General features: G+C 41.8%; 4 protein-coding genes across 8 annotated transcripts in view; 2 read left to right on the top strand and 2 right to left on the bottom strand.

Moving 5' to 3' along the window:
• SLC25A29 (solute carrier family 25 member 29) overlaps positions 1–8,666 on the top strand; it is a 9,225-nt gene extending 559 nt beyond the window's left edge. The window contains exons 2-4 of the mRNA XM_021401663.1: positions 694–737; positions 5,335–5,418; positions 6,341–8,666. Of these exons, the coding sequence (XP_021257338.1) occupies positions 694–737; positions 5,335–5,418; positions 6,341–7,084 (872 nt within the window). The 3' untranslated portion in view covers positions 7,085–8,666. The remainder of the gene's footprint in view (positions 1–693; positions 738–5,334; positions 5,419–6,340) is intronic.
• Positions 15,436–39,492, bottom strand: YY1 (YY1 transcription factor). Its single transcript, XM_021401662.1, has 5 exons — positions 38,763–39,492; positions 30,684–30,846; positions 20,480–20,540; positions 18,000–18,158; positions 15,436–17,127 (listed from the first exon to the last, which is right to left on the bottom strand). Exons 1-5 carry the CDS (start codon positions 39,457–39,459, stop codon positions 16,945–16,947), a joined length of 1,263 nt encoding a protein of 420 aa, XP_021257337.1. The 5' UTR covers positions 39,460–39,492; the 3' UTR covers positions 15,436–16,944.
• Positions 51,866–70,174, top strand: DEGS2 (delta 4-desaturase, sphingolipid 2). Its single transcript, XM_021402225.1, has 3 exons — positions 51,866–52,786; positions 61,258–62,000; positions 67,384–70,174. Exons 1-3 carry the CDS (start codon positions 52,705–52,707, stop codon positions 67,525–67,527), a joined length of 969 nt encoding a protein of 322 aa, XP_021257900.1. The 5' UTR covers positions 51,866–52,704; the 3' UTR covers positions 67,528–70,174.
• EVL (Enah/Vasp-like) overlaps positions 71,596–72,089 on the bottom strand; it is a 135,610-nt gene continuing 135,116 nt past the window's right edge. For all 5 annotated transcript variants that reach the window (XM_021402224.1, XM_021402223.1, XM_021402222.1 and 2 more), the window contains one exon: positions 71,596–72,089. This exon is cut by the window's right edge and continues 111 nt beyond it. The gene's annotated coding sequence lies outside the window, so the exon portion shown is untranslated.

Genomic DNA, 72,089 nt, shown 5'->3' with positions numbered 1-72,089 from the left:
TTGCATTTTGGTGAGGCGCCGAATTGCCGGCCTTCGTGGTGTCCTTGGGCACCGTGGGCTGCCCCATCCCTCTGGCTGGGCACGGAGCAGCACGTTCCCCCACGCCTTCTGGGGGAGCAGCGGGGAGGATGCTTTCTGCAAACATGGGGTGTGCTCTGTGCTCCTCCCTGAGGCCAGGGGCCATCGGTGAGTGAATGATTTAGGACTGCAGAGGTATGGAGCTGGAGCAGCCCTTGCTTGAGGCAGTACTTGTGTTTTTCAGTGCAGCGTATAACTGACAGGCCTGCATGTAACTTACAAAAAGCCCTCTGATGCTGGTATAAGGCAAAGGTGCTCCTTCTGCAGGTGCTGCTATCCTGCCTGGAAAGGCTGTGGGGAGAGAGCAGGGTACCCCTCTCCTTTGGGGTGCCCCAGGCTCTCCGCGCTTCCCCAGAGTGAAGCTTGGTGACATAATTTCCCTCAGAGGCACGCTGAGCTCTCTGCCCGTGGCCATACTTCAGGGCGAGGGGATCGCTCCGAGCATCCGTGTGACACAACACTGCTGTAGACCCCAAACCGCAGCCCTGTCAGAGGCATAGAGGCACCCAGTGCTACTAGGGACCAAACTAAGGATCTCCTGCCATGCTGGGGTGCTCCCTGACTGCCCCCTGCCATGCTGCGTGCTGCTCACCAACGCCATCTGCTTTGTTCCAGGTGCTGCCGGAGTGCTGGTGGGACACCCCTTCGACACCGTTAAGGTGGGTTGATTACGAAACACTTCTGTCTCTAAGTAGAAAACTTGAATAGTACTTTTTTTCCAAGGAGATGGGGAGATTAACAAACACCCCCAGATGCTGTAGGAGCCCCAGGCAGTGACTGAACGTTTGGAGCGAGCCTTGTAAGCTGCTCCTTATGGACTGGCAGCCTCCAGCCCTGCAGAAGTGAGCGTTCTTTATATGTATGATTCAGCCCTAAAATATGAACAAGTGTTGGCCCAGTCCCAATTTGATCAGTGCAGTAATATTGCATTTGGAAATAGAACCTTACACTTAATTTTGTTTGATGCTTGCTCTGCTGTAGCTGTTAAGCTGTTAACTACTATCTGCTAGAAGAGCCTCTACTTCCATTGGTAACTCCAGCTCTTTTGTCCCTAAGCTGAAAGCTTTGTGTCATTTTTTCCCCAAGATCTGCTACTTACTCCTTGGGCATTAATTTGTTGCATAAGCCCAGGGATGTAGGTGGACAAAAATCCATAGCATGAAGCTTGTCAGGGGCCTTTTTCCTCCCTTTAGGTATAATACACAGCTATTTTTATAGCTTTCCAAATTAAAATAGATTTCCTGACTATTAGCTTTATGCCTTATGCATATTAAAAGTAGCTAAGGCCTTTCCAAAGACAAGATTTTTGAAGGATGTTAATCTCCTGGAGACCCTTCAGTCAGAACTCCAGGGGTCCCAGCCCATTTTTCAGACTTGGATGGTGACCTGGGTCACTTTCTGGCAGCCTTTCCTACAGACTCATGCTGGAAGAATAGAACAGGGGACATCAGTGTATTTACCACTATGTTATACCCATATCACTTGACTGCAGCATGCCAGCTGTGATAGCTATATTTGGAGTACCTCTACATTACTGAATTTAGATATGCAAAGGCTGATAGTATTACAGGGGTCACCACCATATTATGTATTCTAGCCACGTGATTGACTTAATACTGAGCAGAATTTCATAGCTAGTGGATTTTAGTCCTTGCCAGCCAAGTGCAAGCTGCTCAGATAGTTAAACAATGTATGTATGCTTCTGAGAGTATGCTGAACTTGACTGTTAAGTAATTGGGTTGAATTCAACTAAAAATTTTCAGGAATGGAAGCATCCAGACTTGAACACTTTCTAATGGTGGCATAGGGTCAGCTGTCTCCTCTCTACCCATCCTGCCAAGTTTTATGTGCTTAACTTAGAGTCATGGCACTAAGGCAGCAAAACCACTAAAATTCTGTGTTCATACTGAAGTTCAGCATTGGGGGAGGGGGGGTGGGGAACACATTTTTAATGTGAAGCAGCTTATAGTGCATGCAACTAAACACTTAAGCGCCTGCAAAACTGAGGCTCTCATGCTAGTTCTGGCAGATGAATTAATGCAAAAAAGATGTACTGGCTTTAGAAAAAGCATCTTGCTGTACAGAAGAGTGGAGCAGTTTTGTATCCAGATGATTTAAAGCATTTTTTAAGATCCAATGCGGAACATGGCTTTCATACCACCAGAAGGGATAATGTTTACCTGCCCTTTGCTGGAGGGCTATACTAATGTTTGTGTTATTTGCTGGCATAGTCACCACCGTACGTGGGGAAAACTAAGACTATAACCACTCTTTTTTTTAAAAAAAAAAAAAGCATAGCGTGTTTGTTTGTATATATACTAACTCTTTTTGCATTTCTGCAGTTGGCCATCACCTTAGACTTTGTTTCAGTATAACTGAACAGTGGGAAAGTTGCTTAGATAAGCCAGAATTTTATTTCCACCTTGCCTTTTAAGCTTTTTTTTTTTTTTTTTTTTTAACCAGTGCTTATGCTTCAAAAGGGGGAGGGGGCTGGTGGGACACACAGGGAGAGCCCTGCCTGGGAAGCCAGGCTGAGAAACCCCCTCTGAGCTGATCCCAGAGCTGGCACTCTCCTTAGCCCTGGTTTGTTGATGTAATGTGTAAAATTGCTTTTTTGCTTTTAACTGCCTTTACTTTCTGAGCTAGGGGCTGTCTTCATTAACAGCAAAAGTGTTACTTTGTTGTAGATGAGAGATAAGCCTCATCACGGGAGAGTTACCTAGTAAGTATAGCCCAGGTGAACACTTCTGTTTCTCTCAGTCTTAATTTATTCCAAAATGTAATAGTTCAAATAAAGATCTAAAAGACATATGAAGCTTTTATCCTTTTCGGTTTTAAACTGATATGTCCCTCTTCTACAACGGTGACGTGGAGGGAGCGGGGTTTAAATATCCATTTAGTTATTTATGAATGTAAAGCCTTATTCTGCTTCTACCTTCTTTCTGGTATGCATTTCTCAACTATGTGCACTTCCACACACAGTGGCTGTAAGACAGAACCTCAGAACCCATGACGTATCCTTGGAGGACACTGATAGCTCAAATGTCTCTAAATCACTTATTTCACACACTGTTAACTGTTTGGAGTGTTAGAAGGCTTAGTTAAAACTAAGTCCTTCATTTTGTGTAAGTCTTTAACAACAATGTGAAATTACAGCTTGTCACTATGGCAGTTGGCTTATTAACAGCAGCTTCAAATAAGAAGGAAGCAAAATGAAAGGATGTGATGATTGTTGGTCAACAAGTAAATAAACAGCTGAACCCCATAAATGAGTCATCCTTCCCATAGGTGTACACACTAAATTAGAACTTGTTGAATATAATATTAATACCCATGAAATAAAGCTTCGTATACATTATTGCCTCACCTAGCAGTTTGCTGCTGCAGGTACTGCCATCTGATCTCAAAGCTAAGAGCTGCTTTTCATTCTTACATGTGATGTGTCAGCACATTTAGCTTTCTGAATATTTAGTCCTACAGCTCTTAATTAGTCAATATTTCATAAATCATGTAGATAAAAGTAGTAGAAGCTCTATGCTGCTAGGAAATTAAACCTATGTGCACAGTATTGGTTATTTTAACTTGCTAAAGGTACTTATATGGAAAAGTAAAAAGGCTGCTAAGCTGTAATTCTAAAGCCCATATATTTGGAAGCCCTCTAACCTCGCAGCTGAGGTTTGTAATAATAGCAATAAAACCATAAATGGAGTCAGACCAAGGTTTTGTGCCATTCTAACAGCTCATTGAGATGTATAGCTTTGCTTAGGGGACTGCTTCTTGAGCAGCTTTAACAAACTCAGCTACTTCAACCCCCAACCCGACTCTGAATAACAAAGGATTCCTTTGCTTTGAGTCCTGCTGTAAGCCGGCTCTGAACTCTAGGACACTGTAAAACTCTGTTCCCTCTCTGAAGACTTGAGGTTGTCTCAGACTCCAAACATGGCTTAGCATACATTAAAGTGCATATTATAAAGGCACTAGAAACTACAGCTTTGGTTTACAAAGCATGAAATAACATGTTGTGAGGTCAAAAACACTCTAACTATTTTTTTTCCCCTTGAAGAAAACTAACCTTAATATGGTTTCTAAGAAACCATGTCCCCAGACTGGTTCTAGACCCAGTTAATCTTAGGGGCCTTTCATTCTGGTGGTAGTGGAGGTACTTTAGGCAAACAGGGATAAAAAGACAAAAGTCAGGAATCTCTCACACCTAATAATCCTTTCTTTTGTTCAAAATAAGCCTTGAATTTTTTTGCTATGGAGTTGCCACAGCAGTAAATGGTTGATAAGCATCTCCTCCGAGGAATATTGCAGTCCTCCACGCTGAGATCAAAGGCAGATGTCTAACTTCAGCACTCCGGTGAAACCAATTACTGAGTTACTGCAGTGCAGGGTTCTGCATGAACTATGTAGCTCCAAGGCTTTCTGTTTCAGTGTGCTGAAGGCAAATTGACAGGAAAACCTGAACCAGACTTTCCTATCAAAGGTTAAAAACCATCTCAAAAATGCATCCTTCTCATAATGTCACCACTCACAGTAATAGCACCTGTTGTGTGGAACATACCATGTCTGTTTTGTCAAAATTAACTACTGACATTCAAGGTGTGATACAACCACGCCCTCACGAGTGGTTTGCTTTCAGCAGACTAAGATTTAAAAGGCGAAGTGACTTTTTATTCCTTTCCTTATCTGAACGGAAGCTATCTTAAGTCTCTTCCCCTCTAAACTCTGAGAAAATCCCATTTCAGTGAAGGGCCCCAAGCCTGGTAGCCAGAAACACTAGATGTGGTGTTGTCAAAAGTTCCCAGCCTTTTATTATCTTCTCTATTTCATGCTTGACTTGTAAATATTTTTTTTATAAAATGCTATCGGGTTTGTACAGATACTCCTTAGTGTCAACAGAAGTATTCTTGGCAGCGAAAGGAAGCCCTTGTTGCGTAGTCAGGACAGGAAAGCTTCTATCTGAAATTCTAGGTAACAGTATACCCCATTGTACTTCTACACACTCTTATTCTAATTTGCGAAATGAGTTAGCAATCTTCTTCCCTTCGTTTTTTTTTTTTTTCACTCTCCAAAATAATTCTAAACACTCAAGAGAATGCTTTTAAATGATTGTGCCACATGTGGCATTCTAATGTCCAGTCTGTGCTCTCGCATATATATTTTATAGCAGTTCTCGATGCATGTAGAAGACACTAGTTTGCCAGTTATGCTGCTCTTGACATACAAAACAGTATCTCATACCACTTGTTTTAGGTTCGTCTACAAGTTCAAAATGTAGAGAAGCCTCTCTACCGTGGGACCTTCCATTGCTTTCAGTCCATCATAAAGCAAGAATCCGTAAGTACAAAGTTCATGCTTTCTCTGTTCTGAATCTTCATGTATTTTGTATGAGAAGGGTGGGAAAGATGGTAAAAAAAAAAAAAAAGCATACAAATATCATAGATCAAGAGAAAAGCATACTCTGAATCTCACATGGCCGCAGATACTGTAGCCTTGGCATGTAGCATTTTGCATTGGAGTTTTCAGGCTTGGTTACTTACGTTCAGAGGTTTGCTGGATGTTTCCTGAAGGCCATCATTAAGATGGAAGTTGAAACGACAAAGTTAACTTTTTAAACAACTAGTTACTCAAATAGCTGATTTTCCTGAGAGTCCAAACAATGAGAGAATAAGTTAACAGTTTTTCTGTGCTGGAGCTTAAAGACCATAACTAAAAGGATGGCTTTAGGCTTTTACTTAATAATTATATATAATATATATAATATATGTATATAAAACTTACCAGAAAGCTTTTATCTTCATGGACTGAGAGATTAGTTTCTAAATGTACTCAAGTATGTATTTGCACTGCTGAAAATGTTTAGATGCTTGCATCTCAGGCAGCGATTACATTATTATTACTAAGCAAGATTAAACTGATCTCCTGTCCACAGTTAGGAAGTTAGAGGATAGAATCATAGAATCAGCTAGGTTGGAAAAGACCTACAAGATCATCCAGTCCAACCATCCACCTACCACCAATAACCCCACTAAACCGTGTCTCTCAACACTATATCTAAATGTTTCTTGAACACCTCCAGGGACGGTGACTCAACCACCTCCCCGGGCAGCCCATTCCTGCGCCTGACCACTCTTTCAGAAAAGTAGAATTTCCTAATGTCCAGCATGAGTGACAGCCAGAAAGGACATTTTCTACACAGTTTCAGGAGGTTATCAGCACCAGCGCTAAAAACACTTCTTTTCCTTCTTTCTTCCACCAGGCTTTTGGACTCTATAAAGGCATTGGGTCACCAATGATGGGACTTACCTTCATTAATGCAGTCGTGTTCGGTGTGCAGGGAAACACGCTGCGTGCCCTTGGCAAAGACACTCCTCTGAACCAGTTCCTTGCAGGCTCGGCCGCTGGGGCCATTCAGTGCATCATCTGCTGCCCCATGGAGCTGGCGAAGACAAGGATGCAGCTTCAGGGAACAGGTGAATACAAACAAAAAACGAAGAACTACAAAAATTCTCTGGATTGTTTGATCAAAATCTACCGAAAGGAAGGGCTGAGGGGAATCAACAGAGGCATGGTCTCTACAATCATAAGGGAGACTCCGAGCTTTGGCTTTTACTTCCTGACCTATGACTGCATGACCAGATACTTGGGCTGTGAAGCTGAAGACAGTTACGTTATTCCCAAACTGCTGTTTTCTGGGGGGATGTCAGGGATCGTGTCCTGGCTCTCCACCTACCCCGTGGATGTGATCAAGTCCCGGCTGCAGGCGGACGGTGTCGGGGGCGTAACGCAGTACAAGGGCATCCTGGACTGCGTCAGGAAGAGCTACCACGAGGAAGGCTGGAGGGTGTTCACGAGAGGCCTCACTTCTACGCTTCTCCGAGCTTTTCCTGTCAACGCAGCTACTTTTGCTACTGTCACTGTGTTCCTAATGTACATGAGGTCAGAAAATGACCTTCGTGAATGTGACCCAGGCCCGGTAATCCAGCAGCCTTCTAGTCTGTGAGCAGCGTGTGCTGCTACCCTCGACCTGAAGCCCCGCTGTCTTCTCAGTGTAAACAGCTGATCTGCACAAGTGGTGTAAACGTACGCTACCTGTATAAAGAACTCCTAAATGCATCAAATTAGGATTTTATCTCATTACTTGTATCAATAGCACATGACTTTATGAAGGACTTAATAACCAGTAGTATTTAAGTAAGATGGGGACCTGCCTTTAGAAAGCACTGTACTGCTGGGGCTCCAGAAGAGGATCTGGAGAATGTCTGAGTACCAGAAATCAGGTTTTAACCCGTGTTCTGAATGAGCTGAATTGAATGCAGAAGTGTGTTCAGAAAAGAAATGCTTTTTGTATGTAGCAGGAGCACATATAGTCCTCCAAGGTGAAGCAGGGAGAGGGGTAGCATCTTGCAGGTAACCCTGAACTGTTAAAGAATGGACTAAAGTTCAGCTGGCCCCATGTTTTACTTTCCCTCTTCTTCTAAGTGTCAGTGGTTTTAGTAGCATCGTTGTTCACACTGGTTTGCTAAAATAAATGATTTGTTTCCAAGCTACTCCCTCACCTTTCAGATTTGAATAAATATCTCAAGCACAAAGTTAGCATCTGCACTTAGATTCACTTCTTTAAATTTCAAGGCTAGTAAGGATTAAGGGAAAGTCAAAGCTAGCAAGACTGATGTTGTCTGCCTTCACCTCTACTTCTTGTTTGGCAGGTGTACACACAGGTCTACACACTCTACATACAGAGTGTGTAGAGTGGTTTCAGACCACGTAAGCTTTGTTCTCTGAGTTAATGCAACTTTGTGCCACTTCTCCCAAGGGGCAGCCAGTGATGTACAGAAGTCCTACCTGTGTTATTGCACAAAACGTTAGTGGGTGTAGTGTTAGCTTAGCAGCTTGAAGTACCGTGGAAATACGCACATCTTTAGATTGGGAAGTTTTATACCTTCCCAGAAAACAAGGGGTGCAAGTGTAATGGTTCGCGTTGAATGCACTTGCACTGAGAATTTAAACAATACTGATTTCTATGTATTTAGTTACAGTGCTACTGAAAAGACTAAAAAGGGTTCTGAAGAATGTTCTTGTTACATGAATCTGCTGTGTTTTATTTTTTTTTAGCAGTCTGTTCAAGAGGGATTGCTTTAGTCAGAGCTTTAAAATGCAATTTAACATTTGGAGTAAGAACCACACGTATCGGGCACAAATAGCCAGGAGAAAGAAAGGAGTGCATGCTTGTTGGTGAATGTTCTAAAACATATCAAGCTACTTCAGTAAATTTGTTACATTTTCAGTTGGGACAAGTGCAATATGTGTTTAATTTATATGGATTTTTCTAAAGAAACCTTATTTCATAGCATTTTGCACTGTAACAACATATACTGGAGAAACCTGTTAAACTGGTATGTGTTTTTATACCTTGAAGGTATGTTGGATGTTTTAGTGCCTACTTGCACTGAGATTCAAATTGAATGTTAAATCTGTCTACTAAGCTGCACATGCACAACTCACAGCAAAGACCATTTACACCTTTGTACAGTAGTCTGTAATTATTGTATATAAAACTGAGGGAATAAATTTTTTTAAAGATATTGATTTCTGCTCTTCAATCTTTCTTATGTTTTGCTCAAATACTTCCTTGTTTTTAAGTCTAGCTTGCAGAAGGGTAGGCTTTCTGGTATTTGCCTGAAGAAATGCGTTCTCCATCTGCCTGCCATACACCACCAGGAAGGCAGCGCCTTGCTCCAGCTTGAAGTATATCACAGCTGGGTGAAGCAAGATGGGAAGTTGTCTGACCTTGCTTCTTCATAAAGATCTTTTCAGCAAGTACCTCACCTGAAGGTATTTAGCTACCAATAGAACAGTCCTGCTGTGGAGTAGGGGGGAATGTTTGGACCCTTCACACTCTGCATTTATTCAGTCTAAGCAGAGTTCTCTCAGCAGGAACAGCTTCGAACTGGGGCATAGAAATAAATGACTTGGAATAAGCAGTGTCCTTAGAATTACCAAAGCTGGAAAAGATCATCCAGTCCAGCCATCCACCTACTGCCAATACTTCCCCTAAACCATGTCCCTTAGTACAACATCTAAACGTTTCTTGAGCACCTAATTTTTCCTAATATCCAACCTGACAGACTGCCTGTAGAAGAAATTATTCAATAAAAAAGGCTACGTGTTCTTTTACTCACAGTATTTGCTAAAACATTCTTCCCAGACATTCATTCATATGGAACTTGAAGGAAATAATTAGAGGCAGGCACTAATGATTATTGATACTGCACGATTAACAAGTTTGAGGGTAAAAGCCAGCTTTCAACCTTCCTGATATCAACTGCTTGAAATCCTTGCTACTTCGAACATTTAAATAAGCTACGAATTCCCTCAGCTTTTCTAAACATGGCTCAGCTCCTTCGTACTAGACTTTTGCTGTCAGCCCATATAGCCAATTAAGAACAGTATTCTGCTCATTCCAACAAGTATTATGGGCACTGGATGGGAGAAGCTCTCCAGCAACAGAAGGGAAGAGGGAGGTAAAACTCAGAGAGCAAAACTCAAGTACCATCAAGTCCCTGTGCCCTACTCTCTCTGATGACCCACCCTGTTAGTGAGGGTGGGTCACATTGGTGTTATAAGTTACAGCCACAAACGTGTTTAAATAGACAAGAGGGGAAAACAACCACAGGCTTACACAATGTCAGCAATGAAAACAAAGCTTTGACCCAATGTCCTGGAGAAGTTGAGATTACTTTTAAACAAGTTTGAACACGAGAAATTCCTATGCTGCAGAAAATTTTTCAGTGACAAATTACACTGCCCAAAGGTGGATGCTGGGAAGTTACAAGTTTGACAAGTTATTATAGCAGATCTCAAGCCACCATAGAATCAAAGAATTCCTATTTTCCCCTTTTTTTTATCCATTAAGCACTTTGCTACATGTTCATGTGAACTGTAAAAAAGCTATATGCAGTATGTACATTGTAGATACAGGACAGGTAGTGTAACTGGCATTAAGACCCAAACATAGAAGTTGACTCGCCATAAAAGAGATGTGTTTGTTCTGTGAAATTAAATACATTTGTTATGATGCTAGAAAACAAGCTTTAACAGCTGTTGTTAACCAGACTTTTGACACATACTTTAAAAAACAACATAAAGCCTAGCAGTGTGCCAAATATTAGATTAGCAGAAAAGGCAATGAAATCCCTTCTTATCAGAAAAGCAGCCCTAGAAGACAGGAACTTACCAAAGGCAACATGCCATATCAGGCACTACGATCGTGGGGAGAGATGAAGAATCTAACAGACCGTCTGTCTCTGGGGGAAGGCAAGAGAGCAGGGAAGGCAGTGATTCTTGCTGGGCCAAGCTTATTGAAGATAAGCTTTGAAACCACAAGGAAGACAGCTGCTTGTTGCTATGTTCAGGCATTTGTATATGCTCACAGGCGGCATGAAAAGAAAGCAGAGGAAAATAGGCAGTCCCTAAAAGTAAGTTAGGCCATAGACGGCCCAACAAACTCTTCTGGTAGGACACAAACTCATATGGGATGTCTGCTTGGACAGTCACCTTCCTGATCCCCCACAATTTCATTGAGATCTTGAGGAGGAAGGTAGGAGGCAAGACCCTCATCCTTCTGCATGGCCAGCTTCTGCCTGCTGAGAAGCAGGCATGTAATTTCATCTAATGAAGAACCTACAACGGGGAATTTTCCAAACAGGCTAGGAGTAAATTTCAAGATTGGTAACTTAAAGGAGGTATGTAAAAATAACTCTTACCTTTAATTTTCTGTAGGAAGAGGAAGTTCCTCCTGGGTTCCCTGCCTGCTCAAAGTGAAGTGACTATGCAGTTCCATTTCACTTGGAAAAAAAATGAGGTAATGCACACTCAGAACCAGATAAACTTCCCAAAGCAGCTGAGCACGTCAGTTTACAGCCCATTGCTCTTTAGACTCATGTTACAAAACTCTTCTCTTGAAGAAGAAATCCTCTGCTTGTAACCCATGCAAGCAGAAAGAAAACTAACAAACAAGCCCCCTCCCTAAACAACTAACCAGAACAACATCAAAAAAAAGCACACAAGGAAAACATGAAGACCTGCCACAGTATTATGCCTTAAAATGCTGTTCCAAACAATAAACTTCTGTGTGCTTTTACAACCAATGGGAGTCATCGGATTCATTTAAATCCACTGGAAGTTCAAAGCACTGGGTACGTAACTATGGGATGACAGTTACAGGTAATCACACCTTTCCCATGTATGGAGACCTTCAGCTCCACTAATTCAGTTTTGACAAAAAACAGCAATAACCAATCCCACTCCCTTTGAACTGTAATGTCAGAAACTTTGAGACACTTCAAAGAAAACAAAAGGTGTTTCTGTCAGATTCTGATTAAGATACAAGACTTCATGTCCAAAGGCCAAATCTTCTGTTTTGCTGGGAGAGAAGAAATGTGTTGAAACAACTGGACGATGCTCCCTACTGTCACAAACTTTGCAAGCCAGAATTGCTGTTGGCAACGTTAGTGATGCCTTTGGGAAGCATCTTGAAGCTCTGAAGAACACCTGACTTTATGAGCCCATTAAGTCATCCTATAAACACTGTTGTAAGAGTCATAAAACAGCACTTTCTACAGTTTGTTTCACAACCAGTTGCTGATGAGCTGTAGCTGAAGCAGATTTGTTAGGACATATCCAGTCACCAAGCTTTTTTGTGTATGGGTTTTCCACTATTTCACAAGGAGTCCAGCTCATTGCTCTGCTTATCTGCTCTATGATTTATCTCAAAAATATTGTTCGCTTGTTACTCACAAACTTCCCTTCCACGTACACATTTACTGTTGGCCTGCTCCAGACAGAGTACTGCTTCTGCAGTCTCTGCAACTGCCTTGCAGACCTTACGAACAGCAATACGCTGAAGGAAAGCCAAATGGCGAGGCCCTAACTGCCTGCAGTGAACTCACCTTAGACTAGGAGGCCGCTACTGGAGTGAAGCATTGCTATTTTACACATCTATTAGATAAACCTAAACTGCCCCTCTCCCAGCTGAAAGCATATTCATTAATAATATTTTATTAGATTTCCACACTTTTCTTTACTTAAAGCTTCTTGATACTCTTGGATGTATGGATCCTCTAAGAACATACGATCCATGCCGCACTCAACTCACAGTTCTATCATACCATTGCCTGCTGGTGCTTTTTACAAATGTATAAATACAGAGAGTCGTATTTCTTACTCTCCTTCTCTGGTGTGTGGAAAGCTTACTTGGACACTGTTATACTCAGAGCCTGGCAAAGCCTACGGCACAACACAGGACCCCCTACAGATACATCATTTTGCTTGGATTCTGTGATTCATAAGGGCACCCTGACACTTGGCTGCCTGCTGGTACAGACCGATAATTCACTGCCATCTCCACCTCTAGGCAAACTATTATTCAACAGTATCTGTACACACTAAGATAAAGCATCAACATAGATGCTACTGACTTTCACATCAACTACAGAGAAACCACATTTAAACCTATGGGAACACAATATAATGGTGGCAAGAGAAGAACCCAGAAGTCCTCTCAGGACTCCATGGGTTGTCTCTTCATCTCTGTCCCAAGATTAGCTGTGATTTCTGCAGAACTTGCTCCTGAAGTTTCCAAATTACATAGGAACCTGCTGCATAATTCAAAAGCAGAATCTGATGCCCACATCTGAATAGGCAATACAGAGTAAAGCTGACTAAAAAGAACAGTATCCAACCAACATCCAATCTTAAATCTTCTCTGTGAGGAGGGAAAAGAGGACTTATGAAGAGAATTATGAAGTTGCCTAAACAGCAGGTGCTATTGGCAATCTTACTCATTCGCCTAAAACAGTACAAAACACACCATTTTGCTTTAGGAGGGTCAGGACCTGAGAAATTCCAAAGAGCATTTCTGTGGAGTCTCAACGGATGAACTTTCTCCAAAAGTATATTTAGGGTTCAAGACCAGTGCTATAGACTACTTCCAGAGAAATGAAAAAAAATTCCAAGCAAAACTGCCTTAATACAGGATTGTGAGTATAAACTTGTCTTAAGCTGATTTACCTTTAGCAAAGAGAAATAAAATGGGTAAGGAACCACAGACGAAATGACCTTACCAACTGAAGCTGGTAGCCACCTGGGTAGCATTTAAATGTTAAAATAAATTAAAGCCTTCTTCACACTGGCCTTCTTCCACTTGATACTAGATCGATTCACAGACGAAATGAATACCGAGTCTCATGTTAATACAAACAAAGCTTTCAAAAAGTCTTCATGATTTCTTTACAGCTTTAAGCAATCCAGGAACACTAGCGTAGTTACTATTAGCCATTGTTTGTAATGCATACATTTTTAATGTATTTTATATTATATATAATATAAACCAAGTATCGAAGAACTGCATTTTCAACAATCACGAGCTGTCCTCAAGTTTATTCATCTTAACTGAGTAGAAAGACTGATCAGTTTGTCTTTCCCAGTCATGCACTGATAAAATCTATCATGTGAGCACCTTAGGGCAACTGATGACCAAGTTTTAACATCTTCCATAGCCGCTTTAAAAGGCTTAGCCTTATTCAAACATTTTAAAGTCCCATTAATTTTGTTATTGCTGTTGAACATCTGTTCTTTTGCTCTTCACTTACTGCGGAACTGGCAGAAAGGACCTCTCCCTGCCTTTAAAATATTATTGCTGACAACTTATGTTGTTAGAACATGTTCTCTATATAGCTTGATTGACAATTTGTGGCCATGGTAGTGAAAAAGAAAAAATTAAAAAAAAGAATCAGACTGCATTATCTCAATTCAACAGTGAACCTCTTGGTCCAAAAAGAAGACAACTAGTGTCAAAGGCACGCACAGCCACACTTCTTGTAGAGAGGAATAAAGGAGATCTCAGTGTTGTTTGTTAAGAATTTACTTACCATTTCAAAGCTGTACCTGGGCTCTTCCTACTCACTTTTAAGAACAATAGTCTCTAGAACTAATGAATACCTAACTTCCATTTGCCTCATATTTAAAACAGGAACTACTGCTACAGGCAGAACACAGACATAGCTAAAAAGTCAATTAAGTTCTACAGTTTAAAAATTCATCTGAGTTCAGAAGATAGAAAGCTGCAGGAACTTACGTGCAAGCAGTCTTAGAGAACTTTCTCCTTCCACTTCAACTGCAGGAGAACCAGTCAAGGTAACATTAAACATAAATCACAGGAGAAGTTTAACTGGCATGAGGTTATAGCCACTTACATCTTTTGCCCCTTAAAAAACTACAGGCTGCATTCCCCCGGCCCTCAGACTCTCCTCTTCTTAGCTAAGATGCTCACAAATTCATGGTATAAAGAAGGAACTTGTGGCTAGAGGCTGTCAATGGTAGTTGCAGAGTCTACTTTGTTGTTACTCTCAGAATTTGTAATTTCACTGAAAATGCATAGGGAGAGCTTTGCAATGAACTAACCTTGAAGTTTTAAGAACAAGATGTGCTAATTATGCCATAATGCATAAATAACTTACGGAAGCTGCTCAGTGTAAGTATTTATTCAATCCCAGTATTAAATCCACTAGTAAACAAAGCAAGATCTTTCATGCTACTAAACATTGCTCCTTAGACTCAGGGATGTCATGAATGCTTACTAATTTGAGGCTTAGATTAATTCCTGGAGAGATGCTCCCATACACAGATGCAATAGAACTAGGGACAATAGAAGTTTCAGTTCCCAGCACAGCTTCAAATCAAGATTAAACATAACTCAGCTGCAAATACACATTCAAGGATAAGGAACAGATACCATCAAGTAATCCCTTTACTTTGCAACTCAATAAAACTGGTACCACTTTATGACACAAGAGAGCAGAGTTTCGTGGAAGACTAAGATCACATGTACTGTTTAAAAAAAAAAAAAAAAAACGTAAAAGTCAATTAAAACTAGACTGAACTCATTTTATTTCCTTCCAAAAAAAGACAGACACTAATTTAACTGAATACAGAATTTAACTGTAACTATAAAAATTTAAGAATATTATCCTGCTCAATAACTGCTTTAAAAAAATATATACTGCCAACGTTCTAGTGCATACCTTAAAATTAAACAGCCCACCTTTCTTCCTACCCCTAATAACCTCAGACTAGAACCACAGAGTTCAGATCAACTTAGGTGCAGATGGCAATTCTCTTGCTTTTCAGTGTAGTTTTGTATCATCAGTTTTTTCCCCAATCCACCAAACCTGGTCTCAAACGTAAGACTTACTGTGTTAGCCATGAACCTTGTAAGAAACAAATTCAGGAAAAGATTAACAGTTTTTAGTATAAAATACAAGTCACATCCCTCTAAAAAATAATACTTATCGATTTATGTGTACTCTTATGTTTATTAGTCTGTCATATTTTTACTATATTATCTGCAATTTTCTTATTTTGAACACTTGAACAAACGAGTAGTAACCACTTTTAGCCAGACCTTCCAAAATCCATAAAGTTCTTTGAGAACTATGAGTCCTTGTTCTAAAGTAAAAGGCGCCCAAGGAGGTTTGAAGAAAAATACAGTCAAACAAGATAACCAAAAGAAGACGACAGCTTCCTTTTTTCTGCTGTGACCAAACCCTATAGTTCTCCCATGTCCTATTGCATTTAAACTTCCAAGATTCCTTACCTCCGCTAAGCACATGCCCATTTAGCTATTTACTGCATTGTTTCACCTACTTGCTTTCCAGGTACACTGAAATCTCACTGCACTGAGGAGTCTCCAAATCCACCGTTCCAGTTAATGGAAGTCTAGGTCACTCAAAAACAGAATTATAGTCATCAATTCTATTTATGTATACCACTTGATGCGGCATTATATAATTTCATCACAAATCATTGTAATTGAATGCAAAGTAAGGAAACTTGAGTTTATTTAGCTTCCAATTTGGGGGAGATCAAGAGGAACTAGGATTGCTCTGGACAAAAGAAATAGACTGTTCTTACAGATCATTTTCTGCCATATTCTTTCTTTAGGACGACTGTTTTATTGTTGCCCTTTCTATTACATGGGATGTACATATTATCAGGTGTTAATAAAAGGTCAGTGCCTGTACAATACATTCTACAACTGAGCACCACTTTCTGTAACTGAACAGGCAAAGAAATTACACTGAACACCAGCATCTGGCAGTATTTCTCCAAAAAAAGTGACTAAAATGGGTTTAAATTGATTAACACTATTAAATCACATCTAATATTTGATACTACATGATTTCATTACAGCTATACGATACAATTATACAAAATGTGTTAACATCAAAGAATACAACCAAAATTAAGATAGCAAACAAAACCTATATAACTTTTTTCTTTACAGGAAAATACTTTTGAAGTATGCATGTAACTGCCCATTCTTTTAAAGAAAATCTACCGCAAGCAAGTTATCAACCTCCAGAAAATCACACATAGCATTACTACGCATATCCCCAAAAAGTGTACAATATGCACACTTGGAATACAAAATTAAAAAAATTGTAAGCAACAGGTGAGCTTCGTATTTATAAGAATGTGAAAAGTAGTCCCATTTTAGCACTGTTGTATAAAGAGTCGTCTTTTTTGATGCAAGTTCACGAGCTGACCCCTCTGGTCAGGGCCACACTTTACAAAACACCGTGTTCTTGAAACGGGCTTACAGAGCAAGGTAGAGCATCTCAGCAATGTCACCTGAAAGTTTTTTGCTTTTTATTTACTACTTATCAAAACATGTCCTTTAGGTTTGTAGGGTTCTTTTTTTTAAAATTCTTTCCTAGAAACAATATACAAAGGGGAAGCGTATTTATTTTCAATTCATTCTCCTGTAAGATGGTTTGAGTTCAAGAACTTTTCCTCCAACTTTCACTGGTTGTTTTTGGCCTTAGCGTGTGTTAAAATGTGAGATTTCAGGTTAGTTGATTGCGCAAACTTCTTATTGCAGCCATCAAATGGGCAAACATAGGGCCTGTCGCCAGTATGAATTCGCACATGTGTGCGTAAATTGAAGTCCAGTGAAAAACGCTTTCCACATCCTTCAAATGTACACTGTTGGAAGGAAAACATACATTCTATTAGCTAAGAAAAGTAGCACTCGCTTCAATCACAGAGCAGAGCAACATTCTAACACTGCACAAGCATGAAAACAGATGCTGAGGATTACTGTAAGCACATCTGTAGGCATCACCATCGAACTGTATTTAAAAAAATAAAATGAGTATTTCTGGTTGTTTTGTCACAGTGGTAGACCAGTTGTCAAAGAGGAAACTAACTTCCTGCAAGCAAATGCTTTCACTAGAACATAAAAACCCCACCACTCTCTGCAGCTGAAACAGTATTTTGCTAAACCGTGCCAGAAAACAGAAATGGTCCCACATCAGAATTTCCTCCTTCTCGTAATAACCTGCACAGATTTGCTTGCTTTACCAACTTTACAATCAAGATGAGCTCAGAATACAAAGAGCAGCATGTCTAGCAGCAAATACTAACAAGGAAACACAAAGCAGCTCAAACATGTACATATAATAGATTTCTGCAAATCAAATTTCTGAAATAATTTGTTTCTCCAATGCAAATAAAGAACCAAAAATACATATCTTAAGTGCATTGGAGAGAACAGTATGCTTAAGACTATGAATACCTGAGACTATTGATGTGAATAAGAAAGATCACTTAAGTAGGCTGGGGACCTCTGGTGGCAGAAGCTCACATGATTTGATACAAATGGAAAGGCACTCAGTTAACTGCCGTAATTTGAAAACTGATTGATATCTACTACTAAAAATTAGTATCATAAGACAACTTATGATACTAAAGACAAAGAACAAAAACATACTATCCCCAAAGTGATACAGAAGCCATGTTAGAGTCATTCTATACATGTTCTAACAAGTAAGTTGTAGTCTGGAAGTTTACAATACCTGAAAGGGTTTCTCTCCAGTATGAACTAGTTGATGTCGCTTTAGTTTCGAGCTCTCCACAAAGGCCTTGCCACATTCTGCACATACATGTACTCGAGGACCATGAGTGTGCAGATGCTTCCTCATGGCAGAGTTGTCCCTGAACATCTTTGTGCAGCCCTTAAAAACAATGAAACTCAATTAGCATATAAGCTAGTACTTACAATGGTTTTATCTGCTTCAGTAAAAGCATTTAACTGCTTTCATATCCTTTCTTCTAAGATGGACATAAGAAGGAGACCCCTATCAATTATTAAAAAAATCACAAACAACTAAACAATGAAAGCTATCATTTGAAAAGCTAAACAAAAAAACTCTCTTCTCACTTTGTGTTATGAACCATGTGCACTCAAATAAATAATAGGATAGTTTCATGGAAAAGATGCACCTCTGATAGAAGCTAACGAATGAACTAAACAAAAGCACGTAGAGTTTCAGGGAAAATAAAAAAAACATTAGATAGAATGATAGTTCATGGCTATCTATGGGATATCCTTTAACATGCTGTATACTGACTACTAGAGTACTCCAATACGTGATATATTCTGTAATAATATACCACAGGCTACTCTCTAGCACCAATCTGCATCTGCACTGCTACCTCTCCCAGCATTCCATCCTTTTCCTTCTCTGCCTTTCTCACTCCTGGGAAGAGATACGAATGTTTCCAGTACATAATGGTTTACAGATACCACCTAGCCCACACTTGAAGAAGACTGAACGCTATCACTTTGGGATAAAAAGACAACAATTGACTAAACAGTTTACACCCAGTTTATACTGGGAAACTAAATGAGGTTAAAGAATCCGTGAGTTACTGTCAACTCAACTTAAAAGGAGAAGATACTCACTTCAACTCAGGTACAGTACTAGAGGCTCTTAATCTGGGGTACACACTGCGTTAATACAGGACTACCTCTTTTCATTCCAGACTACGCTTAAGCTAGCAGTGGCCTGCCACTCTCTTCATTCAACCTTTCTTTCAATAGAAATCTATCACATGTTTTACAAATATATTTCTTGCATTACATAACGCTTCACTAAATTCCTTTAACCGCTTTACATTCTATGGGTACTCCAAATGATGCTCTTTTTACACAAAACTTGTCTACCAGCACAGCTATGTCATAAGGCATAAAGTTCAACAACAAAGCCGAAAGAAACAGTCAATTGCTAGTATTCTATTCTGCAGGCTCTCTTTGGAAACTATTTCTTCAACACTAATAACCGCATTTAAATATGCCCCATTTTTAATAAAAAGGGGAAATTAACACTTTCAAGGAAACTCCTCTCTTCGGGTACTAGAATTCGACTAATTTAAAAAGTACTTCATCAAAATAAACACACTGGGAGCTTGTCTGCATTTACTCTGAAGTTTCTGCATGCCTCTGACAGGAGCATTTGCATCTTCTGTAATATTTCTCTTTTTTAAAATGAAATCATAAATGTACAACACTAGAAAACAGAGAAAATGGAAGGATATTCTTCTTTCCCTGTTTAGATGAAGTTGAGGCTATGAAAAAGTAAATCAAAAATGAAGGCATCATTCCTCACTATTGTATAGGATAAACGTTCTTGTATCTCCACACATTGCACTATAGTAAAAACATGACACATGAAGAATGTAAAGAACTGGAAACCAATAGAAGCACAAAGAGGAATCCAGAACTAAATGAGAATTTCTTTCACTACAACTGTCAGAAAGAAGCCTTCTATTCATGCTCTCTAATATGCACTATTAACTATCTCCCCTGATTATTTGCTCAGGCTCACACCATCTAGACCAGAAGTCAGCAAGGTTGTATTTGCCTTTTTTCATTACAAGCTAAGTTGGCTAACAGAAGCTCTACAGAAGCTGGGCAATGCAGTAAAGCTAGATGTTACCAGTTTAAGTGACTAGCAAAATTTATTCCAGTGACTTCCCCACTATCAGTAGACCAGAATTGTTATCTCCATGCCCCTCTCTCAAAATGATGCATCCTCCAGCTCTGTGGAATGTAATTCCAAGTCTTCCAATAATGCTAACTTTGACATCTGCACCACAGATTGCTGATTCCTGATCTAGACTCCCAAATCTGTCATAGCTTCCAAGCAGATGATATATAGATCTTAGGAACGTACTTTGAACAGCTTTCAGAACATTCTTTCAAGTATGTATTCTTGGGTGGCGGGAAATCACAACAGTAAAACCAGCATGTTAGGGACTGTGCATCATGGTTACCAGAAGATTAGGGATGCACTAACCTTAAGACAAGAATTGGGAATAATACATTATTCAGTTGAAGGTTTTTAAGGAAGCTTCTAAAGAGTGATAAGTTAAATACAGTTAGCAGAGTATCATCTATTTACAGCAAGACATTTTACTTATTCTCAAGAAAATATCAATACAAAATTCTGATCTACAAACTGCTACCTACTCAGAAGCTAAGCACTTCACTTACTTTGTGAGGACAAGCTATCGTACGTGGAGCATCATCTTCCTTAATTTTTCTTGGCTTCATTCTTAAAAAGAAAAAAGAAAAACATTAGTAGAAAGACATCGGTAGGCAGATCCCCTCCCATAACTGCCTTCATAATGCATGCATTTATTTGATAGTATCATGTGAACCATTAATACCCAGTTTAATGTTTTTAAAACCCTTACAGTAACACCAACAGTGTATTTTGGTATTTGGAAAATTCAGCTTTTTGAACAGGACCTCTTAAACACAGAATAAGATATTTAATACTACTACATTCCTAGTCCTCTGAATACGCGAAGAGAGAATTTTTCCAGATTTACATGAATTGTAATTAGGACACTTTGTTTGAAAATTCCATTTTTCTTGTGCCTATGTGGCTTATTTATCTTCACTTCTCCATCCTGCACCAGGACATGAAGGACAGAACAGTTTCAGTATTTTTTAGAATCAAAGAATGGCTTGGATTGGAAGGGACCTTAAAGGTCACAGACTTTCAACCTCCTGCCCTGGGCAGAGACATTTCCCGTTAGGCCTAGGTTGCCCAAAGTCTCATCCAATCTGGCCCTGAACTCCTCCAGGGATGGAGCATCCACAGCTTTTCTGGGTGACCTCTTCCAGTGCCTCACCACTTCATAAGGAATAATTTCTTCCTAATATCTAATATAAAACTTACTCTCTTTTAGTTTAATAACACTATCCCTTGTTCTATCACTACATGTCTGCGTAGCAAGTCCCTCTTCAGCTTTCGTGTAGACCCCTTTAGGTACCAGAAGGACAGTCTAAGGTCTCTTCTCCAGAATGAACACCCCTCTCAGCCTGTCTTCATACAAGAGGTGCCTCAGCACCCTGATTATCCTCATGGACTTGCTCCAACAGATCCATACCCTTCTTGTGCTGAGGGCCCCAGAGTACTCTAAGGTGGGGTCTCACGAGACTGGAGTAGAGAGGGAGAATCACCTCCCTTGACCTGCTTGTCATGCTAGTAGTTTCACCACACAACACAGAAGCAGAGAAGGCAGGCAAGTTGTGTAAGTTACACACAAATGTAGACATCTGTTATAACCACAGAAACTGTAATTGATCTTTCCTGAAGTTGTTGTACACATGGATTCCACTCCTGGCAACTGACAAACAATGGCCTATTTCGTTTTGTGCACTGATAGTGATATTCACCATTACATTACGGATGCCAGTAGCCTCCAGTAACCATACTGGGAATCAGTAAATTCACACTTGCATAGAAACGGAGCGTTTCAAATGCATTCATAGCATCCCCTGCAGACAACAATGTTAGAACTATCTTGCTGTAACTCCTGAGTTTCCAAAAGGAGATAAGCAGGAGTCCACTGGTATCTAAGACAGTTCTAATCCCCATGAGGACAGTCCCTGGAAACAGATGTGGAATAATGGCATTCTGAGGAGGGATTTCAAAGTAGTAAATGCATTTTTAACATGCATTTTCAACACTTCATCTGAAACTGGATAAAATGCAAATTCTAAACGTTCAAAACAATTCTGAAGAGCTGCAGTGAAAATAAGTTAAAAGTTCTTCATTTCAACTATGTAACCATTTGTTTCTTTGAAGGTATGCTCCCGGACTGATACTGTCACATTCCTTGAAGTAGCACTAAAATCTGCAGTTTCACTTGCCTCATTCCTGTGGACCTACAGGAGAAGACAGGAATGGAAGGCATTCTGAGGCTGAATTAAGGTCTGGGAAGTTAAAAACGTTGCCAAAAATTCTTGGGAGACTAGATTCAGGAAAACCTCCTTAGAACTGCCAACAGACACTCCTGTGGTTCTGTGGGCTACCACTTGCCCCTCAGAAATAGGATCACAGAATGCCTTGGGTTGGAAGAGACCCCAAGGATCATCAAGTTCCTACCCCCCCGCCACAGGCAGGGCCACCAATCTCCACATGGAGACCAACCTGGAGCTAAACCAGGTTGCCCAGGGCCCCAACCAACCTGGTCTCAAACACCTCCAGGGATGGAGCATTCACAAACTCTCTGGGCAGCCTGTTCCAGCACCTCACCACCCTCTCTGTAAAGAAATTCCCCCTGACATCCAATCTAAACCTTCCCTCTTTGAGCTTAAAACCATTCCCGCTTGTCATATTACTGTCTAACCTTGTAAAAAGTTGACCCCCTTCCTTTTTATAATTCCCCTTGAATTACAGTAAGGCTGCAATGAGTTCACCTCACAGCCTTTTCTTCCCCAGCCTGAACAAGCCCAGCTCCCTTAGCCTGCCTTTGCAGGAGAGGTGCCCTTTGATCAACTTTGAGGCCTTCCTATGGACTCCCTCGAACAGCTCCACATTTTTCCTGAGCTGGGGGCCCCAGACCTGGACGCAGTACTCCAGATGGGGCCTCATGAGGGCAGAGTATAGAGGGACAATCACGTCCCTGTCCCTGCTGGCCATCCCTTTTCTGACAGAGCCCAGGATACCATTGGCCTTCCAAGCTGGCAAGAGCACACTGCTGGCTCATGTTCAGTTTTCCATCCACCAGGACCCTCAGGTGTCTCTCTGCAGGGCTACTCTCAAGGAGTTCTTCTCGCAGTCTGTATACATATCTAGGATTACTCTGACCCCAGTGCAAAACCTTGCACTTTGCTATGCTGAACCTCATTAGGCTCACATGGGCCCACCTTTCAAGTATAATCCAACTCCTCTCCATGCTGCAGATACAGCACAATTCAAGTGATCATTCACAGGTTAAAGCGCTTAATAGTTAGCCATTTCACAGACACAGTACAAAAAAAAAAAAAAAAAACAATCCAAAACAACAGTAACAACAAAAAAAACCAACCACCCTAGGATTTAGTGGCTGCCATTTGTTTATTTCTCTGAGTGGAGAAGAAACTCCTGCTGCTTCAGCATCTGCAGACTATACTGAATATGTACAATGCTAACCGAAGAACTCTGTAGCGTCTTGAAAAGGTTAAAAATATGTGACAAAAATGGGAACTGGGGAGTATCATATTCAACAATCCTCTAGAAAATGGGTGTGAGATTTTTGTATTGACAAAGTTTTTCTTGTGCCACTGCCAGCATCAATCTTGAACACAGCAAATTATTTTTGGTCCTGCAGGCCATCCTCTTTATGATCTTAACCTTTCTGACAACTTTTCCCAAGATTACAGACTGGCTTAGATGGCCTTATGATTATACTTTATTTTTATAATGCAATTGGCATACTGAATGGCTGTGCTGACTTTAGTTTAATGTAAGTAAAATTCTGAACACTTAAAATCCAAACATGTAACAATGGCACAGGTACTGAGACTACAAGAAAAAAGAAAAAAAAACACGGTACCTCTACAGAAAGCTCTTAACTACCCTTTGCATAAGATTCTCCTTATTATGTCTCAGTGTATTTTACAGAAGGAGAAAGCACTGAAATGTATGTCTGCTATACCAAGACAGACAAAAAAAACCACGCTCTGACAACATGTGATGTGAGAGAACAGTGCCATGTTGTAATACCATCAGAGATACTCTTACTGGGCAATACTGCTTTAAGTCTACCATTATTATGTGTGAGTTGCTGGCTCAGTCATTTCCCTGACCCCAAGAAAACCAAATACTCAAAAGCCCCAAACCTATGTCCATGATATCGTAAGAATCAGTAAAAACACTACTGTTCTGAGGTTGTAATAGACTTTTTGTAAAAGCAGAGACTAAATAAAATGGAATCACTAACAAGAGATGTTAACAGCTTTAATAGGCAATGCTTGCACTACTAACGGTATAAGATACCACTGATCGTTGTTCAGTGGAAGCCATGTGGACAATACCTTAAAGAATTTGAAGACATTTTCAAACGTATTAGAAGAAAGGTTTTGGTCTTTCTTTAACACTAACTTTCTGCAAAAGGAGACCATACTAGAACCTAGGTTGTTGATCTTAATTACACTGCTGCAGGTAGCTCTTGCTGGTGGTTAGACATTTGGATAACACCCAGCAGAGCATCACTACCAGCTCCATCCAAGTTTTCTTAGCCTAAAACATTAATGAAAAACAGAACTCTAGCATATACCACTATTTAAAACAACTGTAGACACACACATTAATACCTGAGTGGAGCTATCAAAACAGCAGGCTTTGCAGAAAGTCTATTTGCATGGCAAGACCAGGATTCTCACTTCCACTACAAGTTTCTGTTGGCCACGCCTAGCAGTAACTTCTCCAGATCATTTAAGAAAAACTGGAACCTTTTGGACCACAGTACTGGGACAGCACAATTAAAGACTAAACCTCTTAACTTGTATTTAAAGCATCATACTGGGGAAGGGAGGATGGGTAAAGGACAAAAGAAGGGAACAGGTTACAAAGGTAAGCAACCTTACAACTTAACAGAATGAGGTACGTGAAAGCACCCTCTTATCCAGGCACGATATTGTGAGAAGTTGCAGGTATTGAACAACTCAACCCCTCAAAATGAAGAATGTTACTTTGTCACTGCAATACTAGAATGTAACAGCTAGCTACTTCCTTCACCTGCCTAGACAACCTGAAAAAACTGTCAATCTCCTCAATTCTGTTGGAGATAGATACAATTGTTACAAATTGTTATAGAATGAATCATAGAATCATAGAATGAGCTAGGTTGGAAAAGACCTACAAGATCACCTAGTCCAACCATCCACCTACCACCACCAACCCCACTAAACCATGTCTCTCAACTCTATATCTAAACGTTTCTTGAACACCTCCAGGGACGGTGACTCCACCACCTCCCTGGGCAGCCCGTTCCAGCACCTGACCACTCATTCAGAAAAGTAATATTTAGTAGTAGTAGTAGTTATGTTACAGAACAAGCCAAAAACAACAAACAGCACAGAATTCCCATTTCAGCATGTCCCTTTTCTGCTTGTTAAACCTTTGTGTTCTCACGTTCTTTTTTCTCTCTCTGTACATAAACCTCAACAGTTGTTCTCTAAAGGCAACTTTTACACCTCCTTGAGGTCTCTGATGACCAGCAATGATAATTCACCTTTACAGATGACTGAGTACCCATGAATAGTTAGAGAAGGAGGAAATTATTCTCTACCAGCAGTGTCACTACCACTTAAGTCTGCACCCTCACTCCCGTCACAGCCCTTCTACTGCTTTACTGAGGCAGAAATAACATGAGTGTCCTTGCCCATTTGTCAGTACTGAAGGATTCTTGAAACTGGCCAGACTGGCTTTTGGATAAAGAGGAGTGGCACAAGGTTTCCTAGGAATCTATCTACAATCAAAGAGCCCACAGTCAGTGTTTTAGTAGGCTTCATCCACAAACAGGCAGAAAAACTGTTGTAAAATGAAACTGTTCTTGTTTACTGCAAGGCTCTGGCAGAAATAATTACTAGTTTTGTTCCAGTTATGCAGAACATGTGACAGAGTGATCCTTGCAGTGTTGTACAGAACAAGAGATTCTCCTCCCCCATTAAAACAATGTGGGTAAAGTAACAGTTTACTGCCCTTTTAAGTTTCTCGGTAACAAGAACAAAACCAGTACAAAAGCGTATACCTTACAAAGAGGCCTAAGTCATATAAATCTAGGTGGCCAGAATGCTTTGTCACTTTTAAGAAGGGTGTCCGATTTCAAACTCTAAGAAAGCTTCCTCTCCTTTGTTTTCTATCCATTTTGGAAAGTGATCTGAACAGGAAGGGCAGTTCTTATAATGGTTCTCTTTCAGAAAAGGTACTAAGAGGAGCAGAAGATAAAACCATGGAAAGGATAGATTTTACCACTAACTTCCCTTACTGTGCCAGTTTCCCAGCTACACCATCTTCCCCTTTTACTTCTTTGCATTTTATTTGTGTTTATACTCTGCTGCCTTTAACCAGTTCAGTCATGTATCTGCCAAGGGGGAAAATGAGAGGGGAAAAATAAACTGAAATCAGGGATGTTGGCTTTAAATGGCTTTGGGGGAATTTCAAGACGTCTTCTACGTGTAGCAACTGAAAATACGTTGGCTACTTCTCCGAGCTTTTATGACTTCTTCACACCTAACTACAGAATTACTTGTAATCTATTCAGACTTGGATGAAACATTTTATTTCACCTTAGGGGACTTCCAGTGTCCCAGACAAAATGTATCAAAAGAGAGAGCAGTAATTACTAGGTTTCATCTCTTTCTAAGCGGACCATTCACAACTAGTATTACACATTCCGATATGACTGCTGAAGAGAAATGCACAAATTCTTTTTCACTTTCTTTTTTATTGCATTTTTGAGGTGTACGTGAGACACATAATAGAAATTTTATTTGTAAAAGTCCTTAAGTTGCCCAACCAGGTAAAACATACAGACCTCCTAAGAATAACTGAACACATCTCAATGTTCTGACACAGCTTGTTTATTTGCAGCGTTTTCAACCGTTTCAGAATGCATAAAAACCTTTCAATGAACCACTATAGCAGTTCCAGTTAAAAGGCCCAGATTCCTGCTACAAAACTCAATGACAAATGCATCAGCAAAAAAAAAAAAAAAAGTAAAACAGAACAGTACCTCAGTTGCTGAAATGCTTGCTCTGCTAGTGCCACCTAGCTGCTGTGCAGCAGTGGTGCCTCTTTCATAAGCTCAGTTACTGCAGTTTGACAATCATTAATTTATTTATAAAAAGGCTGCAGTGCAACAGAAGATTTCAAGCATCAAAACGTCCACCCACATTTCACTGCTTCCTAAAGACTCAGAAATCCAGACCTCTGCCTGAAATCCCCTCATACTACAATTAAATTCTAACATAGCCATGGTTTTGAATTAGGAGGCTGCAAAGCAAACCTTTAACTTGACCAAGTTTTGCCTATTTAAAGTTAACCTCAGATATTTGTTCACATAAATTAATGCAACTGCCTCAATCAACTTAGTCAAAAATAAGCTGCATGGTTATAGAGTGAATCTAGCCTCATTTTTAGTATCTTACTTCTATAAATGCATAGTACCGTTCTTCCAAGTATCTTAAAGAAAATCCATCCCAAACTAACTTGTTTTTGACTACATAAAAATAACTCAGTATTAAATTCTCCTAGACAATTTATGCTTCCTTATATGTAGACCATACACACATCTTTTCCTTTAAATCACTGAAATAAAATTTAACTCAATACTTCAAGCAGAGCACGTGAAACCTTCTGAGTTTTGAATTCATGTGCTGCTCAAAGTTTTCACAACACATCTGAGAATTTCAAAATTCCCCATCTTGAAGAAATCTTTCAAGAAATACTTGAAACTTTCAAAGAACTTTGCATTAAATAAGCAAATCCTTTTAGGAGTACAACTACACTGTATTCTTTGCACCTCCAAAGCCAACTGCCATACCAGTAGTAAGTTTTTTCTTCCAGTTTGCCATGTAAGAATGTTTCTAGTGATAGCTGATTGTGGTATATGACAACTGACTAGTAGAAAAATGATAACAGATTGCAGATATTAGAGCTTGAATGCATGTCATTAGCTAAAATGGGTCCTTTCAACATGCTTCATTCCCCGTGAGAAGATCAAGACGATAAGAAACAGTCTTCTAACACACCCATATTCATCAGTCTCAGCTATATACAATCACTTCAGATCTAACATATATCTAACACTGTTTTCTTGTTCATGTTTCTTTCTTAAGGCAAGAGTAAAAAGTTTGATAGTCATTGATTCTGACCAAGAAATCAAAAGTTTCCTGAAAACATTGGATGCCTGAGGTTTTTACACATCTAGAATTAAGCTATCACTAATTTGTATAGGATTTGAGCAACTTGGGGATATTGTCAAAGGTAATGCGTTCCCAATGCCAATGTCTATTTGCCCTATGACTGAAGTGGATCACATTTCATCTCCTGTACAAAGACATATTAGCAGAAAAAGTATGAGACCATACACATAAAACTCTGTCTTTCCATTATCTGCTGTAAATTCTAGCTCTAAAATTCCCTAGAACATTCCACCATGAAAAAGTGGGAATTTTACATTACTACCAGAAGAAGAACTAAAACCTGAAAATGCATTACTTTTTAAAATACTAAGAAGCTTTGAGAAATATCTGACAGAAGCAATCCTGTAATTTCAAGACCTGGAAACCGTTTCAAATATTCAAACTGATCTAGAGGGTAACACTTGGTACGTGCATGGAGAAGACACTATGGCAAGTTTGTTAAACTTCGTAACAGAAGACAGCTGTACAGTACCTCAGTGCTCAGCAGAACCAAAGGTTTCAGAACATTCTGAAATACTCGAGAGCATCATTCCATGCACATGATTAGCAGAAATATAAAAAGTTATGTTTAGAATTAGAACACTCAAACTAACACTTAAATGTTTGCTTTCATAGAAAATTGTATTCACCCTCTCAGCAAGTCTCAGAGGAAAATGCATTCATTCTGATCAGGATCAGCAAATCAAGTAACAACAGCAGCAGTAAGTGGAACCTCCCACCACTTCAGATAAAATCTCTTGTTCAGTCCTTAATGACTTTTCTTTTCTAAACATAGCTTGCTCCAGAAGTAATGCCTCCCATTTATTTCCATGGGAACTACAACAGATACAAAGAGCACAAGAACACTGTTTGATAGAACAAATTTTCTGGTACAAAACACTATTTCTCAACATAGTCACTACCATTAGCTGCACATTTTTTGTCAGCCATAAACAAGAGTCTGCATGCTGCACTCGTAAAAATCTGCACCAATGGAGGTGATGCACCGTTGCTGTCACCACTGCTGAATGCACCACCCACTGCCTCCCTGTGCTCACATCCACTGTTTGGTCTCCACAAACATTCAGCGAGTGTCGATGAATGTCCGTGGGTGCCTCTTTTTCCCTGCATGGAGAAATTCAATGACAAACATTTGCTTCATACACATTTCCACTTCCACCATCCCTGCTTCTTTCTACAAGCCTTCAATACCCACAGTTCAATGGCTTTAATGACAACAACCGAGGGAAGAGACTGTGCCAGAAGTCCTCCAGTGCATACGTAGTGAAAACCAATAGAAGCAGCTTGTAAAAAGCAGCAAGATCAAACAGGGAACAACAGCAGACAAATCTTGATGAGCATCAAGATCCATCCAAGCAAGAAGCTTGATCAAAACTTGTGTCAATAGCCCTTGTCACCTAGCAAATAACTGAAAAATTCAGTGGCATTTCAAAAAACATTTATTTGTGTATTAGCTGACCTGGGAAGCAAGAGTAATGACATCTGAGCATCCACCTGCCTTAAGTGATAAAGCTTTGCAACAGAGTGCTGCAGAGCACCCAGCTAATAACAAAACAAAAATAAGCATAGTTTCATGCTTTCAACATTGGAAAAAAAAATAACAGCAGCTACAGTAAGTGAGCTGCTAAGCTTAAATTTTCAGAGGCAAAGCATTAATGTTGTGCACGCACTGCATGAAGCAGTAAGCCTTTGGTAATTACAAGCACTTGCACACAAAGAAGGCAACCCTAATGTCGCAACAGGACTTTTCCCCAGTGACCTCACGATTGCCCTCTGGTGGCTATAGGCTGCCCAAGCACTCCACACCAGGAGGGGCTGGGGAAGAGCCACAAGGGCTCAGTCAGTGCTCCATATTACAACAGTGCTTCTGTGGCTTCAGGAACTGTACTGGAAAATAAGTTATACAGTGACTCAGGTCAATAGATTATTTATGTAAATAATCATTTTGTTTCACTAGAGGAAAATCCAAGCAGTACAGTTAACAACTGCAAAACTGCAAGAGTTGGTGGCACTTAAAAGCACAAAACACATCATTCCATTACAAAACTATGTCTAAGACATACAGCTTAAAGAGGGAGACGCGAGCAAAGAACAGTAAGTGGTTTTACAAACTAAATATTTTAGTCTAGCTTTCTTATTCTGAACAATCCTGATGCAGCATCACAATTGTTTGGTCCTTTGTCACCAAAGAAGCTAACACTACTCACATGAAAGATGCATTCAGTCATTTCAAAGATGCAGTCTATCAACGTATTTTGGCCTTGCCTTACTTAGTGAGAACTAAAGACCAGAAATCACCTGCTGAATATAGAACCCAGTTATTTTAATACATCATTCACTGCTCTGTTCTGAATTAAGTTCCTTGGTTTAGAAGATGATTACACAGAACAACAAGTCATATTAAATTTATCACTTACATTGCCTAACAGATTCTTAATTAAACCACTGGAAAGAAAACAATTTTAGTTTGAAAATCCTTCTTCCTACTTACCTAGCAAATTCAGCCAGTTGCTTAGGGTCTGAGAGGTCAATGCCAGGTATTCCACCAGGAGGAAGCTTCTTTCCTGTCATGTACTCTGAGTAATCTGGAGGAGAATTTTCTCCAATGATCTGCTCTTCCACCACTGTTTCATGGTCAATATCTTTTTTATCATCTGAAATACACAAAATACTGAATTCAATACATACTAAAGATCAAAATAGTATACTCATCATTAGGCTACATCTCAGTAGAAATTCACAATTGCTGCACTCTTATAAGAACAGTTCCCCCATGAACAGCTACACTAATTATGAAGAAAATAAAGATATTCATACACTTAACAAAACGAAGAGCACAGCGGGTGGGAGAACAGCAGAAGTTGCCTATCCACTTAAACACAGACAAGTAGAATCATCCTACAAGTATGTAGGCTGCATTTTAAAGATAACACACTTTTCCTGAAACAGTGTATAAATATTTAAATTGTCTTAATCTCTTCAAAATTAAGCTCCACAATGCTCACTTTCGATCTCAACAGCAGCCAGCAACCAAATAAACCTAGCGGAGGAACAACAAATACTTGCCTTAAGAAGTTATGACTACTTATCTTCAGCTTCAGAGACCCCTGACCTTCAACTGAAGTGCCATGGAGGGACAAGAAACTTTAACTACTAACGGGCTTCACTCCCTGCCCATAAAATTGTAGCTCTTCAACACTTGCAGAGAGGTCTGAAAGAAGCAAAAAACTCAACAGTGTGTCTGTCTCCCCAGGGGGCTTCCTCCTTCGGTGATAGAGGCAGCCTAAGCCCTTTCCCGCTCTAATGTGTCAACAGCAGATAGGGATCATTCAGACCTTTGATCTACAAGTCAGTTAGAGACGGCTACTTAAGTCTGCTCTAGAGCTCCTCCACTGGATTTCTGTTTAAGGACCACAAGGAGATTGTGGTCCTTAACTGCAGTAACTGCTGTTACTGTCAACCTGCATTCCAACTGCAGAACGTGTCAACACAGTTTTCCCTCTCCTTTTGCTTTTTTAAAAACAGAAAGCAGAGAGATGCAGAGAAGACAGCAAATGGAAACATCCACGCATCTCCTCCTTGCAAAGCTCACACCAGCAGGGCAAAAGACACAATACCAATCCCATTTTCCACTCTCACCTGAGACCGCTTCCCAAAATGCACCTATGACAACAGATGTAGCTGAGTAGCTACAGCTATATATACATGTTAACAAACTTGCCACTGGCACCACTTCTCCTACTCTGTATATGGGAAGATTCTGCAAACCACTTCATGTACAGTTTATGCATGACTCGCAATGGTAAATTATTTGTAAGAACTACAAATTGTTATTTTACAGAAACACAAGGTGGTAGGACAGAAACACTATTTCTCTGATTCGAAAAAAAAAAAAGGAAAACATAAGACAAGGAACAAATTAAGTTTTTTGGTCTTTTTTGAACACAAACACAGGAAATAACATTATTCGTTACTCAGTAACTTAGGTTAGGAAAGACAGGAGAAGTCATAAGCAAATAAAAGAAATATACTAAGGAGAAATTTTTATTCAATTTGTAATGGCTGCTTTTAATCTTTGCCACTGAGCTATTTCTAGAAATGTTACCGCTAGTCTGAGGTTTAATCTGATCTACCAGATCAAATAGCAGTTCATGTATACGTTCCATAATGAAAGAGGGAAATTGACTTCAACATGGCAAAGACAGTATTCTTAATAAGAAAATATCTACAGTATTAAAAAAAAAAAAATGACAACTGGGACATTTTCCTTCACTTTAATCTAGGTTTTTGTTCACCATATTACCTTTCAGTCTTCATCAGTGCTTTAAAGTAACTGAATTCACCTCAAGCAAGTATTATAGGCTAAATTTTACAGCTGCAGGAGTCACAAATTCAATTGAATAAACCTCTAATTCAGCAACCATTTGTTCTTCCAAACTGTCAGAAGGCTGAGAACAGATACTTAGTAATGCCTACACACACATAAAGGCATCATTTAGTTCAGAAGAGAACTGTTTTTGGAAAGCTAATTGCAAAGCCTTCTCCATGCTGTGAACGAGAGCGAGATCAGCTGCCTTCACATCGGCCATTTCAACAGCTACCCAGAACTTCCAGTTTGACTGTTTGATGACATTTGTAACAGAAACAAGTTTTCATTTCCTGCCGCAGATCGGATGCATGAGTCAACTGGGAAATTTATAGACATTCCTTAAGATTTTCTGTCTTTCCCTTGCGTAAAGGCCCTCAATGCAACGCCTTCTTGTTATTCTGAGGGCCACACTGAAAGCCAGCAAGCCACCAGTACCTCTCCTTCCCAAAATCCCACCAACAGCAAGCAATTCCACAGCACTGTTTCTAAATAGGCTGTTGAAGTAAAACATGAAAAACTGTGAAAAAATTACCTCAGATGAAAATAAGCAAAAGTATCATTTAAAAAGTTCTTGACAGTTACATGAAAAAAAAAAAAAACACTCAAGTTTTCTTACACCAAGAAAATGCTCTACAGCAGCATGCACCTGCAGTTTTAAAAACTAAATGAACCAAAAACGAAGACAAAAACAACACAGAACAGTTACCTTGAAGCACAAGCTAATGACCTTCAAGACAGATCTGGTTCATACCATAGGTTAACTAAGTTATTAAAAGTAGCAGCTAACTTGAGTACTCTTTAGCATTCAGATCATCCTAGTTACTGACCATCCTATGATGCTCCTTGATACTATCAACTCATTGGAAATAAAGAAACCCACACATGCTGGAAGAAGACTGGAAAGCCTTTACCGTTGTCCTCTACACAGAACCTTATCACAGGTTTAATTGTAATACCCTACCAACCTGGACTAAGCAGCTCAAAGTTTGAAGGCTGAAGACCAAGCAAACTTTCACTCAGGCTGACAAGTTAACCAATATTCTTATTGCAAACAGGACAAGTTGACTGCTTGATGTTTTCTGCCTTCAATCAAGCCCTAGTGATAACTATGTCTAAGTGACTTCTCCCCACTTTTCCTCTTACAAGGCATCAAAAAAAAAAAAAAAAAAAAACCACCCAAACATAACAGCATGCAAAGCAAAAGGTCCCATTCTAGTTACACCTCTGGAGAAGTATAGCACAAATAATGCAAATAATGCATAGCAATTTCACAGACCTATGTATAAATGATAAAAGAGTTATCCGGTTCGGGCTTCAAGGAGAGCTGAAATTCATTGTGATAAAAAATAATGAGCTTCTTATATGAAGAAATTTCTTACTTAAGGCAAAGTTATTCTCTAGTTCCTTTAAAATATTAAGACAATAAAAAAAAACGTATAGACTTTTGGTATCCAGTCTGCCCTAAGAGCTTTGCCAGTAAACTACAGAGGATAAATATACATAGGTCACTCTAGAAGTACTGCTTCCTATTTATTTCCATAGAAACACCAATAGCAAAAAAAGAGAACAAAAACACCGATAGAGCAAATTCTCTGCTACAAAACACTAAACTTCAACGTAGTCACAACTACTAGCTAAGCATTTTTGCCTGTGATGAACAAGAGCTGCATTCATAAAAATCTGCACCAGCAGAGGTGATCCGTTATTTCACAGCTGTTATGACTGTCATTGCTAGGAAAATGTTGCCCACACAGTCCAGCTTTCACTGCGCTTACATCCACTGATTGATCTCCATAAGCATTCAACAATTGTCAATGAACATCAATGGGTGCAATGTTTTCTGCACAGGGGAATTCAATCACACCTTTGCTTCACGTGCACTTCTACGTCAGACACCATTGTGAGACTGCCGTGCTGCTGCCATCTGTCGCATGGCAACAACATGGAATGGGATATTGGTGGGTTCGGCCTCTATTGCCGGACCACCACCATCTCTGGCATCATGGACCTACATAACAACATAGGAGGCATTACTTTCGGAGCAGCTCCCATACTTTAAAAGACAACTGCTCAGATGATTATTTTTATCACCCCTGTAATCTGAAATTAAATTAAAACTTTTCTAATTTTTAAGGTATTAACATATTCTTTGGTTGGTTGTTTTAGTATTGTTGTTGTTCTTGCTGCATGTTTTTTTTTTTTTTTTTTAAAAAGTGGCCTGAAGAACATTCTAGAAACCCAACACAACCTCCCTGAGTTTCCAAATATGGATCTACTGCATGGGCTTTTTGGAAGATCACAAATCATTTTTAAACCATACACATATGCATCTTAGTCTTCCCCACCTTGAAACAGGTTACTGCAATGGTTTAACACCTTTGGGCCATGCTGAGGGTGGTTGTGCTATTTCAGCCCTAAGCCTGCAGGCTATCTATGTTAACAATAATAATGTAAGCCAACACAATCTATCTCAGATTCAAAAGCTTGACAGAGTCCATCTTTATTTAGAAGTAGATGTGGTTACACTAGCATATTTCTCCCTCAAATCAAGCTCCAGTTGTTTGGAATTCCAGCATTTGGTGGAGTGAGAACATCAGTACCACTCTCCCAAAGCGCTCACGTGTCTCAGAACCAGTCTTGCAAATGCAACCTCAGGAAGCAATTGCCAATAATCTTCCCCTTCTCCTGTTACTATCGTGTACCCAACCTAGAGACAGTCACTAAAAAGGAAGATTGAAGCTGAATATGACAAAGGCACAAATACATTCCATTTCACAAGTGGTTAACATATCCACTGATATACACCTCTTCAACCATTTTGGAAAATGAAATGAGTTTTGTTCGGTATCTATTTTCACACACGAAAACAGACAATTCAATTTTGAAGATCTGGAAAGCTAATGTGAACTAGAACAAAACATTCCTGTTTCAAACTAAACAGATTAAAGTAATCATGGGTCACAAGTTTGACATTACCATAGATACCGAGGTGGTAAGAGAAGCTATGGTTAAGTCTGAAATGTTGCCAACAACAGTACAGCAACTATGAAGCAACCTTGTTAACAAGAGAAGGATTGAGTAGTCCACTCTAATCACATTACTATGTATTTCATATCTCATTTCTACGCATTTCAAGAGGTGTTACCAGGAGTGCTATACTCACTTATGGACAATGACCTACCCTTGGCTAAATTTGGTACCACTTGTGCACAGGCTAACAGAGTAGCACCAGAAAACAGTAAGTAATTAAGCCACACTCTTCCCACACTGCGGTGAGTGAAGTGCCCTTGTTCCCAATATAAATATCCAGGATCAGCAATATAGGACTCATTGCATTATAGCAATTCAGTCTTGTTTACTGTTCATCTTTTGATAAACTTTTTTGTTAAACATTTCAACCAGTCAATTAACTCAGGGTACAAGTCTTTAATTATGTCAAAATACAGAGGTAAAGCACCTAGCTTGCTCAAAACAAAGCCTGCCTGATTCTGCAGGGAAACTTCAGTAAAACCATCCTTTGGCAGGTAAGTAGTTTGTCAGGGAATTTGTTTTCCTTGCAGCTTTTCCTCTTTTGGAATTTTTCTGGCATTCATTCCCCCTCAGAAAACACACACTGAAGCAACAGAACTTCAGCATTTAACTGTGAGCAATTCCAGATCACTTTTATACAATTCAGCAAGCTGCATTAAAGGTATGAAAGTCTACCAACCAGGCTCAGTAAGCTCCACTTTGAGCAAGTTATTACCAAAGATTGTTTGAAACTCAGGGCAGGAGGGTGTAGGATGGGCGTGCATGGAGGGAAAGCCAAGCTTTAGTACTTTTTTCTTCACATATGAATTTTGTGATATTGATTTTGGAGATTTTTTTTCCCCATTTGAAGTCAAGTCATAATACGTGTTCTGCATCGCGGATATAATTGGGCCAAATGTACCAATGCAATTCAATCTCCACTATATTACCAGTGGATATCATTCTGGCTGAGCTTGCACAGTCATGAGCACAAAGAACAAAACCACTGAAATCGATACGGCTATCCTGATGTAAAAGTTGCGTAAGGAGGAAGAGAGTAAAGCGCATTGATTATGCACATTATTCATTTCAGTCAAGTAATAAATGAGCACACAGAAGCATCCTATCAGGCACTCTGAATTTCAGAGCACAAATGCATGCTGGAAGCTGTCAATTGATCCCAGTGAGGTCCTGTATCCTGCCAGCTCATGAGTCATACAGCCACTTGCATTCAGCTACCTTAGATAGCTGAAAGCAGATTACATGTTTTTATTCTCTTTTGTCTTTCTTGGATGCTCAACTCTGCAAAAGACAGCAACTGAATTTCATTCAAATTACACTGATACACAAAAGCATATAGAAAACTCTGTTCCACTGAACTGTATTCAAGAAAGTCGTTACTGAATGTTCTCTGTTCATCAAAAAGCAGATAACTTTTATTAGGCTTATTAGGTTGTCAACTAAGTATATATCAGAAGTACAATACACTGTCAAAGTTTTTAATATGGACATTTATTTAACAACAACAAAAAAAGAAATCAGAATCACCATTCTTCAGTTAAAACAATTAGGTCATTCAACATACTTTTCTTTTAGTGCTCCCCTTACTAATAAAACCACTCGTCACTCACAAACACCAAAGTCAGTGAGCATGCTAGACTACATCACAAGTTTAACAAGTATCTAATACTCTGCTGGACTCTCCGAATTAAGAGCACAACATTTACAATTTGCAGAAGATGCGACTGTCCCATTATTCAAGGACCACACACCCCATTTAAGTGTTACAGGAAATGATGCTATTTGGCTGCTTTTCTTCCCACCCTTAAATAACTTTAGCACAGAACTTTCCCTACAGAGCCTTAATTCTTAGCAATTCTTTTTTTTTTTTTTTTTTTTGTAAAAACAAAACAGAAAGCACTAATGTAGCACAAGAAACATTTCTACTGACAAAAACAAAACCAAAAAAAATTTCCCCCTATGTATTTCTCAGGAAGGGTCAAGAAATTGAGGCAGATGGAATCAATGGGAAGGGCTGGCGCATGTCAGCTCCATCCCCAGCCCTGCAGATACCAAGCATGTCCACAAGATTTTCTTGCCTTTGAAAGACACTCCCACAAAAACCAACTTGGAAACCTCCGCTCTTCCTGTGCACGGACCCCTCGTGTCTATTAAGAAGCCCATTTGAAGCGTTAGATCCAGGCAAAGAAAAGCTGAGCAGTGTCCGAGTGTCAGCCTGAACCCGCTCCCAGCTCCACCAGCACAGCGCAGCCGCCACCAGCTCAGCCCCGGCCCTGCCCAGGGGACTCCCCAAACACCGGTTGACTCCCGGGCTCCCTCTCGGAGGTGCGGGTGACCCCAGCAAGGCCCGGCGGCACCCCGGGATCGGGAGGAAAGGCCCCATCCCCACCCAGTCCGGCCCCTGCCGCTGCCCGCTCGGAGCTCCCGCGGCCCCCGGGCGCGCTCCCGAACGGCATTTCAGAGGGACGGCCGCCCCGGGGTGAGGCGAGGCGGCAGCGGGCGGCGCTGGGCGGGCGCTTCTCCCCCGCCCCCCTCGCCTAACGGTCACGGGCCGCAGCACACGCCTCATCCGGGGCCGCGGCCACGCTCGGCATTGAAATGCGGCCCAATGGGGCCCCGGGTGCGCGACGGAGGCAGCGCAGGGGCGGGAGGGAAAGCGGCGAGGGGGAGCCGGGAAGGCGGCGGCGGCTCGGAGCGAGAGGAAAGAAAGCGCCGGGAGGAGCGGGAGCGGCGAGGCGGGGGGAGAAGCGGCGGCGGCGGCGGGGCGGGGACGGGGGGAGAAGCGAGGAGGCTGGGTGCGCCCCGCACCGTGTGCCCGCCCGCCCGCGCACCCCGCCTCCCCCTGCTGCAGAAACTACGCCATTGCGGCCTAGTCCTGGAGCCGGCGGCGCGCCGCTCCCTCCACCCGCACCCCCTCAGCCGCCGCCATCTTGGCGGCCGCCGCCATCTTTCCTTCCCCCCGCCGGAGCCGGGCAGGAGCAGCGGCAGCGGCAGCGCAGACCCCGCCATCTTTTCGGGGAGCCGCCATACTTGCCCTGGCGATGAACATGGCGGCGCCCATCACACACATCAAAACATGGCCTCCCTTCAAAACAAAACCGTCCGGGCCGAACCGGGCAGCCCCCGGCGCGGCCCAGGGCCTGGGGAGGGAGGGGTACGGTGCGCACTTACCTGAGGCCCACATGGTGACCGAGAACTCCCCCTCCAGGGTCTTGATCTGCACCTGCTTCTGCTCCCATTTCCTGCCGCCGCCGCCCTCGGCCCCGCCGCCGCCTCCCCCGCTCAGGTAACTCTTCTTGCTGCTCTTCTTGCCGCTGCCGCCCTTCTTCACGCGGCCTCCCCCCCCGGCCGAGGAGGAGCCGCCGCCTCCGCTCTTGCTGCCGGCCGCGGCCACGGTTACCAGGGTCTGCTCGATGTACTCGTCCTCGCCGGCGGGGGCCGGCACCGGGATGAGAATCTGGTCCTCGAAGCCGTCGTCGGCCCGCAGCCCGTCCGAGTCGTCTCCCCCCACCACCTCCTCGCGGGTCTGCACCAGGATCACCTCCTGGTGGTGGTGGTGCAGGTGGAGCTGCCCCCCGCCGCCGCCGGCCGCGCCGCCGCCCGCCCCGCTGGGGTCTCCGTCGGAGACGAGGGGCTGCAGGGCGATCATGGGCTGGTGGTGGTGGTAATGGTGCGGCGGGTGGTGCGGGCCGCAGTCCTCGCAGCACTCGTCCTCGTCCTCCTCCTCCTCGTCCTCCTCGCCGCCCACTACGGTGGTCTCGATGGTCTCCACCGGGATGGTCTCCACCTCGATCTCGTGCAGCTCCACGATCTCGGCCGGCATCTCCGAGCCGTCGGTGGCGATGTACAGGGTGTCTCCCGAGGCCATGGCGGGGCGAGGGGGCGGCAGAGGGACAGAGCTCGCTCGGCGGCCGGCGCAGGGGCTCCGCTCCGCTCCCCTCGGCGGATGGTGGGGCTCGGGCTCCTCTCGCGTCCCTTCCTTCTCCTCCTCCCCCTTCCACACAAACACCAGCTCCTCGCAGCCAGCGAGAGGGAGGGAGGCAGCCAGCCGCCAAATCCCGGCTACGCTCCCTCGCGAGACTTCCGCTGCTGCCGCCGAGACGGACCCCAGCCCCGGGAGGCCGCTGCCGCCGGGGCCCGCCCCCCCGCCGCCCAGCGGCCAATCGCGCCGTCCGCCACGCCCGCGGCTCAACGAGGCAGGCGAAGCAGCCTATGGGAGCGCGCCTTCGCTCAGCGGACCGCCTCCATTCACTGCCGCAGGCCTATGGAGCTGCGCTGCGACCGCTGAACGCACCTCCAGGCGCGGAGCGGCCAATCAGCGCGTGGCGGCGTCAGCTCGCTGCCACAGCCCCCGCCCAGTCTCCTTCGCCCCTCCCAGCGCTACAGCCCCGCCCGGGCTCTCCCACCTCTCCGCCCTCAGCTCCGCCCTTGGCTCGCGCCCCCTGAGGCGCCGCCAGGTGGCGCGCGCAGGGCCCGACCGTTAACGGCCCGGGGCTGCGCATGCGCAGAGTAGTGTCTGGGCGGCAGTGGGGGCAACGGGGAGTTTGGGTCTGAAAGCCGAGCAGTTGTCGGCGTGGGTTCCTTTTTTTTTTTTTCTTTTTCTACTACATACATAAAAATAAATAATTTTATCTCAGAAAACTTTCACTCAAAGACATGCATAGGCGAGCTGTCTCACCCCATGACTGCGTCAATGCCTCAGCCAGTGAGGGCTGAAGTACATTTGTGAATTCAGTTGCCTCAAAAGCAGAGTTCAAAATAAATGGCACACCGACTCCACCACTCCCCCACATTCCAGGGTGTGAAGCAATCCCCTCATAAAATGAGGCAGTGAATCAGCTCCTTGCCCTCACCCCCCCTCCCCCCCTCCAACACAAGCCGTTCCATACTGACCGGGCCACCTCTCTGGCCTCCCCTGATCTTCCTTCCTCTGCTAACACCTTCTTTCCTTACCCCTGATGTGTCACAACACAGCTACTGACAAGTGCAGATTTGCTGCTTTGGTATTTCCAAGGCTACATCTTAAAGAATCAGTTCTACTGCAGTGTGAAGTGTTCTACAAGTTAGTCTATTTGACGGTTGCAGAAGACAATCTTGGAGGTCTTTTCCAACCTTAATGATTCTATTCTAAGTCTCCAGACAGTGATACTGGGCTCTGGACTAATGTTGAAATTAGAAAATGTTTTCCTACTAAATGTCAGAAATAGCAACTCAATTACTTAACATGTGGAGAGGTGGGAATTCCTTCTCTCCAATCACACTTAGTGTTCCCATCTGAACAAACTGCAAGATATCATAGAACAACAGAATGGATTGGGTTGGAAGGGACCTTAAAGCCCACCCAGTCCCAACTCCCTGCCCTGGCCTGGCTGCCCCTCCTCAGATCAGGCTGCCCAGGGCCCCATCCAACCCTGCCTTGAATACCTCTATGGCTGGGTCACCCACAGTTTCTGTGGGCAGGCTGTGCCAGGGCCTCACTGCCTTCTGAGTAAAGATTTTTTTTCCTAAAATCTAACCTAAGTTTCCTCTCTTTTAGAATCATAGAATCATAGAATTGCTCAGGTTGGAAAAGACCTCAAAGATCATCAAGTCCAATCGCAACCTAACCATTCTACCCTAACAGCCCACCACTAAATCATGTCCCTGAGCACCACATCTGAACGGTTTTTAAACACATTCAGGGATGGTGACTCAACCACCTCCCTGGGGAGCCTGTTCCAGTGCTTAACAACCCTTTCTGGAAAGAAGTTTTTCCTGATATCCAACCTAAACCTCCCCTGAAGCAACTTGAGGCCATTTCCCTTTGTCCTGTCATCTGTCACCAGTGAGAAGAGATCAACCCCACTCTCACTGCAATCACCTTTCAGGTATTTGAAGCATTGCTGATGCAAGCCAGGATGCCACTGGTCTTCTCAGCCACCTGGGCACACTGCTGGCTCATATTCAGTCGACTGTCCATCAGCACACCAAGGTTCCTTTCAATCAGGCAGCTTTCCAGCCACTCCTCCCCAAGCCTGTAGGGTTGCCTGGGGTTGTTGTGACCAAAGTGCAGGACCCAACTCTTGGCCCTGTTGAATCCCATACGGTTTACCTTGGCCCATTGTTCCAGTCTATCCAGGTCCCTCTGTAAGCCTTTCTACCCTCTGGCAGATCAACACTCCCTCCCAACTTGGTGTCATCTGCAAACTTACTGCGGATGCACTCGATCCCCTCATCAAGATCACTGATAAAGATGCTGAATAGAAGAGGCCCCAGTACTGACCCCTGGGGGACACCGCTCGTGACTGAATACCAAATTGATTTAATTCCATTGACCACAACTCTTTGAGCCCAGCCATCCAGCCAGTGTTTCACCCAGCAGATTGTATACCCAACCAAACCATGGGCAGCCAGCTATTCCATGAGGATGCTGTAGGGGACAGTGTCAAAGGCTTTACTGAAGTCCAGGCAGACCACATTGACAGCCTTACCCTCATCCACTAAGCAGGTCACCTTGTCATAGAACAAAATCGGGTTTGTCAAACAGGATCTACCATTCATAAACCTATGCTGACTGGGCCTGATCCCCTGGTTGACTTTTAATTGATCCATGATGGCTTCCAAGATTATCTGTTCCATAACCTTTCCCAGCACCCAGGTGAGTCTGATAGGTCTATAGCTACCAGGATCATCTTTCTGGCCCTTTTTGAAGATGGGAATCACATTTGCCAGTCTCCAGTCAACTGGGACATTCCCTGTTAGCCAGGACTGCTTTAGTTTAAAACCACTCCCCTTTGTCTTATCACTATCAGACAATATAAAAAGTTGGACCCCTCCTGCTTATAACCCCATTCCAAGTTTACTGTCATAAAATACTCAAAAATGAAAGGCTATCATCAGATCCTAAAGAGAGCTTTCCTGATTGTCACATGTAAATTCTGTCCCATTGTAGTTTGCAGGTCAAACTTAACAATACAAGGAAACTACTTGTACCTTTTTAAAAACAGAATATTTCAAAATTAAGGTGAAGTTTCTCTTCCTCCAAATAAATGTAATAAAAATGGTGAGACATGGTGTTTGTTCATTCCTTTTCAGGAAAAATGCACAAATCACTTATGCTTATTATTCTAAGTTTGCATAGAATATTAATTATTTAAATTATTTATTATTTGAAATTTACACTCTCAAGCCATTTTCTGGTGAACAAAAAGAGACATTTGCTAAAAACATCAGCTTCAGTATTGGCTGGCAATCTCAATAGTACACACTCACCTGGTAAAGGAAGACAGGTAAGTCAAATACAGGATTTCTCCTTAGAATAGCCCAGTCCATACACACATCTGAAAACCTTTCCTTGGAAATTCAGGTTATTTTTAAGCATCCACTGTAAATAAGTTTTTAATGAGAATATATTCTTTTCAAGCTCTAGATTACTCAGTGCTGTTTTGTTCTTTTTTTTCCCCTTATTCCTTCCTTAAAATCTGTAATAAACTGCAGTTCACTGCAGTGAACTACATCTGCAGCAAGCCATTCTGAGCTTTTCCTGCACACACCACCAACACCGTTTTTCCCCACTCCACTTCGTTGGCACTGTAGAATTCCTGTTAATAATTTCAGTTCCTGAGCATGTCTAAGTGAAAGAGCCAAACTAAATTACTTTTCTCTTGATAAGTCAGCTTCTTCCTCCCTCAGCCTTTCTTTCCTTTGGATTAACCAGCTCAAATGTCTGTCTTTCACCAGCGGGTAGGTTGCCAAAGGAAAACCTTGGGATTCAAAGAGATGACAGCTGCAACTCCAGCACAAAAGCAAAGTAGCTCTACATAATCATCATCTAGATAAGAAAGTAAGCTAGGGAATAATGAGGTTTGAACTTTTTTAATTTTGGTGCAGAGCCCCATAAAAGTAGCGCTCTCCACATATACCTGAGCTACCACTAAAAGGCATTGTGTTAAAAAAGAACGGAGAGGAAGACAAGAGAAGATATTTATGAGGTCTGTGATTTCTCCTCTGTCAGAAATATCTTACTCCTCTGAGCCTCCCTCTGCTTGTAGTTTCTGCATATAGTTGGCATCAAGCGTTTTTGCCCTAAAACAAGTGGGTTCTTCTAGGGCACGAGTGTCCAACCTTTTGGCTTGCCTGGGCTGCATTAAGTGAAGAAGAATTATCTTCAGCCATATATAAAATATATAATATAGTTTATGTAACAAAACTTTTCAAAATAGTTTTTATTAAAACATAAAATTGGGCAACAAAAATGTAAAACAAATGAGATACTTGACCTTGTTTTTGTGAAATAAATACATCAGTGTCTGGTTTGATGGAAGTAGTTGCAATCCTTAGCGAGTTCTCAAGGTACACATTGGAGATTTTTGATCTAATTTTACTCTTTCTGCGTGTGAAAGCAGTTGTTCACAAGTGTATATTCTGCCAAAAAGCGAAAATGAATAAGGCATGATTGTGAAGGAAGGTGTATTATAAAAGCTTAGTTAACAGTGTGTTGATGTGATCAAATTTTTCTACAAGTTGAATATCTGATTGTAACTTCGTATGATCGATTTGAAAATTCATGGGTAGTTATGTCAACTGAAAATGGAGTCACAAATATATGAAAAAATGATTTTTTTTTTAAGCAATCTTGAAACCTACTCTCAAATTCCTCTATCAAAATGGAAAGCAAGGCTGTATATTTTTTGCTGTTCACTGGACTGTGTTTGTTTAGCCAACATATCAAAATGCATAAAATTATTTGCCATAACTTGAGCCATAATTTAAGTTTCGCTTCAAATGCTGTTATAGTTTGAAATGTAGCACAGATAAGTTGATTTTTACCTTGAAGATGCCTGTTTAACTCATTTAAACAAGCAGTCAAATCCACACAAGAAAAATTGCAGATATTTTCTGGGTTTTTTTGTGAGCTTTTTGAGACATTAAAAGTTACAAGATTTGTCAGCACCACACAAGTATTCTGGATATTTCTCCCACAGTTAGTGTGTTAACTTATTAAATTATTTTATGAAATAACACAAACCCAACTTTAATCAGATAAGAAAATGTACGTTTGCTTAATAACAAAATATGTGTCTTCACAGGCACACACATGTGTAAGCAGGTTGCAATATTATTATCAATAACCACAGCGTTTTACTTGCCAAGCAGCATGAGTGTATATAATGTGTAGTACGCACAGGTTTAAATTTGACCAAGTGTGTGTGGGGGGCGTAAAAAGCAGAGTTAGCAATGCACTGCTCCCTCTCCTCCACACCTTTCATTGTCAGCTGCACAGTCCACACTCAAGCTATGCTCAAACTCATAGAAATATCACTAAAAATCATGTGATAACATTAAAAGCTTATGGTCTTTTGGGACCACATTATTAGCTGTCCAGGGCCATGTGTGGTTCGGACACAGCTGTTTAAGGGTAACACATTACAACACATAAGAAGGCAGGTTACCACCACTATTTTGCATCCAAGGTGACATATATATGAGTAATTTGAAAATTTAAATTTTGAGTTTACCACAAAGACTATAAGCTTGGTCTTTAAACAAGACTTAATTGATCTTTTCAGCCAAGGCTACAAAGGACCTCTAGAAATTGCACAACCCTCTGCTCAGAAGCAGGCTGCCCAGGGCTGTGTCCGCTCAGGCTTTGAGTACCTCTAGGGACAGAAACTCCACAACCTCCTCCCCTTGTTTGACTGCTCTCACAGGAAAGAAATTCTTTTGTTATTTTCAAGGAGATTTCCTGTATTTAAATTTCTGTTTAGAGCCTCATGTCCTTTCACTGGGGACCACTGAGAAGAGTGTGGCTCTATTTTCTCTTTTTTTTTTTTTTAATTTATTTCTGTTGTTATGATGTAAACAAGGACAATCCACAGCAATTCCTGGGATTCGCTGTGTCTGAATCAGAACTCAAAGTGTTTGTCAAATGCCAACTAGCTGCAGGGAAATCAGTGGTGCTGCTTATAGTACAAGATACGGTATGCAAAAGAGTGGAAATCCATTTCTCAGATATTCTTAGTGGAGCATCAGGAGATGATGGTCAGCGCTCAGCAGCATTAGTTACTCAATCAATATTATGCTTTTTCCTCCCATGTGTTTTTTTATTTCTGGTGCTGAATTAGTAGTTCACAGCATCCAGAAATCATAGTTGCCATTGCTCTGCTAATCCATTGCATGTAATATTCTGATACATTATGCTTATATAAAAAGCTGATTCTCAAGTAGTAGGCATTTTGGTACTACATAACCGACTGTTCTGGCACTTATCTCCACCACAGCAAGCCAAAACTAGGTAACTGCTCTTTTAAACAGAAATCAATTGGTAAATACAAGAATCTGTTATATTTTTAAGAAAAGGAAGGTCTCAGAAAATAAGTCACTTCTTCACAAAGTAAAGAAGAACAACCAAAAGGATCAACACTGCTTTACCAAGGCAGGGTTTTTCTTTTAGTCCTAGTCCCCCCTACCCCTAACCCTCCAGCTTAAAACAGGGTAAGAAAGAGAAAGAATTTTCAACTATGAAATATGTGAAATGAGTGAGCTTTTCACACCCATCACCTACAGCATTCTCTCTTACCTTTTTCATCCACCTGGCCTTTCAAATTCACTGATTTGGAAACTTCTGATAACCTGTTTTTCCCTTCTTTCTCATTCTCACAGAAACTACTTTGTTTGAGAGAAAAGATTAGCCCTCCTATTGTATATCAAGACTGATTGATAAACTGATATTACTTACATTTCCAGTTAAGCATACGACATTAATAGCTTTTAAGATAACTTTTGCTCTCGTGCAAAGAACATACAAAGATATAAAGCCACTTACTGGATAAAGAGAAAATCAATAGTTGAAATACAGAGTTAAGCAATTATCTTAACACTTTTTAAAGACCTCCCTAAGACTAAGGAGTAAGTTCTACCACTTCACCATATTGGGTTTTCCTTGTTATCTTCATCTAAAATGACCTATTAATCAATTAAAACAGGAACAGTCTTGGTGAAAAAAAAGAAGAAAAAAGAACCTTCAGGAAGAATTCTAAACTAAGATTTACAATGCTATTAAAATAATCCATGAAGAAAAATACTAATTAGCTATGCCACTGATTTCCTGGAACCCTTCTCCTGGCTCTTTGCAGCTCTAAAGAATACGTGGTTTTTACTTTACCTTCATAGTCCTTCACAATTTAGCCTCATCATCTCCAGCTGATCTCATACAGTTAACACCAAGCCCAGCCCTTATAGCCTGCTAGCTTCTGCTACAAATGTCTTCATCCTCTCTCTCAGATTGCTAATTAAACATGAGGGAAATCTGATCCTAATTTGCTTATGGACTTCTACAAAATATGTTTCAAGGTTCACAGTGACCAGAAGATTCTGCTTGCTTACTGTGACATTAAACAGCTGATGAGCTCTGTGCACAAATCTTCCTCTGTTCCTTTTTCTTTACTTTTAATAATTACTGTTTTCTTTGCTGTACCACATCCTAGTTCAGAGCTCCTCTTAAAAATAAACCAACCAGCTAACAAAGTTATACCGATTAATATGTTTAAATTCATAGCTGTGTCCCTCTGTCATCTTGTGTTTTTGAGACTGAGCAAAGTAAGGGGAGGATTTTCTCTCTTCTGTTTTCTTGCAGGGGGAGGGAAACAGCATTTGCACTGCTACTGTTACAAACTAATTTCTAAGTCACAGTCACTAATCACCCCAGTCTCATTAAGCAAATGTTGTAAGGACAAGATCAAAGCAGATCAAGTAAGTTGCTGTTCTTACTGTATGAAAGGATACATGAGGCAGTGGGCTTAATCCTTGTTCCAGAACATTTAACCCTTTAATTGTGGGCATAAAATACAAGTAAATATTATTGAGCTGTAAAGCTGACAGTCAAGTATGAATGCTTTTTCTCCTGTTCCTGGCAGATTTCATAGCTAAGGGTATGGAACTATCCTTCCAAAAAACACCAGTCTTTACGAAGCAGTCACATTAGACCAATAAACATTGTGGGTTTTGTATATACCTGAATGGATTTTATCTTGCAAATCATAGATATTACAAGAATGGGAAACCTCTGGCAAATAATTCATATTAGTTGAGCCAGTATGGCATGACTTCACACCTGCCAGTACAGGAAGTATAGTGAATATACGTATGTCCTCACTGCTCATACTGCACCATAGGACCAAAGAGCAAATCTGTAGCTCCTACAAAGAGCAGCACCTCTCAACCCTTCTCGTGCATATGCATTCCCTTGATTTACACACTCCAGACCTGACACCGGAAAGTGCTGAGCTCTCAGCTTCCATTAAAGTCACCAGATATTGATAGATCCCAGGAGCACTAAGAAAGAAATAAACCTACAGTTAATATTATGTTGTAAAAGAAAAAGAATCCACATTTGAAATGAATAAAACTACTTAATTAAAAATAAATAAGATGCATACATTGCTGCAGTCTCAACGGAAGCTCAAGAGCAGCTATTTTTTGTTAAATTTAGCTGGGTTTCTACAAGGCAATTTATATAACAACACTATTTTCTCTGGCAGTTTTGCTAAAGTATGAATAGAAAAATGCGTACTCCTTAGGCATAAGCAAAGCTGATTAGTTCTTTTTTTAGCGTGCCTATATGTTAAAAGGATTTGTAACTCAACTAATTGAAGGGGTTGTCATTTTACTTTGTGTTTTACAATCATGTTCCAGCCCATTTTTTTCTACAACAGAAACACTGAGTTAAAATATTCTTCCAAAGCAAAAATCAAAACTGTATGGCAAAATTATGTGATTCTATGATAATCTCTGGAATTTAACAGTTTGTTATCAAAGTTGTTCTGCAGCTGTTCCCTGCAGAGGAAATACTTCCCATAAGCACACCTGTGCACACACATGCACACAACTACCCATTGTATGCAACTATCCATTTTCCTGTGGCTTTTTTTCCTCTTCTCAAGGCTCAGCCTCTGACTTCAAGGGGCTGGGCAGGACAAAGTGCTCCTCTTAACCCTGTGGCACTCCCATTGTCAGAAGTATGCTTGGAAGCCATGGAATAAATCGGGCTTGAAGTATATCAAGTTGAAGCCTGAGTATCAGGAAGCATCTTTGAAAGAGCAGATCTGTTAGTTGTGGTTTAGAAAGCACTGTCATACCAATGATGGACAGTAGTGTAGAGTTCTGTAGATGAGATCCATCAGTGCCTAAAGGGAGAGGAAAGAAGTCACTACTTAACCTGATGCCTTGCTTCACAGGACTCACACTTTCTCATAAACCTGATACCATTTGCCAAAGGGGAAAGTCTCAGCTTCTCACAACTGGGAGGTGTTTACAAACTTTGCTATTTTTTGCACATAACATTTTTGCTGTGGAAGGCAAGTCCAGTTAGTGCACTCCATTCTGCTGTTTGTACGGGAATGCCAATAAACCCATTCCTGAAGTCCCCGGACTGCGGAGGGGCGGCTTAAGCTATTTGTGGGATGAGTACTTGGGGCACACAATGGCAAATGTCTCTCGTGAAAGCAATTGCAAATCATCTAAACAACATAGAACACAGCGCGGAGCAAACGACTTTCCAGAAAGGTGGTAATTCCTCAGAGAAACAAAGAAGCAGAAGAATGAAAATGTTAACAGGAGGAAAAATATTTATGTAGCAGAGGAAGCTGTTTTCCTTTGAATTCTGCAAAAGCTGTGTTTCTGACTGCACACTACGCTCGCCAGTCGCGACGCCGTTAATTACAGCGAGCCTGCGCTCGCTGTCTCACTCACGAGCCGCTGGTTTTACAATTCCGTCACGGTGCCGTTGTGGAGGCAGGAGCGCTTCGGTGCGCCAGAGGGCCCCCGCTGCCTTCCCGTGCGTCCCCGTCCGCCTCCATCCCGGGAGCTGTTTAAGAGGCGCGGTGCGTAGCGACACGGTTAGTGGTGGGCCTGTAGCGTTAGGTTGGGCTTGCTGATCTTAAGGGTATTCCCGACCTAACCGATTTTATGATAAAGGTGACGTGAACGTACCGTATTGCGTATGGGGTGGGCTGCACGTAATACTACCGCATGTATCTGGCAGCTTGGCACTGGCAGAAAGATGACATCCTTCTCCCTCCCCCTGAGATTCAGTTGCAGCAGCTCTCCAGCATCTTTGCCTGCTGGGCTCACCTCTCTGCTCCAGCCAGAGTTCACGTGGTGGCAAGAGGAAAAAAAAAAAAAAAAAAGAGGGTCAGCACAGGGAAGAGAGGACAAGCAGAAAGTCAGGCTCGTTGGCACATTGTTTCCCTGAGATGTCTCCTGAGCGTGTGTGTATTGGTGACATGATTCAGCTACAAACTAAGCTACCTATGCAAACTTCATTTTGTTCAATAAAATACACCAGTTTTCAGGCTAGTTATATAGGGTCAGAGTGTGACATCCAATATAAAATGTCAGCAAAATGGTTTTAAAACAAGCAAACCTATGTTTTCTTCAGGTAGTTAAAATAACTACTTAGAATTTCCAATTTATACAGACAGAGGAAACTAGATAACTTTGTTACTGAAATGTGTGTCATGGGATGTGGAGCTCTTCCTTCAGAAAACTCCTTATTTAGAGATAAAATGGCTCAATAGCCTTATTTTATTTCCAGAGCATCAGTTTAAAAAGAGTTAGCATCTAGAAACAAGAGGAGTTAAAGCCTGTATATCAACACAGATTTAAGCCACCTCAAATGTGAAGCCTGCTCTTCAAGCTGAGAATAGCCAATGGGAAACACGTGCAGGTGTTTCTGCTCTATATTCACTGTGCCACCTCTTCTCTTAGCAGGCAGAGGGGAGGCAGATGCATGCATGGGAAACAGCTGTGGGAAAGACACTTTTGGGTGGAGAAGTGTGTTTGTGTGGAAGGGAGGAATAGTGCGTCTTGTTTCAGAGCTGTTTTTTAGGCTGTGTCCTCAATGGAGTCAAAGGGTTGGGGTTTTTTTTGTTTGTTTTGTTTTTTACTCTGAATGCTGCTAGCTGTTATGATGGAGGTGAGCATGACCTGTACTCAAATTTATGCAAGAGCAATATTTGACGGTACTCTATACAAAGCCAGCAACTGTGCTTCTCCTGTTGAGGAAAACAATTAATGTCTCCTGCGTGTTAAAAATTTCTCTGAGCTACCGGATACCATATTTAGAAGCCCTGAGCAGGTATAGGAAATTGCTAGTGAACAGAAGGCTATGGCTTGGAGTACCTGACTTTATGAAGCATGTTTGATTCGCCATAAAGTGCAGTGAGTATGGTGGATTAGTAGAGTTCAGACAGTCATTATGAAATGCTTTACAAGGGCCATTATTCCCAGGTGATGCTAAAATCTACCCTCCTTTTCCTTTGTGGACAAATTTTCTGCCTGTTTGCACTTTAACAGGATGCTATAAAACCAAAGGTGCCAAATGGTCAGAACTGGATAATGCTTCCAACAACTGTAGAAGATAGTCTAAAAAGCTGGTGTTCCTTGTTCATCTGGCATCCACAATTACTCTTAAATTAGTAGAATTTGTTCTGTTTAATACTGAAATATTAAGGATGAAATTCTACCCTCAAAGAGAGAAGCCAGCTCACTGAAGACAGAAAAGCTTTTTGTTCTTCTCAGGTGGTAGAGCTGAAACTATAGCAATAGCTACGTGAATGCGTTGCCTGCAAAGAAAATACTTCCTATGCATCACTGACGTACACCGTAATACTAGCCTATTGGGTAAGTATTTAGGGATGAAGTCATATTTGTTTTGTTTACAACTGCATGGGTTACCCCACTAATTTGCTTTTTTTAGTCACCTAGAGAACTCGTGTTCATGGAAGTGTCATCACTTCCATGAAATCTTTGGCCTCACCGCTGATACTGCGAACAAAACATTAGAGCCAATTAAAGGTTTAAGCTGAGATACTGATGCATCTGCTCTCTGAACAGTACATTCATTACTTATAAAAACATGTAACAACCTCACTTGGATTAACAGTCCATTAACTGCAGCTCTGTGGGTGAGCACCAGCCTCGTGTTAGAGCAGTGGTGGAGAATGGAGCGTTGTACTCACAGAGAGATGACCTGTGAAAGCAAATTGCTTACACTCCTGCCTCTGCTCTGGGCAAAGCTGCTTTCCTTTACACGGCACTGCTTCCACTCAACCTGCACTGTTCAAGGGTTTAAATTCAGATCACTTAAGGGGAAAACATATATATATAAAGTGCTAAAAAAAAAATTAAGTCCTGAAGTTTTATAGCCAATGTGGTGGGGTTTTTTTAGTCTAGATTTAGATTTCATACAACTGTGCTACCAAGTAATCTTAGTTAAATGAGAATAAAGGGAGAGGTGATTGTATTGCCAGTGTGACTGGGCAACATTTTTGCTGAAAAATATGTTTCATGTTTTCAAGGCCGCTTTTTTTTTTCCTACTTGCAACTTCCGATGGTGATAGGCATTTCTAAGGATAAGAGTAAGGAGGGAGTTGGAGGGATACTTTTGGATCAGGAACATAAAGGCATAAGATTGTCTTCTGGTTGTGGAGCTGCCAAATGGTGGGATGTGGTCAGTGGAAGGAGCACTTCAAGGGACAGTGAGCAGGGAGGGCAGACAGTCGCTCAGGTACAGACTTGTACAAGAGTGCAGCGGGAACAAGAGCAGCACTTTAATTTGGGGTTGCGTGTGGAGAAACATCACTTTGTAACAGAGGTGGCCTCTCCCTGTGAATCAGAGGCTGGAGAGGAGTCTGAAGCTTAGCAAGTCCTTTGCCTGACTTCATTGCCAAGGGCACGGCACGATTCCCTATACCCGGCTCCCAGGAGAACGACCCAGCTGAGGGCTGGGTGCCGCTGGGACAGCTCAAGCCAGAATTGCCAGAGCACCAAGGAGATGTGAGCCAGGCGTTGATCACGTTTCTGTCATTGCAGGCTCTCCAAGCTGGGAGGAGCTCACATACCCTAAATCAGATTCCATTTCCACCAGCTTTCACGGGATTTGGGCTCCCCTCACCTCCCCCGAGGGCACCTGGAGAGGTGATGGCAGCGGCGGTCGCACTGCCCCCCCGGGGCCCTGGGGCCATCCTCTCTCCCCGCGCACCTCACGGGCCGCCTCCGAGCACCCGGCACCGCCCCTCCGCCGGCGCGGGGGTATAAATGAGGGCGGCTCGGAGCGGGGTGCAGTGCCGTAGCCATGGGGAATCGCGTCACCCGCGGGGACTTCGAGTGGGTCTATACCGAGCAGCCCCACACGCAGCGCAGGAAGGAGATCCTGGGTACGTTGGGAGGCTGCTCCGCACGAGCTCACAGTACTGCGGGCTGGGCTGGGAGAGGCGGGTACTGCACCTGCGGCTCTGCTTCCTTCGGTTCGCAGCGGCTTCTGCACAGACTCGCCCCACGTACGTGTTGGAAGGCCATGGGGAAATCCCTTTTCTGTCTGTAGCATTTCATACCTTTCCCCTTACGATGATGTATGATCTATGTGGTCCTCGTGAGTTTCTTTAAAGTTGTTTTCACGTTTTCCACTTCCATCTCGGTTTGCTGCATTACTCCCAACTTACTCAAGTCAACACAGGGCAAGTTGGCTGGGGCTCTTCCTGAATGCAAGTTTTTTTTAGTAGCACAGTAAAAAGTGGGAGGATGTGGGTTAGATGTGTGCTGGAGAACAGCAGAAAGCCCTGCTGCTGCCAACAGTCCCACTACCTTCTATTTTCACATAGTACGGGTAGCATGTAATTGCATACAAGCGTATGGGGCTGGGAAGGCTTCTACTTTTGTTTCGGGGGCTTGGGAATTTTAGGGTTTTCTGAACAACTAATAATTCAGAATTGTTATAGAATATAGTTGCACATTTCTTAAAATATCGCTTCAACACTTTATCAATAAAGGAGATTTTTGGATAGTTTTTCCTTCTCTCCAATCAGCAGGATGAAGTTTTCACAGATCTTTTATGAAGGAAGAGGCTGGGGCAGGTAATCAGGTGCAGTTCCTCCACTCCTCCTCACCCCTATGGATTAATCTAGGATTACTCTAAATTACAAAAACATTTCCAGTGTAGTTATGATGGCAGAATATCCTGGTCCAAGTTAAATTATACCCAAGAAAATATTATTATTTTCCTCTGTAATAATGATAGAAAAACTACATCATTACATAAAATAAAGCCTCTGGCTGTTGTGCTGCTGATCCTCTTGGTTATGGAAACTCTGGGTGAGCTTTGAGCAGGAGCATGTGCTGTATGCCTCTCCCTTTGCCAGCCTCCTAATTTCCTGGTGTTGCAGTGGTGCTGGAAATGGAGATCTGGAAAAGCTGGGCAGAACAATCTGTGTCTGACAGGGCAGAAGGGGTCATGAATGCTCAAGTGTTGCCAAAAGTCCCTGACATTATCATGCTACCCCATATGCTATTGATATAATTACTGAGACCGTGTTGCTCAAACCACGAAGGTCAAAATCCCCCAGTACCTCGTGTCCTTACCAAGGGTCTTGAATCTTCCATGCATATGAACATGTATCTAGAAATACTCATGAAATTTACATTTTTGTATATAGCATTGCTTTTGGGTCAGAAGCATTCTTTGCTGATAAAGGAAGTACTTTCCTCCCTGTAGGTTAATGATTTAGTAGTTAAGCACCAAAGCTTAATTGTTTTCTGTTTAGACTGTAGCTTTTGGAAATGTTGATCGCCCTCAGGTATGGCTACTTAATTTAAATGCAAATTAAAAATTATCTGTTAGGAAAAAAAGTACAGGGAGGCTGGCAAACACACCAAGCAGTTTCTTTTTACAGAGGTGGTATTTTCTTACACTGGTGTCCCAGCATGTTTCTATAGAGTAGCTGAGTTTCACGTCCTGGTTTGGTTGTTAGCAGCCCAGGTGTGTCTATCTTTGCTGGTGGTGATAGAGACATGCTTGTCATTCAGACATGAGTTTCCAGTACCAGTGTTTCAAGCTTTCTGGTTGCAGTGGTTGCACTGATTCCTAGACAGCAGCCCCAGCAGATTAAACCCAGGATTTATCTCTAGGGCAGCTGGTTATCCATCGGGCAGTTCAGCTACGCACTGCAACTGGGATGGCTAGAAGCTAGCTTACACCAGGACTGTTGCAATAGATGGGACTACAAGGGATAACTGTTACAATTACGCTAGCAAAAAGACTGACATTTTGCACAAGGGAGAGGTAGTACTTTTTTCTCTTTGCGCTCTCTTCCTCTAAAACTCTAGCTTGTACTGTGTAGGTACCAGCTGCTTCTTAAGATTTAGCTAAGGAGCTCTCTTTCCAAGCTTATACTTTAGTCATGGTCTTAAGCTCATGTTAATATTATCTGCATTTTTCAATTTATTAAACTGAATTGTTTCATTGCCTCCCTGTCACCCTCCTGTTTGTGACCGTTGCTGTCACGTGCCAGAACTGAGATTTGTTTTGTGCTGTGGTGAGCTGTGTTAGGCAAAGAGCTGGCTGAAAACTAACCTGTTGGAAGAAGTTGTTCTTCCTTTCATCTGACTAGCCTTGCTGTGTAGTTATACAAATGCTATTAGAGGGAGAGACTGGGTAGAATGTAGAGAGGATACCTACTTCTAGTAGAATTAAGATGTCTACTTTTTGAAAGTAGGAGTCTGCTAGACTGAAGTGCATCTAGTACTTATGTAAGATCATAGTACTGTTGAAGCATTGAGTTTTGTGGGTTTTCTTCATCTTGAGGAAAAAAAAAATCAGAATTATTACCAACATCTGAGCACCACCATAAGCATATAGAGCAGCCACTTCATCTGCAAATAGCCTTCCAAATGCAAGCAATTAGTAATATGTTGTGGAATGGAAAGAATGAGATCTTGTTTGTGCTGTGGGTTTAATCTACCTTCATAAAATTACTGTAGGTTGGTCAGAAAAATGTCTTGTCTCAGGATCCTTGGAGAAGCACTCGCCTTCTGCCAAGGACAGGGGCTGAATCTGTGTTGCTCATGGTAGGGTAGGGGCAACCAAATATGATCTTACATCCAAGCATGGTTATATACATGGCTCTTCGGCAAGTTATTTGTTAGGGGGATGGCACAGGTGTTTCATATGTACTTTATCCTTCTGGAAGGCTGAAATGTTAACCTATCTGTAGTGGAGTGAAGGAACACAAAATGAAAATGCCCAAATCCATTTTATTTTTGCATTTAGCCAGTGTAGAAATATAGTATTTTTCAGCCAAGAGGAGAGTTGCTTATTTATTTAGAGATTAGTATTTCCTACAGCTCACTCTCATATTCCCTATTTAAACTGCATACTTAGGAAAAGTCTGATAAATTGTACCTACTAAAATGTGCAAGATACATATCTCAGTATATTATATCAAAGCTCTGAATTGCATATGCTTCTGGCAAAGAAACAAGGAGTGTCTTCCCCTTTATACTGCAGTATGTGGGCACAGCACTGCCACTGATGTGCAAGTTCTCTGATCAGTGCATTCAGAACAGCTGCCATCTCAGTGCTCATGGCAATTCTCTTTAGGGATCATATATAATACAAATCACATGGGTAGAAATTTAATGTTGTAGGTTCTTCTGATCTTCTGCTGACAATACATTAAGTGCAACTGAAGGTTTCAGCATGCTCTATGTTGTATGAGTTTGTGTGAGGGAGCTGGGAGCACTCTTCTAGCTGTCCTAAATCCTTTGACTCCCAACCAACTACTAAACAAGCACAAACAGATCATAGCTGCTGTAATAGCGGTGCTGACACTATCTGTTTCAGTTATCAGCACAAAGCAGTGCTTTGCATCTGGGGAAAACCGCTGTGTGACCCAGCAACCTTGAACCTAGCAGCACAAAGCCACCTAGGAATTCATGGGTGACAGAAGGTTAAGGCCCTCCTGAATGACAGATATGTAAAAACTCTTAGTAATCAGTTGGGTCAGAAAGATTTCTTATTAGTTTACATACTGAAGGGGATATAGAAAGCAGAATTTCTTGTAATGCCATCCTCTGTGTGTGTCCTACCTGTGCCCTAGCTCACATATGGTTTGAATTCGGTACCACTCAGATGCGCTGCACTCTTTGCAAGCTAAGCTGCTAAAAAGCTAAGTAGTATGATGTCAGCAAACCAACTCATTTATTTCTGGTACAAATAGCAGCCCCAATGTAAGGCATAGGCTGGCAGAGCCAGCATCCTATGCTTGGTGTCTTTTACTTGATCTGGCACAGGCTAATGGCAATAGAACACAGTCTAGCAGCATCACAACTGGTGTTTGTTCCCCCCCCTCCTCCACCTTCAATGGGTCCTTAGAAGCAATAAAATTACTTCTGGTAAGTTCATTGTGATATTAGGCAAAACATCACTGAGAATATCAATAATCATACATAGAGAAAAAGTTGACTCACCTAACAACAGGATCTCTAGCAATAGAGCACTCATTCTCCCTTCAGAGGCCAACCCTTAAATGAGCTCAGGGAGAACCTGGGTCCACCCCTTCCAGTCATGTGGGAAGCACAGGTGAATCTCTTGCACCTGTGCTTCCTGGGCCAGCCACCCTCTTCACCAGGTGCTCAATCATCAGTTCAGGCTATGACATAACAGTTCCCCTACACCTTCTTTTTAACAGACTTTCTGAAAACATTATACTGAATTGTGTCCCAGCTTTGACTATACTTGCTACATTGAAATAGAAGAAGATGAAATTAAATTCTTTCTCTTGCTACTAGCTTCTCATGGATATGGTCACTGCTGCTCCTTTAAAACTGCACCTCTGTGGTCCTGAACAGCTCCATCTCCTGCCCACGTCTAGATGCCATTCTGATGTCTGCCAAAATGTGCTAACAAATCAATGAGAGACTGTCTGTAGCCCTCGCTGAAGTCTGTCTGGGTCTCAGCCACTGTTCTTCCATCCACACTGCTGCACAAATGGAGGTGTTTTTTTTTTTTTTACATCTCCCCACTAGAGTTTTCTGTTGTTGCTCTGAGATTATGGCATGCAGATAGTGGTGCTGATTGGATTGGGCAGAATTATTATCTACAGCTGAATGCTGTACCAAAGTGCTTGCACTGCTTTTTCACCATGTGCTGACCTCAGAGAGAGAAGTCATGTTTATGCACTGTTGTACATCTACACCAGTACCCCTCCCCGCCTTGTGGCAATATGTTGGCTCTTCCTGGACATCTGACAGTAGTGCATGTGTGTCTTTGTTTCAGCTGGGACAGAATTGTTTTCTTCAGTGTCTGGTATGATGCTATGTTTTGGTTCTAGGAGAAAAACAGTGTTGATAACACACTGACCTTTATAGTTGCTGCTAAGCAGTATTGTACAGAGCCAAGGCCATTCACAGCGGAGGGCCCAAGGAGCTGGGAGGGAACAGAATTAGACCAGCTGACTTAAACTGACCAAAGGGATATTCCGTGCCACATAACATCAAGCAGAAGGAGTTTTGAAGGGGATGCAAGTTCATCTCTCTCTCTCTTTTGCTGCTCAGCTGGGCATTGGTTGAGTGGTGGTGAGCAGTTGCTTGTGCATCACTTGTTATATACATTTATGTATATATGTGTCATAATTATTATCTTTTTCCTTTTCTTTATCTTAGTAAATAGCTTTATCTCAACCCATGAGTTTCACTTTGTTTTTCTCAATTCTCTCCTCCACTGCAGGAGGAGCAGGGGGAGTGAGTGAATGATTGTGTGGTGTTCAGCCACCTGCCTGGTTAAACCACAACAATGTGGATAATCTGTCTTCTGGGTGAGCTAACAGACCTTCCCAGCGAGTTGGAGGCTGGTTCATGTGCTGAGGAGACATCAGAGTAGCTGGGATCGTCTTTGTCCCATTGTACTCTAAAGGATGAATCCATGTCCCATGTGGTCATGTAGCTTTGTGCTCATTCTTTGTTCTTTTTTCCCTTTTATCTAGAATGGCTGAATACTTGTTTGCTTTTCTCATATTGCTGTTCTCCCTCCATGCTATGATCATGGATAATTAAGAGCTCACTATAAGTTACATTTTATGGTTATTGTCATGTATTAGCACTGACTCAGTGCTTGTTGGGAAAGTGATGGACTCTGACCTTATGGAAGCCAGCCATATTAATAATGGACAAGTGCTCAGGAAGAGGAGAACAAAAGTGATTTGGAAAAGAGAAGCACGATGCAAATCTCTGCTCAGATGCATCTTAGTGTGAAAGTCTAGCAGGCTCAAGAGGGAGAGGAAGTGTCGTTTTACTTCCAAAAGTACTATGCAGAGGAAATGAAGGTGATCTTTACTGTGTAGCTGTACAGGTTTTGCATTCCTTGCTGGCTCATGGGTCAGCTCTGCACTAGGGCCCAATATCTGATTCTGTTGCTTTTGGTATGTGCAGATTGCTGGCAGCTAACGCCTGGCTTGCACAGCCCAGCCAGTCACCTGCAGACACTTGTCACAGAGTAAATGATATATCTTGACTTCCTCGGATTCTTTCATCTAACTTCAAGGCATGAAGATGAGTGAAAAATAAGAAATAATAATACTTATGTTGTCACATCTTCACACATAAGGATTATATATATATATTATATAACTGCAATCACCAGAATCGCTTCAACCAAGCTTAGATGTATATCACTGAAGAGTGCATGGCTTCAAGTTTTGGAGGCTCAGCACACAGCATTTTGGCATTTACATTCCTCCTGATGTGAAGGCTTCCCTGTAGACTGCCCCAATAGTGGGGCTTCAGCCTGCAATACTTCAAGTTCCACCTGTCAGAACTCCCCAGGGCTTCTCCCTCATAGAATGAGGAAGAGGTTGTCAGCATTAATGATAAACAGACACAGTGTTTTGGCTTAACTATTACACAAATTTACTGTTGGACGGGAGTTAATCATGTGTTGAATTTAATATTAAACCCTAGCACACTACTTCATAACTGTTACCTGTGATAAATGCAACCTACATGCAGTGCTGCTTGCAGACCGTGCTGCTGCTGGTCAGAAGTTGCTGCTTTGAAATCTCTCACAAGAGATTATAAGCTACTATCCTCCTTTACTGCAACAACAGTAAATAGGTCAAAAACTTTCAATGTTCTCAAACTAAAAGATACGGCATAGCTGAGTTGATATCCTGGCACTCTGTGTTAAAATTTGGTACCTATCTAGGTATCAGGGAATGAGTTGTAGCATATTAGCATTTCTAGTGTGGAAAAAGTATAATTTCTAAAGCTACAAGAACTTGGACTACATAGAGGATTTTATTTAAAACTTCGGCTGACTTCAGAACAATGTGAACTTCTACCAGTGCTTTCCCACTTGCCTGAGTACTCCTAGTGAAGATTTTGCCCCGTTTGTCTGAACAAGAGGAATAATCAAGAGTATCCTTTTTCTCATCATCGTCCACAGTACTTAATCTTTATTGTCTCTGGCCTCTGTCAAGCTCAGCTACAGGTGACCAACAGACTGAAAAGTTGTTGGAATAGTTGCAGAGCATGAGCACATCAACCTGCTCCCCTGAGTAGTGCTGGATCTCTCTGAACTACTGCAGATGTCTCAGGGTTCATTCCTATAAAAATCCTCCACTCAGTGCATGGCACTGCTTTGCAAGGTCACATGAAATGTATCATCTCCAGTGCTTGTTTGTAGTACATACAGTGGCATAGATGCAAGTTGTCATAGCCTTAAATGGCATAATAATGGCGTTGGTTTCGGAGCAATAGTCAGATGACAGTTTTCATAAAATATGCCTGTAAAACTTGTAGGGACACACTGTATAACTCGAGGCTTAGAATGAGTGACTTGTCCTATAGACTTATTTATGAAAGCTGTTAATTATTGAGAAATGCAGAATGTGAGTAAAAGGAGGGAAGTCAGTAGGTAGGTAAAGGCCATAAAACTGGAAAAACTAACATGGAGTTAACACTGGAAGTAAGAGGTGGGAAGTTTGTAAAGAGACCTGAAGTAATGAACAGCTCCTAGAAGATAAGCTGTGCTTCCTGTGCATTCTCATAGAAGAACAAATGAATCACAAACAAAACCAAAGATCATTAAGATGGTGCTGTACTGACGTGAGTGTCATCTGGAAAGTCTAACCCAGGTGTCTATGATTCCATAATGTCAGAAGCTGTTGTGGGATTGCCTGTGTGGCTTTCATGCCTATTTCTGGTACGTGACTTGAGAACAGGCTAATGAATGGGAACAACAACAACAAAATTATGTATCTTACAAATTCCCAATAATATTATTTACTTTCTAGTGATGTTAGTATTTGCAAAGACATGTGCATGTCGTAAGCACTGGCAAACACTCAAACACTTACTTTTTCTTAATGCTACAGTTGTCATTACAACCACAGAGTAAATCCAGGAGAGCCTGTTGCATGGCTTTCTTCCCCTGCTGGTATGTCTGAAACCAAAGTATGGAAAGGACTACAAAGAAGGCATCTGTATCTCTTTTGTTCTGGAAACAGCATCTGGACTGGGCAAAAAGAAAGGGAGATAAAAAAAAATGTGACAAGATGATTTTCAAGCTTAAGTCTGGTGATCACTGGCATATTAATACTCATCCTCATGACAGTAAATGGTGCCACATGTTGACTGTCAAGATCATCATATGCACACAGACGTATATTGGATACAACGCTAGAAATGGGAACAAAGCCCATACATCAGTGAAGCCTTTTCTGTAGTGGCTTTGGAATTTCCATTTCATAAGACTAGGGTCTCAAACATAAGATGATAAAAAATAAAGAGCACCAGCGGTGGTTGTGTTTACCTTATTGTGATTTAATGAGATTTTCTTTGCATTTTTTCCCTTTAGCAAAATATCCAAAGATCAAGGCTCTGATGGGACCAGATCCACATTTGAAATGGATTGTATCTGGAATGGTTTTCATGCAGTTTCTAGCATGCTATTTAGTGAAAGACTTATCTTGGAAATGGATTTTCTTCTGGGCTTATGCTTTTGGGGGTTGCATAAACCATTCATTGACCCTAGCCATCCACGATATTTCACACAACGTAGCCTTTGGGAACAAGCAGGCCAAGTGGAACCGATGGTTTGCAGTCTTTGCCAACTTGCCAGTTGGTGTCCCTTACTCTGCTTCCTTCAAGAAATACCACATAGACCACCATCGGTACCTTGGTGGGGACAGGCTGGATGTGGACATTCCCACGGATTTTGAAGGCTGGTTCTTCTGTACACCACTTCGGAAACTGCTTTGGCTCTTCCTCCAACCTCTATTCTACAGTCTGAGACCACTGTATGTGAACCCCAAAGCAATTACACAGATGGAAATTTTTAATGCCCTCATGCAGTTTTCTGTAGATTTTATTATTTTCTACCTTTGGGGACTCAAACCTATTATTTACTTAATAGCAGGTACAATTCTTTGCATGGGCTTACATCCCATATCTGGGCACTTCATAGCAGAACACTACATGTTCTTAAAAGGATATGAAACGTACTCTTATTATGGACCTCTGAACTGGCTCACCTTTAATGTAGGCTACCACATGGAGCACCATGATTTCCCCAGCATTCCCGGAAGCAAATTGCCAATGGTAAGTACATCATAAGCTCAAGTGAACTGGTGGTTTGGTGGTTGTTTTTTGTTTGTTTGTTTTTTTATTTTTTTTTTAATATTATAAGATCCTTTAGCAATAGGCTGATTTTCTCAGCTTCCATCATCTAGCTGTTTTTGACTCTTCAAAATGTAAAAGGCCCATCTAAAGTGAGACAAGTGGAAATCACCACTTGAAACTCGTCTAATGGTCAATCTATGTGTTAACTATATCGTTTCATTAATATCAAACAAAAATCTTTCTATTTTTTGAGATGATATAAGTATTGGAGCGCGTTCCAACTTGCTACAAATAGCAGTAGAAAAATTCCTGCTCTCCATGGCTTGATTTAGCTCTGCTGCCCCACCCACTGAAACTGAGGCTGCCTAGCCTGTCATTGGGAAAATACTGTGGCTTTACTCTTTCAAAATCAAATCTTTTTTGTTTTCATTTTATCAGTTGTGGGAATCAAATTTTCAAAGCCCAGGTGTCTAGGAACAGTTTTGAATCCACTGCCAGCTATATAGTTGCTCTTCTGGATTTTAATATGAGGGCTCCTCAGCAGCTGTGCTCAAAGTGCCAAAGGGATGTGACTGCAGAGCGTTACTCCTACACCCAAATCCTCTGGCACGTCTGGAAGGAAACACTGCCTGTTGGGAGCTACTGCTGGAACTTCCTTGTGAGGAGGAGGCAGGGCTGAGGTTATGAGGCTGTGACCTCCACACTACGGCATGACACAACTTTTATGATGGTGTATCCAGGAAAGTTGAGTTTGGGAACCCCATTTTATGAGTTGATGTTAGAATTCATAGAGTCATAAGGGTTGGAAAAGATTGTCTAGTCCAAATATTGATTCATCAAGAACCCATGTTCTTAATCACTGAAACACTGAGAGGAGGTTTGAAATGAGATTTTCTTGTGCAGTAGAAGAGCACAGAGAGCATGTATACCAACTATATATTTTTATATTAAAAAATATATATATTTTTTTTTAAATGCATCCCCTTGACTACTGGAGCTCTGTCCTGAAGAAATTGGCTGTTTCTGGTGGGTTTCAGCATTCACATGTGAAGTTCTCCAACTCCTCTTGCTGACACGCCTGGTAGCTCAGCTCCAAAGTGGGCTTAGCTTTAGCTTGAAACATTCAAACTTGTTAGATAGGCTTAGATACTTAGCTTACTGAAATGTAAATACAAGAGCAGGAGGTTAGTTCTCTTATCTCAGACAAGGGAGCCGAGTGACAAATCGAACTTGCTGGGATTGTTGCTCCAGACCTGAATGAAAACTGAAAAGCTTTTCCCCACCCACATCACAAATAGTTTAGCCTAACTCCTCAAGGCAGTGAGCAGAAGGAAGTGTCTGCACTCCTCTGTAAAGAGGATAGAGTTATAAGTTGAATTTTATGAATTTGTCTTCATGTGTTTCTAGCTCTAGGGCACCTGAGACTTGCCCTGCTGGTGGAGGAGGTACAGGTTTGTCATTCATTGTTATGTGATAGAACAACATAGAAAATACTGAGTCACTGGCAAATGAACAAGTGAAAAATCTACTATGAGGTAGAACTTCTTTGTCAAAACAGCTATTGCAGAAAATAGTTTGTCCCTTGAAATAAGTTGGCTGTTCTTTTCTGCAAATTGAGAAGAAAAGTTCTTTGCTTCTTTGGAAGGAGAGGGGACAGACTCTCTGGATAGCAGTAAAGTATGAACTTCATGACAGGTAGGAGTAGAAACCTCCCTTGCTTTCCCCTGCTTTCCTACCCAGCAGATTCTTCACTCAGTAACTCTGTTGTCTCTTAAGCACTCAAACTTCTAGTAGTTTAATTGTCTTTAGTTTCAAATATTGGAAAATATTAAGTAGGGAAAAAGGTCCTTTCTTTGTTCTCGCATGAGTGAATGCAGAGGAGAATTAAGATCAGAAAATAATTTAAGCTTGGAAAGTAACTGGGTCTTCCATTTGCTTATCAGAAGAGTAAATTTTGTCTTTTATTACAGGTGTTTCATCCAGTATGTGCTTTCTGAGTAATATGTTTGCCACTGGAAAGACCTTTACCCTAGGACTATGGCACATTTGAAAGAGGAAGAATTAGGCTGTGCCATAAGCTTGTAAAGGTTGCAACTGAGTGACATGAGTGCACAGTAAGAACTTGTCCCACTAGTACAATGAGAGATTACACAAGAGACATTTTAACATTATAATGAATTGTAATGTTATAATTTAACATTATAATGAAGGACCTGCTCTGAAAAATGTAACTATGAACTATGACTAGGTTAGCCTTTAAGTGAAACTTAAAAACAACAAAATATTGTGGTACTTACCAAAGGAGTAAGAAGAATGATTCTTCATTATCAGAAGGATTGAATATACTTTTGATGATAGGGAACACAGAACAAGGGGGAACTTGGTACTCTTCCTACAAACTACAGTAAAAACTGTAACATTACCAGAGGCAAACTAGTTATTCATTAAGCTTGTGAAAGACACGGCATGAAACGAGATTTTATTAGACAGACAAGACTGGAAAACATGGTAAAGGTACTTCATTTGAATTGCAGATTTAATTAACCCTGTGATGGCCAGGAGGGCCAGCTTGAGGTCCTCCTCCTTCCCCTGCAGTCTAGGAGTACAGAGCGAATTTCTGTACTCTGCTTTCTAGCATTCTACGCCTAATTTTTCATCTTGTTATACGGACCTCTAGTTTCTGTGTTGCCTCGGGAGAAAGCCTGTAGCACTTGTGTTGTAATACTACTAGACAGCATCTGCTACTGTGGAGTAGGATGGGTGTCCTGTTGCTGTACTACCCAAGACCAGAAGCAAAATTTAAACCCAAAAGATGTGATTTATTATCTACCACCTTGATCTAATTGAGCACTGATGCTTTTCTTCATGTGCACAGTGTTTACTAAGCTTATTGCAGAATTTGATCTTGGGTTATCCTTTCGTAATTTCCATTCAAAAACTAGCAAATGCTTCCAAGTTGTGGTCTGTAAGGAGGGAGGGAGGAGCTGAAACAAATGGGCCCTTTCCAATGCAACACAGCTTGGAATGGGGGAATCAAGGGCAGGATCAAGAAAGACTGTGTCACAATACAGTCCTTTTTGAGATGATGGTAACACTGTTTGCAAAAATTCCTACCTGGAAAAACTGCCATCCACAGGTTTTGTACTGCAAGCAGAATGCAACATGGAAGATGACTTTTCTAGTCTAAAACTTAACAGATGTATTTTAATGTCATATTTAAAAAGGAATCTGCACGTTTAAAAAACCAAGTCCTGCCCAGTGCTCTGTGTGGACAGTAAAGAGGAGGTCATTTTGTTTTGCACATGGGGATGCTGATGGCAATAGATGAACTGTTTTTGTGTACATCCATGGTAGGAGATAAATTTATTCACTTTTTTTTTCCTCCCATGCAATGGCAAAATAGAAAGAGGCACCAAACTTCCATGTCTTTTGCATAAGAAAATCCTTCAATGTCACCTCTCTAACTGCATTCACTAAATTTTCCCTCAAACCATTCTTTTGTCAAAAACATTTTATTGTGGTTTATATTCTCTCCCTGATTTCTGTACATCTCATGCAGTTTTCCTGCCTGCAGTGCAGAGACCTTACAAAAGGTGCAAGTGCTGCCAGCCTTCTTGCACCAAGTGCTGCTGAACACAAAGCCAAGCAGGAGCAAAGAGCCACTGTCCCAAGATGATCCAGGGTAGCGTGCTCCAGAGCAAGCCCTTGACCATCTCCTAAGGTTTCCACACCAAGGTTTTATTCAAAATGAGATGCCACCAGACCCTGCAGGGAAGTGCTAAACTGATGTGCTTGGTGAGCAAGGAACTCCTCCATCACTTGGCCTCAGAAGTGACTTTCATTCACCCAGGGAGAATACTGCCTGAACGGCCCTTCCTCCCATCATCTGTTTCACTTACCCAGATTAAATTATTTCTGACTGTGGTCACGGGCTGAGCAGGGATCTAAATCTGCTTTTCCAGAGATTCTACAGCCTGGACATCACCCTTCTTCTAGTCATTAACTAATGCTTCTACGGGGAAATTCTGTCTGAATCATGTTGAAAATGAATCACATCTGAAGTACAGACCAATGCTTTAAAGTAAGATGTAAGAAATTATTAGGAAGTCAGAGTTATTCAGTGACAGAACACAATCAGACCTGGACTGAGTCTTCCACCTTCAACACAACCACCAGCACAAGGGGTGCACAAAAGAGCTTAACAAGACTTGTGCCTTGCCCACCCTACATCACAGGAGCTGTCTGCCAGGAGGCTCAGCTAGCTATGTAACCAGCACGAGCAGTACTGGCTTATGATTTAATTCCTGCTGTCATTCTCACCTTTCCACAACATGCTGTGTTAAGACTACATTGTTCCGCTTCAGATGCTGCTGAATGCCTCCTCCCAGCTGGCCATTTATGCACAACTTCAGTGTTTCACTGGAAGTCTCTACTGGGTTCCACACAACTGCCTTTAAAATTCTGCAGCATTTTTAAAAGGACAAGTCATGCTGCCCAGCAAGACATGCTGCTCTAGTACAGAGCCTTGTTTGTCTAGGAGGTGGAGTTCTAATGAAACAATGCTCAGCTATAGTTTTTTGTGAAATGTACAGTACCAGCTGCTCTCCTAAGTGTGTTATAAAAAAGCAGAGCATCTGGCTGGAGCACCAACAACCCAGGAATTCTCACAGTCCTTTGAGACTGTCAAGTGTGAAACCTCCTTGTCCTACAAACACCCCAGCAGCACACAACACTTCTGTGGTGGTAGCAGTTGTAAAACTTGGGGATTTGTAACAGGAATAAAATCGTGTCAGACTGATAATCTACTAATGAACCTTGAAGCATTTCTAGCAATGGGAGGAGGAGGAGGGACTATCCGGGATCTCCTCCATCTGGAGAAGGAAGTCAGAATTGAATCAGGGGGGTGGAATGGAGGAAAGACTAAGGAAGCACACCCCAGGCTGTGTCTTCAGTATTTTCTCAATTGCTGTTTCTCCCCTACCTGGAACCCTCTGCAGACAAGTATTATGAGTGGCAAACATTGCTTTAAATATAGTGTGTTGGAGTCATGGCAGTTTATTAAGGTGGATTAGTCATCTCGTTATGGAAATCCTCCACCTCCCACGTGAGAGATATTTGGTTCTGACTGAAGGCAGAGATCTGTCATCTGTTAAATCCTAACACTGTCAGGCAAAACTTGTGTAATAAATCTGCTAGGTATCTAGATGTACTTAAGACTATCTTGCTTGACTGAGCTTCAGAAACTCACAAGCAATAGCAAGTAACTTCAGGTTATGGCTGTGCTATCAGATCTGAAAAGTAAGATCCAAATGCACTTGACACCATGCAGCTAAAGAGCTCGTTCTCTCTTTTGTTCTTCCAGGTGAAGAAGATTGCTGCAGAATACTACGACAACCTCCCCTATCACCAGTCCTGGATCCGAGTCCTGTGGGACTTCGTGTTTGATGACAGCATTGGTCCTTACTCAAGGGTTAAGAGAAAATGCAAACTGGCAAAAGAAAGCTAACGGGCTAGCTCCAGCTGCTGCACTGGCATTTTGGTTGTTTGAATGGTTTGAGTGCTCTGCAGAAGAAGGATGCTTGTGTGTGCTTGGCATAGCGTTGGTATGTGCTCCTTAGACAAAGAGGATGAGTGTCTGCACTATTTAAACTACTGATACTTTTTAATAACACATATTTGTGTATGTAACCTTGAAAAACTAGATGAGAGAAAGCTACACTCACATGACTCTTGCTATAGACTTAAAATTAACTTCCTGGGACACGTGTGCCCAAATTGGAGTTTTGGCCTGGTCTGCAATGAAGAATGTTCAGTGTGTGAATGGGCGTGCTTGTGCATAGGGTAGGACCGGTTTCTCTTCATGCCAAGTGAGATGTAGATGCTTTGCATGCACAGGACCATGGAAGCAGGGATGACTGGCATGCAGTAGCAAATGATACTTTCTAGAGAACACAAGGGTGCCTTCAGCTCAAAGCATTGCCTAAACTAATCTCTCATGCCTAACAGTGGCTGCTTGCAGTGATTTTGTATATGAAATGGAATACGTATGCATTTTTGTACATGTGAATCAATATTTTATTAGCTGCTGTTTGACCTCTATTTCAGGGCTTTTTTTTTTTTTTTTTTAAACCTTTTCTGAGCCACTTCTATTCTTAGTATCTGATGTTCAGTGTAACTTACTGACAGAGTTGAACTGTGATGTGGAAAAACCCTTTCTTTAGTCTTCAGTTCACAGCCTGATCAACAACACGGCATACCACAGCTCATGTTTTTAGGAATGGCCGATCCTTTACCACTCATCTTTTCAACAGTATTCAGAACTTCACATTTCTCATACCTTTCACCTCTAGAATCCCCTCTAGGACTGGAAGAGTTCTAGTTTAAATTGCTCCTTATAAGGGCTTTTACTATTCCTGATCATCTTTCTTGGTCTTCTTTGTATTATACCTATTTCTGGGAATAGGAGTTAGGAGTAGCTATTACTGAAGACACTGGAGACGTTATGGTGACATTTGTGCCTAACCACTTTCAGTGCAATTTTAACTTTTTCCTATCTGTGATTCTATGGGAACTGACTCAGCAATCAGGAAGCATGCGATACTCCAGCTATAAAAGCCATCCTTAATGGTGATAAGGGGATATAACCAGGACACAGAGCTGGTGTTGTTCTCTCCCTGCATGCCATGTATTGCACTATTGACATTGACCTAGATCTGTCATTTCTACCCCTTGGAACAATTCCATCTTCCTGCCTCTATTCTCCAACCACCAGCTTCTGGCTACCCTCAGTAATTGTGTTTCATCAAAAACCTTAACCACCATACCTTTCTCCATGCAGAATATACTGAACAATTTCTTGGGAGTCAGGAGCTGAGCTGTCATCTAACAAATTCCTTGTACTCTGGAAAGCCGACTACTTATTTCTGTCCTTACTAAGTGGTTAAAAGAGAACAGATCTATAAAGGTCCTCTTATAACATGACAGTTTAATCCCCCTAATGGTTTTGACTTTTTGTTTTTTTTCTAGAAATCCATATACGTTACAAAGGAAATATTATTCCACATTCATGTTGATCTCTCAAAGTATGTTACTGGGCCTGGGATGCCCAATTTCCTCAATAAACACAGTTTTGTTTCTGCCTCCTACAGCACTGGATCCAGTGAGTCCTTCTGGTACGATCTTTTGGCAGTAGTTTGTCTCAGTGCTACTAGCACCTCATCATCAGATACTCAATTTCTTGTGTCCTTAGCAAACTGCTTCACAACTCTCAGCCAGTTCAGCAAGCTAACATAAGACCAGTATTAGAGATTATCCTGCATTCCTCATTCTGACCATTGCATTACTCCTCTGGGGAAACTGACTTTTCTCTAGCTCCCTTAGCTGCTCCACAATGCCATTAACCTACATGATCCATATGTTAATAGCCAAGCCTTACAGAGGCTACAGTGTAAACTGAGGGTAACCAAAATTGTTGGCTGCTTCTCACCTGCGTATCAGCTGTGTTCCCACTGTACTTCGCCACAGTCCTCCCATTCTGCAGATAGATTTAAAGGTGCCGGAGGCCCTGGTACCTGCTGTGCCAGTTGAAGTGGGTCACTGATCTCTTGGTAGGACTGATCACAGCTGCTCTCTGCTCTTGGGACTTGACTAGCATACCCAGAGCCTCAGCAATCTGGAGTGGACTTATAGTGCTGAGTAAGCACCTGGAGATGGGACCAGGTGTTACTGCTTCTGTCAGCCAACCCCCCCCTGCCCATCCTGTGCACCTTGGGACTCTGCCCCCATTGAATGGCCCTATGGAAACTTCAGTTAATTGTCTTAATGACAGGACACTCAAAGGTAAAACGTGAACTGAGCCAGGGCCCAACTTTGTCAAGCTTAAGTAAGATTAATGGAGAGTTTCATAGAATGGCTGTGACCATCTGTGGGGCAGCAGTTTAGAAAAGCGCTTGCTGTTGTCATGTATGCCATAAAATGGCATAGGACAAGAGGTAAAGGCCTTAAGTCGCACCGGGGAAGGTTCCAGTGGAGTATTAGGAAAAATTTCTTCTCAGAGTGGTAATGCATTGGCACAGGCTGCCCAGCGTGGTGGGGGAGACACTGTCCCTGGAGGTGTTCAAGAACTGTGGAGATGCGGCACTGAGGTGTACGGTTAGTGGGCATGGTGGGGGTGGGCTGATGGGTGGACTAAATGATTTTAGAGGTCTTTTGCAACCTTAATGATTCCCTGAAATGGCTTTATAATTAAGAAACACATGAGCTATTGTATTATATTTATGCAGCAGACCATAATAAACTTTACTGATATTTGGCTGTGTTCTTCCTACCAGAAAGGCTCTTTCTCCTGGTCCTGGGGCTGTAGTGTAGTGTTTCATATCAATGCCTTTCTTCTTTAGTTCCCACATGAACATCTTATCCTGCTGTCTATCTTTCTCTAGCCAGGTGGGAAGCCAGCACTAAACAGCTAACAGATGTCAGGCTTGGACTGGAGATTGCCCTTCAATTAAGCTTAAATTTCTCCCATATATCTCATATTTAATTCACAATATAACTGGAAAAAAAAGCCTGTTTTCTAGAAGACAGATGGAGTGGCTTTGAAGATTGCTGAAGGACAACCGTAGGCTCTCCAAGCCAAAGCAGATAAAAGTTTATAAGTAACCAGCAAGCCTGCCCCACCCCTGCCCTCCTGGGCATCCTGCTGCTTGAAGGCTGTCACACAGGATCATGGAATGGGGTGAGGAGGGAGCCCTGGCCCAAGCCCTGCTCCAGCAGGGCCCCAGAGCAGCCTCCTGGTCCCTGCCTGATGGCTAAGGAACAGCCATGGCCCCTGGGGCTCTGAAACAGACCCCCAGGACCTGGCTTATAACATGAAGCTTTCAGGAAGCAAAAGCACCACCGAAGCAAGGTGGGGGGCTTGGAAAACACTGATTTCCATAGCTGAACTCAAATCGTTTCTTGCCTTTTACATAAAGCTGTCAAGGAGATTGTATGATGGCTGCTGCCTTGTAAATCTCACATCAAACCAAGTCAAGCAGATTGCACTGGTGGAAAGAATGGTTGCAAAGAAAAGAACACGTGACCTGACAGATAAGAGCAAGTGTGTGATAAGGTGCTCAGTCACACTAATGCAGCGCCCTGTACTCATTTCTGAGACCTCAGTTTCCACAAAATAAAGCTCATCAAAGCCTGCACAGAGTTAACAGATGAGATACATGAAATATTAATGAGTGACTCCCATAAGCCTCTAGTTCAGCAGCACTGCACGTGGGATTTCAGCTTTGCTGTGGCTGTCCTGCCCTAATGCCTTCAGCAGCCTTGCTCTGAATGATGCCCTCTCCTCCCAAAAGCCCATACAGGTGCAAGTGATGGGATGGGTGGGTTTTGTTTTTACTGAGGAGATACAGCAGGACAGTTAGTGGTGGCCTGAGGCAGCCATAAGCCACTGTCCTCCGTTGACCTTAGCACCCTCCAGTGAGTCCTCATCACCACCCTCCCCATGCCAGCAAGGAAACATACCCAGGTGACATTAAGGTGGAGAAGCTGAAGGGGCTAACGATATAAACAAAGGCAGGGCCATGTGGACAATAAACAGTTTATTACCAATATGAACACAGATACTGTGATGCAGACGTACCATTTTTTTTATATTGTGATAACTCTGAGACAAAGAACTTGTTGGCTGACAACTAACATGTCTCTGTTTTCTTCTGGTGATGCCACAATACATTTCTGTTGGCAAAGGATCTTCATTTACATTGCAGACTACTAGTAAAATTACTTTGAAGTCATCTATCAAAAGCAAATGGTTCACATGTGTTCTTACCTACTACTAAAAAGAAAGGTAATACATTTAAATAAGCAAATACAAAATACAAAAAAGGCTGACAAATCCAATGTGCAGTGTCAGATGAAATCTAAAAAATCCAGAAATTTAAAATTTAATATTCTTTAGATTAAGACTTTTAAAATGAAGCAAATCCAAGGCAGCAGCAAGCTTCAAAGTGTGCTGAGTCTGCTAATAAAAAGGGTATAAGAACAAAGACAGTGCCGGTGTCCACTCTCACCATC

This window comes from Numida meleagris, chromosome 6 (genome assembly GCF_002078875.1).
Source record: "Numida meleagris isolate 19003 breed g44 Domestic line chromosome 6, NumMel1.0, whole genome shotgun sequence".
Taxonomy (NCBI): Eukaryota; Metazoa; Chordata; class Aves; order Galliformes; family Numididae; genus Numida; species Numida meleagris.
This window is presented reverse-complemented; position numbering and strand designations above follow the sequence as displayed.

Bases quoted from the DNA above. Each gene is read 5' to 3' on its own strand.
- YY1 (XM_021401662.1), bottom strand. From the start codon at position 39,459: ATGGCCTCGGGAGACACCCTGTACATCGCCACCGACGGCTCGGAGATG. The intron at 20,541-30,683 runs GTAAGTAGGAAG...TTTCTTTTTAAG, and splicing joins CAACTGGCTGAATTTGCTAG to AATGAAGCCAAGAAAAATTA. The intron at 17,128-17,999 runs GTATTGTAAACT...TCCTTCCAACAG, and splicing joins CTGGAGAGAAACCCTTTCAG to TGTACATTTGAAGGATGTGG.
- DEGS2 (XM_021402225.1), top strand. From the start codon at position 52,705: ATGGGGAATCGCGTCACCCGCGGGGACTTCGAGTGGGTCTATACCGAG. The intron at 52,787-61,257 runs GTACGTTGGGAG...TTTTCCCTTTAG, and splicing joins GCGCAGGAAGGAGATCCTGG to CAAAATATCCAAAGATCAAG. The intron at 62,001-67,383 runs GTAAGTACATCA...TTGTTCTTCCAG, and splicing joins CCGGAAGCAAATTGCCAATG to GTGAAGAAGATTGCTGCAGA.